This window comes from Populus alba, chromosome 14 (genome assembly GCF_005239225.2).
Source record: "Populus alba chromosome 14, ASM523922v2, whole genome shotgun sequence".
NCBI classification, from domain to species: domain Eukaryota; kingdom Viridiplantae; phylum Streptophyta; class Magnoliopsida; order Malpighiales; family Salicaceae; genus Populus; species Populus alba.
In genome coordinates, this window is record NC_133297.1 from 7,372,373 (window position 1) to 7,444,461 (window position 72,089).

The following is a 72,089-nucleotide window of genomic DNA, read 5'->3' on the forward strand; positions in this document are numbered from 1 at the left end:
CTTTGTGCTTCCTTGTATTTCTTTCTGTAGTACACTGATGGGGAAATTAGCTTAAAATCTTAAATTAATTGTCAAAAAGAAAAATATATAAAAAAAACACAATCAATCACACGAAAACACAAATAAAATCTACATAGTTAAGTACCAATTAAGTACGCTCGAGAAGGGTGGCTTTTCAATCTATGATTGTTTTTAAAAAGCCAAAGGCTTTGCTGATATCCTTTCATCTATTGTCAACCTCTCGGAGACTCGAAGCTCATCTTTTACATTTTGGCTGGTAACCTCTCGGAGACTCGGAGCTCATCTTTAACATTTTGGCTGGTTTGCCAACTGAGTACGATCCCTTTATTACATCGATCAACACCCTTTTGGAACTAATGTAAATTGATGAACTATTTGGCCATCTTCTTACACATGAATTATATATGTGTGAAACAAGTTATTGCCTTTATATATGGAACACTCGTTTTGCCTCCATTCAACACAACCTCAACGTTCGAGAATTGTTGTCGAACTTGAAGCGATGTGTCGAGACTAAGATTAACATCTTTTGGAAATCGCTTTAAAAATTGAGTTCTCAAAAAATTTAAAAAGTTTTTTTTTTTGCTAAAATTTAATGCGGTTTGTACTTTTTGAATCGTTTTGATGTGCTGATGTCAAAAATAATTTTAAAAAATAAAAAAATATCATTGGCATTTTACATTTCGGCACAAAAAATTATTTGAAAGTTAACAACCACTACTACACTGTCAAACACGCTCTAAGTCCACTTCATCCAAAATTAACATCTGAAATTCAAAGATCAGTGCCTCGACCCTTACAGAGCCATGTACCTCTAGCCCAGTGACCATTCGCTCGATGCCACTGCCCCCCGCCATCATTTTCTCCACTGTGTCATATCCAATCTGTATGTATGCGTACTCACCATTATGTAGGGTTCGGCTTGATTTTTTGTCAGCATGTGCTGTATCATATCCCAATCATAGACAGCTAATGATCCAAGTTGTTTGCCAATTGCCACTATAATTAATTAATGCTCATATTAATAAAAAAAATAAAAACAATAATGGAGTTTTTAAACAGTATATATGCATTGTTACTACTGAGTTGACTCGGTTGCAGTGTGCATCTCGCCATGCATAAGTAATTATAATTTGCAATTAAATCCATATAATTATCGAACTTTACATCTCAGTACTTAAACTTTATTTTTATCATATTTTAATTCTTAAGAGTTAAAAAGAAGAGCGAAAACATCAATCAACTTTATTTCGACTTTAAAAACAATAGATATTAATGTCAGTTTTGGTCTCGAAAAAAAGAGTCAAAAGATGAGTTTTGAGGTTGAAATTGGGTTTTAAGCAGCTTTTAGGTGCCTGGGATGAAAATTCTGAGTTTTTTGAGGCAAAATTGGCAATTCTTAATTTTTCAAGAACCTAAAGATCCGTGGAATTGTGACAGTGGAATTTTAGAGGTCAGGTTTTCACAGTCAGGCGCGCACTTATGGGCTAACTTGCTGGCCCAAGTGTTTCGTCACTTGTGCCTCGCGCAGCCTATACCTGTTTTTTTTTTTTTTTTTTAAAAAAAAAAAATTCTTTATCCTCTAAAATAAGTTTGTATTTTTTTTATATGTATTCTGAGTGATGTAAATATTTCGATTTATTTATATTTTTTAATATATATAGCAAAAAATGGTTACCGAAATTTATTTTATAGAGAAGTTTGCAGTCACAATATTGTAACTTCAAAAACAATTTGTGAATTGTTTGGTAGTATGGTTGTGAAAATTTTTTTAAAGTGTTTTTTACTTAAAAATATATTAAATAATATTTTTTATTTAAAAAAATTATTTTTAATACTAGTGTAATCAAAATGTTAAAAAAATATTAATTTAAAAAATAAATAAAAAATAATAAAAAAATATATATTCATGGGACACAAATTCAAAAACGCACATGTAAAAGTTTCAGTTCATAGGTAGTTGAGATGTCTAAAGAAGGGTTTGGAATTGTAGTTGGCAACGTTTTGTTTTTAAGAAAATGATTTTTTATTTTAAATGATTTTTTTTTATATTTTTAAATTATTTTGGATATGTTTATATGTTAAAATAAAAAAAATTATTTAATATATTTTAAAACAAAAAATATTTTAAAAAGTAATATTTATCACTATTCTAAACACCCCATGATAATAACAATACTTTTATGAAGGGATAATTTTAAGAAAATAATTTTTCTAATATATATCCTTATGCCACATGTTAAGTGATATAACTGGAAGCTGGTTTCACTTATATGATGAATCGATTTATTTATATAATTGAGTACCATTTTATTTTTTAGTTTAATATTTCTGGGAATGTAAATTAAAGAATTATATTAATTAATGTGTGCATGAACAACACATGTTATAGAAACTCCTAAGAAAGCATGACCGTGCAAGATCTCAAGAACACACATGAAATGAATTGTTAGATCATAATTCCAAATTAAAATCCGACAATAGATCCAATAAATATATATTTTTTGAGTTTTTTTTATTATTATATTCTTCCTTAATACATGGCTATAGTCGTTCCAATTATATTAGATAAAATTCCTCAAAAGGAAGAAATCTGAGCGATATCCAACAACAGTACTTGCCGAGACAAGAGAATTCACAGAATCAAATCTTCAAAAAGAGCAAGGAAATAAAGCTAATACTCATCATCAAAATTCAATGTTTTTACTTCAGAAATTAGAATCTTGTCCGTAGGTCTGGACCCACTTTAAAATCAGCATTAAAATTATGATTAAACCCATCTTTGTCTGACCCCCAGCAATGATTCCAGAAATAGCAAGAAACCCCCCAGCCTCACCAGGCCCATAACCGTCTTTTCAGAAGTTCAACCCACTGGTTTTCTTCCGTGATATAGCAGAAAAGTCAAGGCGATAATGGGCATAAGGAAAGGAGTAGGAAAAAGTGGACGGCAGTTGAGGAGGGCTGGCATATTAGAGTATAGTAATTGCCTATAAAAGAGGCCCTAAACAGAATCTTCTGCTCGTCAAAACACACACACACCATTTCTCATTTCCATAGCCACTTGGCCATGACTCCAAATCTTTCATTCTCTCATATAGCTTTTTAACACCAGCAACTGAGTGACAGAGAGAGGGAGATAGCATAGAATTCGGTGAAGCAGCAACGACCTCCCCTGTTCCTCCTCTCCTTTCACTTCCACTTGTTTCCTTTTGCTTGATAATAACCAACTCTTTCTCTGTCAAAGGTATTGTCTCTCTTCTGCTGCTGATTCATTTCATTTATCTACTTATGATAATTTGGTTTCCGTGTCCTTTTTATCTGCCTGTCTGTCTGTCTGCCTGCCTGCCTTGAATCTTATACTGTTTTTAACTTTAGCAATCATAAAAAGGACCTTTGGCTTTGGCCGTTGTTATTTATGGATTGTTTTTTGTCCCTTACAAAAATAAATCTTTTTTTTTGTTCTGTTTTCTGTTTCATATTCTTTGCACCGGGAGAGTCCATCGGAGCTTGAACTCATTTGTATATGCATTTCCTTAACATTTGTTTCATGGCATACAATGAATGAAACGTTTTCCTGGAAATTTCCCCGACGTTGACCAAGTAGTTGACTATCGTCAAACAGACGATTAAAAGCCTTACACTTAATCTTGGTGAATCCTATCTCCTTCATAAATCCGCTACTGCCGCCTGCAGATTTCGACTCTCTTTTCTATATCTCTTCTTAGTCCATATCTGAGTTCCTCTGTGATTTCTCTTTATTGAATTTGCAGAGTAAAAACTCAGGTAAAGAGAAGAAACTGGAATTTTGACTTTTCTCTCTTTTTTAGGGTGGGGGGGGGGTGATTGTTCGTGACTTGATAGTAACTGGAAATCACGTTCGTTGGAGGTTTTTGATTTGCTGGGATACAAAATAGTAATATTTGAAGATTCAACGTGCTGAATCCCATTTTTGTCAATGGTTTATTTCTGCTAACTGAAGTTGTAGTAAAACACTGCCAATTTCACATATCCTTTGGTGACTTAGCTTTTGTCTTTCCCCCTGTTTAGCTTGTAAATATTCCCATAGTTTCATTTCAAAGTCCTAATTAACCAACCTTCTTTGTCGTTTTATTCAACAATGATAACTGTACAAGCTTCATCTTTGACCTTTTTTTGTATTATACGATTGCTAAAATATATTTTCTTCTTTGTTTTTGATGTTCTGATTGCAGTTTTCAAAAGGGCAAGTGAGGATGTTAGAGAAAAAGATGGAAGGAATCAACACCGATAAAGTGATAGAGGAATTTGAAGCATTGACTAAAGATGCTGGAATGGTTCAGAGAGAAACCCTGAAGAAAATATTGGAAGAGAATGGATCTGCCGAGTATTTGCTGAATTCGGGTCTTAATGGAAGGACTGACCCTGAGAGTTTCAAGTCTTGTGTTCCACTTGTTACTCACAAAGACTTGGAAGCTTATATTTACAGAATTGCTGATGGCGATCCTTCTCCCATCCTCACTGGGAAACCCATACCAGACATGTCTTTGAGGTCTATATTTCATGATTTCAATTATTTATTTGTGGATTTGTGCAAGCAAAGTTTCTAATTCGAGAAATTTGAATTGTTGCAGTTCTGGTACTACTCAGGGGAGGAGAAAGCTTGTCCCTTTCAATGATGAATTGATGGAAAACACCTTGCAGATATATAGAACTTCTTTTGCCTTCAGAAACAGGTATTAGGAAGGAATTGGTATTTGTTTTTATTAGAAGAGCCTTTTAGTTTGTTTGTTTTTTCATTTAACAGGAATTATTTTCCCATTTGCTAGAAGATTACCTTGTTGGGTAATATGATTCTGTTCTCTATTGTTTAATAACAAGAAAACAAGAAGGATTAGTTTTTAGTTGATTAGTTCTCTGTTGACGCAAAGAGGATTGTATGATGCAGAGAATTTCCGCTGGAGAAGGGGAAATCCTTACAGTTTGTCTACAGCAGCAAGCCATGGAAAACAAAAGGGGGTTTAGGTGCAGGAACTGCCACAACAAATCTCTTCCGCAATTCGAAATACAAAAATGGAATGAAGGCAATTCAGTTTCAATGCTGCAGCCCTGATGAAGTGATATTTGGTCCTGATTTCCACCAATCATTATACTGCCATCTCTTATGCGGGCTACTCTTCCGCGAAGAAATTCAGTTTGTGTTCTCTACATTTGCTCATAGCATTGTGCTTGCATTCCGGACCTTTGAACAAGTCTGGGAGGAGCTCTGCAATGATATACGTGACGGGGAACTAAGCAGCAGAGTCACCGCCCCTTCAGTTAGAATGGCAATGTCAAAACTGCTTAAGCCAAGCCCTGAATTGGCCGATTTGATCTATAAAAAATGCTCTGGATTGAGTAATTGGTATGGATTAATACCAGAGCTTTTCCCCAATGCTAAGTACATCTACGGGATAATGACTGGGTCAATGGAGCCTTATTTGAAGAAACTGAGGCACTATGCAGGGGAGCTGCCATTGATGAGCGCTGATTATGGTTCTTCAGAAGGGTGGGTTGCAGCGAATGTCAATCCAAAATTGCCTCCTGAGTTAGCTACTTTTGCCGTGCTTCCTAATATTGGATACTTCGAATTCATTCCTCTTAAAAACAACGCTGAGTGCCTGTATATGGAGCCCAAGCCTGTGGGTCTGACGGAAGTCAAGATTGGTGAAGATTATGAGATCATTATCACCACTTTTGCAGGTACACGAAGTTTTCCCTTTTAGATTTAATTTTTCTGTGAAATAATTTATTGGGGTCGAGAATTTCTTCCTGCATTTCCACGAAGTTGACATAAGATGAAAACTCCATTCCATTATATGGCCTCTCCAGTACAGGCTAACAGCCCCATCTTTAATAATTTGTCAACAATTTTGAATTCACCAGCGCAGAAGCTTTATTTCATCTGTTGATGCGTTTAGCCTTTCGTGAATACTCTTGTCTTCTTTGTAGAGGCCATGATATAGGAATCTGCAAACCTAACTTTCTATTACTTCTCATTTTTTGAGTGTACTAGCCAGTAGCTTTGACAAGAACAGCTTCTATCCAGACGAAAATCTTTCAGTTCTCCATGCTGCCATGTTCTTCAATTATTAATTTTGTTTCTCTAGAGTCGCCAGTGGGAACAAGAATCGTTTGACTTTACTGATCCAGCTGTCTTTGATTCATGGCTCCATTTATTAATGTTTGATAAACTTACTTTGTTTCAGATGGAACAGTTGTGGACACCTTTTTTTACTAGATACTCGTATCTTTTTTAATGGAGGGGCATTTATTAGACATGTTAGGGAAATCCTCCAGGTTTAGGTTTACACACTGACATCGTTAATGCAAGATTCCCCATGTGTGGCACACCATTAGAAGCAATATATATTTGCTGGAAAACCCGTGTTCTCTTCTACATGTAGGTTTTTTAAAACTAAAACTTCCACAAAATGTGCTTGTTGAATGTTTATTTGCAGAAACATTGGCAGTCTCTGAAAGAAGGATTGTTTTTATGTGATGTTGCAGGAGTGCCCTTATTACGTCATCTAATAATGCTTTTCTTTTCAAAAGAATTTGGCAGTTGAACCATCTTATGACTTTAATTTATGTTTTGTGCCTAACATCCCTCATCTTCATTTCTTGACGGGTGATTGCCAAAATCTCAACTTCGTCTTCTGTTCTTTGGTGACAGTTGAACCTCCTTCTTGAGGGTAGAATGGGGGTAAAAATAATTTATATTTAGATTAGAGAAGTACATGTTTATACAATGGAAGTCTCTCGACAATATAGCAGTACATGTACACAAATAAACATGATAGACTGCAGAAGTAATTTGTTTGATTATTGTATGTCAACGTCCAATATAATAAAAAGGATACTTTCAAGATAATGTCATTGTTATAAAATTATTATTTTAAGCATAAGGAGTGGTTATTGCTTAAGCGATGTTTATTTGTCTTTATTCTTGTAGCGTGCAGGACAAGTTAAAACCGGGCCAAGTAAAACAAAAGTTCCTTAGGTTATGAAAATGATACATAACCAATCAATATAAAAATCTTGTTTTTTAGCTATTGGAAGGGGAAATTTCCCTCCTAGGTCTGCAAGCATTTGTTACTTATAATCTCTTACCCTGAACTTGGACCTGTCTGCTTCTTCTTCTTTTTCTCTCTCTCTCAGATGGAAAATTGAAATATTCAATGTACAAGTGACATATTCTCTTATCTGACTGAAAATAAAGCTTGTATTCACATCATGGCAGTTTTTTCATTTAATTCTGATGTTGACTGTAAACTGCAGGTCTGTACAGGTACAGGCTAGGAGATGTGGTGAGGGTTATGGGTTTCCATAACTCAACCCCAGAACTTAAATTTGTGTGCAGGAGGAACCTTATTCTTTCCATAAACATTGACAAGAACACTGAGAAGGATCTGCAGCTCTCTGTAGAAGAAGCTGGCAAACTGCTAGCGGAGGAAAAGCTTGAGATAGTTGACTTCAGCAGTCTGGTTGATGTATCCACAGACCCTGGACACTACGTTATCTTTTTAGAAATTAGTGGTGAACCCAGCGAGGAGGTGCTCAGAGAGTGTTGCAATTGCTTGGACCGATCCTTTGTTGATGCAGGCTATGTTGGTTCACGAAAGGTCAAGGCCATTGGACCCCTTGAGCTCCGAGTTGTTTGGAGAGGAACCTTCCAGAAGATTTTGGAGCATTACCTAGGATTAGGAACTGTTGTCAGCCAGTTTAAAACCCCTCGTTGTGTTGGGCCCATGAACAGCAAGGTGGAGCAAATCCTGTGTAATAATGTTGCTAAGACCTATTTTAGTACTGCCTTCTGAGTGAATATCTGGAAACTGCGATTTGGTAATTGCTTCGTAATATAGTTTAATCCATGTAACAAGTTTCTTGAAGCAGCAAACTGGACTGTATGTATACGTAGCAACATCTCTCTGGCTCCTCTTTTCTAATACCTTAGGTACTTTCCTTAGCCCGTTTGTTTCAAACCTTTTTTTTTTCTGTATTTGTTTATCATTAAAAAAATTTAATGAATAAAACATAATTTGTAAAAAAAAAAATTTAACTTGGTTTAATGAAGTGTGTTTTTCTTTTATTTTAAGTGAAATATTTTTTAGAAGCTGGCAAAAATTTTATAAAAAAAATATTTTCAAAAAACAATCACATTCTTACTCTGTTTTCTGGGCCGTTGTTTATTCGACTATTCTTCGTGATGGGCACTGACTATTAAACTCTTGGGTTGAGGCTGGTCCATTAGCCAGCTGGCACCTTTTCCGAGTCAAAGCTGACATGATATCTGAGATAAAGGCTGCCCATTAGCCATTGCTTACAGAAACCATTCGTCCGCAACAATTAAAAGCTGCATAAATTATGATTCCATCCTGCATCATCTTCTGCTGTTATTGGTAGTAGGTAAGGTATCGGCTTTTAAAAATAAAATTTTTTTTTTTAATGTTTCTGTATTATTTTAATATTAAAATCAAAAATATTATTTTAATATATTTTCAAATAAAAAAACTTTAAAAAACAATTACCACCCCCATCCTCTTACATCCAATAAAACACATGAAGGGACATGACAGAGGAAGAGCACATGAATGTGGATCTACCTCGACGAACAAGAAAGGAGTGTGCTGGCTATGACTTAAAAATCCATTACGTTACCCATGGTTGTCATTAAAAAAAAAAAAAATTATGTCAGTTTATGTAATAAATCGTCGTCTTCTATGATTGGATGTATAAACCCTACCCTTCGAGTCGATGGAACTTGCCTTTGCCCACTTGAAGTCAATGATGAAGGGACAATAAAAAAACAACATATCACTATCCAAATTCCAAAAAATAGAAAACAGACAGAAATCTTACCCCGGGGGGGGGATTTTTGAAATTTTTTAATTTGATTTTATAATAATTAAAATAGATATTAAAAAAAAACGGATATTGTTTAAAGGAAATTTATTTTTATTCATGTATATTTTTTATTTTTTAAAAAATAACTTCAAGTATTTTGAATAAAAAAATAAATATTCATAAAAACTTCTGATAACTTAAATTAAAAAAAAAATATATGTTTAATCAAAATTTCATTTCTTTATTCAGGTATTTCTTTTTTGTTTGGATGAAAATATTTATTTTTATATAAAAAGTGTTGTTGTTTAAATAAAAAGATCATGATTTAAAAACTAAGTTTCTATAAATAGTTTTCACACGAATTTATAAAAAAAATTAATTTGATAAAATTATATAAAAATAAAAAATAATGAAATAAATATTTATTATTTTGAAGTATTAATCGACATTAAAAGTAAATTCATATATTGGACTGATATATAATTATTTATAAAGTAATTGTTGATATTGTCATCGAGAGCTTTGATCTTACTTGATAACAATATTATAATTGGATAATGTTTAAAGTATTTTTAAAAAAATTGAAGGGATATTTATAAAAGGATAGAAGCATCTAGCATAAAAAAAAAAAAAAAAACCCTAAGTGAACCTTTAATAAGCATGTAACATATTATTTGTGTAATTTTTTAACAAAAATAGAATGGACAACACTTCATCAATAATAACAAATTTTGATCATTTTCGGTGATAAAAAAATTAAGGTTGAGTTTTGGACTTCGAAAGCTTGATTTTTATTGTATTTAAACTTAAAAATATTTTAAAAAATCATAATAACCTTAATAACTCTATTTCTAACTCAAAAAATACCCTGTAACTGGTTTAACATACTAGAATCAAAACGACCAAATTTTTTTTTATGAATTCCAATTTATTTTTTTCAACATGATTAAAGGTTTAAATAACTTGCACTGAACTCTCTTCTCTAAAATTAATTTATTAGGAAAAATACAAGTTATATGCTTAATATTTTAAAATAAAACAAACAATGCATTATCCATCACAATAAATTCCAGTAATCTTTGATGATAAAAAATTCAAGGTTAAGTACTGGGATTTTTGAAGTGTAATTCTCATCATGTTTTCAATAAAAAAGAAAAAAACAATTAAAAAACTTAGTAACTCTATTCGCAGCTTAAAAACATTTTATAATCAATCTAAAAATTCAAAATCAAGTAAAAAATAAAACTTTTCAGCTCCTATCTACAATGAACTTTTTTCTTCAAGACCTCATTAATGTAAAGATCAGTCTTTTTTAACCAAAGTATGAATGATCCAAAGCTTTTTTCCTTTTTCTTTTGATGACTTTCTGACTTCTCTCTCAACTAATAAATACTGAAGCTCAAGGAAAAATAATGTTTAAGATCAAAAGGTAGATATTCAAAACTCCAAGAACCAAATAATGAAAGCTTGAGAAATTAAGGGACAAAAATAAGCTTTGACGACTGAGACTAAGGGAGCAAAATAATTAAAAATTTAACGATCAAAACAAAAAATACAAAAAACTAAGAGACTGAAATGGACTTTCACTAAAACTAAAAGGATCATGTAAATGAATATATGAAAAATAAGGGATCAAAATGGATTATACTTGATACTAAAGATGAAAAGTATAAAAAACATTCTTCATTAAACAAAATCGTCTTTCATTGTTCAGTAAATTAACTGTAAAAGAAGCTGCACACCAGTCATACAAATATAAATAATGAAGTTGCTTTCAGTTTTTCTTTTTAGTATAGAAAAAGTAATAATAATAACAATGAAGTAATAGCTATTCCAGAATTAGAAGGTGATGGAATTTACTCTCGTATATATTTCTATCAAACTCATGTCTGCATTATCTTTACTTTTTGAGTTCTTCCTCTGTTTAAACTCGATCTACACATGCCGATGATTATTGCAAAAACCAAGTGTCTTTGGTAACCATGGATGATTTTCTTGTCTTAGAAACCATCACAGATTTCTTCTACTATCTCATGAATCATGCATGGTCGAGAAAGTTTCTTCAGCTATTTCATGGCTGGTGACGCTTCTCATTTCTGCATGTGCCATGTGTCATACACTTCTTCTTCAAGTAAACAGTCGAGAAATATTCAAAAACAGAATTTCTTATTTTGAGAAAAATATATACATGTCTTTAATTTGATTTATAAATATTCAATTTGATACCCAAAAGGAAGTCAATACACAAACTCATGCATTTCGTTAGTCCTCCCTTGGCCAGCCGGCCGATAAGGTAATAAACTAATAATACCATGCTTGGTTTTATGATTCTAATATTTGATACTATTGTTTTTTTAAAAAATATATATTAAAATAATTTTTTTTTTTATTTTTTATATTAATATATAAAAATAACATGAAAACATATAAAAATTAATTGAAAACGTTAAAAATCTGGATGGATAACTTGTTCCCACGCTTGTGTGTTTCTATTTGAATTTCAAAATTGTTGACAAGTGTCATTAATGGTGGATTTATGTTCATATATGTATATACCCGCAAGCAATTACTTTCTAAAGTCGATACGATATTTAGGGCCAACTAAAATGTCTGCGTGCTTTAAGAAGAATTAAACAAAAATACAAATTCGTAACGATAAAAGAAAAAATTATATATCTCTACAACATTTTAGGATAGAAAAAGATTTATTTTTAATCAGTTTAATATCTCCTCCTCTTCTTTTTCCTCAGTCATGACAAAATTATTTATACTAGAGTACAAGCCGACGTTCATGTATAGCATTTCTTATGTGTTAACACATACCCTACAGTATACAAACAGTTAAATACGTACTTTATACTTAAGACTAAAATCCAAATTAAACGTTGTAATTATGGCTGCATTACTGATCGGATATCACAAATAAATAAATTAATAGGTTTTTCGTAGACAGATTAAATTTTTAAATAAGCGGATCTGTCATTTTGCTCACCGAACTCGAACCCTATTATTTGGACTTTTAAGCGTGCAGCAGATTTGTGTGAAAAATACTACATTATCCCCAGTCTCTAATAATCAAAATTCTAATTTAAGGGGGCATTTTCAGAATCCTGCAACTTCCAATTGCGTTGCAAAACTAGTAATTAGTATATAACGAGGCAAGATGTCCTACTAAAGTAGCCAGGCGCTCAAGTTTAGAATCTAAACAGAGAATCTCTGTAGCTGGTCACATGCTAGGCAAATTTATGTATGTTTCTGTCTGATTTCTTGAATCTTTTTTTCGAGACAACAAACCAATTTCAACTCAGATCCCAATGGAGAAAGTGTTGGGAGCCAAAAAAGATGGCCTGGAACGGAAACAGCAGGAGAAAACATTGGCCATATGGGATTTAGGGAGCCCTTTGTATGACTCGTATGAAGTGGTGTCACTCACTCACCTCATTGAACGGCAGCTAATGACACTGCCATCTCTGGGAGGATCAAAAAGGCTCTCGTCCAATATATTTTCTCCTGCATGTGATGATCATGCTGTCATTCCTGCTGCACTCCTCGACTCAAATATGGGCTCCGAGAGAGAAACCAAAAGAGGACGTTCTTCTATGCTGTACAACTTGACCGAATTTGTGAGGAGACAGCTTCGGAGAAGGAGAAGCTGGATCGGATCCAGCAACAGAAAGGACAAGTCCAAGAAGTTGAAAGCAGGTCATTGTGTCTTTGTATTTGGTTTGGTTTGTGAAGGCAACAGCTAGAAATAATTAAAAAAAAAAAAAGGTCACCAGAACCCGTAATTGACAGTGGTTGTTTTATATAATTGCATGTTTGAGATCGTGCTGTGATTGTTGTTTTTGTTCATTGATTTGTTGAAATATAATCTCTCAAATGCATAGATATCTCCTCTGGATTTCGCTTCTTACACATGGTAGCATTTAAGATTGTACTTGATCTGTCAAATATCGATACTGGATAGATCGCTCAAAATCACGTAATTAAACAAGATCAATTGTATACTCTCACCGACACACATTACCATTACCAGTCAGATTACAATCTTAAGGCAGGGTTAACATTTTTTTAATTTCATTCTTCCCCCACCTCATTCCCTGTTCATATGATCAGGGAAAGAGGGCATCCTTTTTATTTTCCTTTTTCTTTCCTTTTCCTTTTCCTTTTTGTTTTCTTTGATTAAATGCTTTTTACCTTTTTCTTTTTATTTTATACTTCGATATTTTATTAGCTTTGAATTAATCATCATAATTTGTTCATCTCAATACTTTTTTTTTTCACATTGAAAGAACTTCGATTTAATTCATGGAATAGCATGAGTCGGAAAACTAACTCTTAAATGGCATGATGGATCTGTTTCATTATTCATATAAAGTATACAATAGCTTTCGAAGCTACATTTGAATTCCCTCAACAACTTCTCCATCATTGGGCGGCGTCTATGGAGTATAAATCCTTGATTTAGCATCAACAATTTTTTTTTCCCTTGATTTTCACGCATAAGCCTCTCAATTTTCAAATAGCTTTTTAATTTATTTTTCCTTCAAATCTAATTCATGTTCTTTTATTACTATTTTTTTTATTTGAAATAATTTATAAAATTGAGTTTTCTTAAAAATTTCATCCTCCTTTAATTTTTTTATGTCATATTTGTTTTTATTATTTTGATTGTTAATTATGTTGTTTTAAATTCCTTTCTTAATTGGATTTATTTTTCAATTTTATCCCTTCATCATTTGGTTTTCATTATATTTTTATGTCAAATTAGGTTTTATTTTTTTATTACTATTTTTTTTACTCTTACAAATTTTTTAGATTAAAATATTTTTTTCGGTTTCATCCTTCAATATTAAATTTGTTAGGAATTGAGTTTCATAGTTGAACCCTTAACTCTAGAATTTCACGGTTGTGAATTTCAAAAATTAACCCAAATTTAAGAGATTCTCCTGGATTTGCTCCCCCCCTTTATTTATGATCATGATTTTGTTTTTAATTTCATCCTTCTATATTTATTTCTTTCTTAAATTTTATCTATAATTACTTTATAACTCTTTAATTTTGTTCCATATTTAATACGACTTGAGGTCAATTAAGACCCAATTAAGGCAACCGAGAAGAAAAAAAAGGAAGGAAAAAGAACAACTTGGATTGTCCAAGCTTAATTCATTGTGGTCGTGTCCATTTTCTCGGGTCATAAATTTTGCGTGTTAACCCGAGTTAATATAGTGTGTCGTCATCTTTTCATTGCACTCCTAAGATTTTTTACAGCTTAATTTTGTGACAATATGCTATTTAACATTTAACCTAGGGCTAGGTTGATGTTAAAAACAAAGGTGGTGTGAACTCTTTTTTTAACCAAATCACCAATTGAATAAGGCGATCTATTCGCTCTCGGCCTGATAGGCAAACAAGCACACCAACTTTTTCTTGTATTTATTAACGCATTTGGTGATCAATTAATATAATATGATATATTGGTGTAGTTTTTTTATCCTCATTCTAAATAGTTTATCACAAGTAGAAAAGAAATCACTCATATTTTCTTAATGCAATAATTGACTATTCATCTGCCCTGCAGCAAAACATTATAAAACAAAAAATCATCCCTAACATCTTATAGTTTGATCAAAATTATACTTAATTATAAAGTTTTTAAAAAATTATAATTTGCATATTGAACTTTATACATGCGCTAATACTTAACATTCTCATAAAAAAAATCAATAAAAAATATTTATAAATTTATCATTATTTTTAATTTAATGACTAAAATACTCATATATTAAAAATTACAACTTTTCCATAAATAAATAAAAAAAACCCCCTTTCATCCTTTCTTATAAATGGATTTCAATCATCAAAATTCAACAATCGCCTTAAGACTTTGGATTTCCAATCCTATTTGTCAAGGCTCCATAAAACCTTAATGAAGTTGTCAAGGTGGTATGATAAGAAGATTGACTAGAAAGGAAGGGACATTGAAGGCTCACCATGGAACCTTGACAAATAAGGCAAGTTGATAACTCAAATCAAGGGCGGAGGCATGCATGGGATTAGGTGGGCTCTAGCCTAGGTCAAAATTTTATCAATATTTTTTTTATTAGTTTTATGTAAAGAAAATTAGTAATTCTCAATTCAAGTATCAAAAAATTCTAAAAATTTACTTAGAGCCTTCTAATATGATGTTTTAGCTTGGTTTAAAATTTCATAATTTTTAGAGAAATTCAAAATTTTGATAAAAAAAATCATAATTTAACCAGTTTTATGTTATTGGGTGTAATTTTCAATCCGAATATCAGATTGAACTGAAATTTTACGAGGAATCTTAAAATATATTGAATAAAATATGGTTAAAATTTTATGATGAATAAAGTTTGGTAGTGCTAACAAGAAAAAATGTCAAATAAAAGCAAAACGACTTATTAATAGTAAAATGGTTATTTGCCATTAAAAAATAAAACAAATCAGTTTTTCCTTTCTTTTATATGTTGTTGATTGGGCAAAGCATAATAGAAAAGGAAAGAAAATAAAAAGGCGAGAGAGAAGAGAAAAAGTAAGGGGAAAACATAAAAAAAATCCAAGAAAAAAAAAAAGAAAAGTGAGAGAATAACTTTTTAAACTTACAAAGTCCAACTTATGAAATACTAATCTAAAGAAGAATTAAGTGAAGGAAGGAGGAATTGAAAGAGAAAAAAAATTAATTACTTTTTTTTTCAGTTGACATGAGATTGTTATTTTATCCTAGTATAAGGGTTGTTACAATACCAATTCAGATTCGATTATAGATGAATTATATTTCAACAAAACATCAAAAGATATAACTTTAATAGTGAGTTTATTTTTACTTTTACTTTAATTTTATATACTTTTAAATTTATTTTTTAATATTTTGGGTAGTGTATTTGAATAAAAACTTTACCGTTAACTTTAAAAATTCATGTACATGAGCTAATAATTTATCTTAAAAAAGATTTATATATTTATTTAATAGCCGAGGGTAGGAAAAATTCCTAGCTTTGCCCTTATCTCAAGTCATCTTCCCTCCCAATCTTTTCCCTAGCAATCCTCCATTTTCAACCTTCATAACCTCTCTAGGCTCTCTTTTATAAGTTTCAACAAAAACTTCTTTGATAACTAGGTCAATAAACATCCAAAGCCTCTCCCTTCCATCAACCTTCTCTCTTTAATCTCCCTCGATAACAACAGAAAAACCTCGAATTTCTATTCTCTTTCAATCTCAAACCCAGGAGGAAATCAAAAAAATCCAACCCAACAATAACAGGTTACTGCAAACAAATGCTTGACCAGTATTTATAGGACTGTGACAACCTACCCGATTATTGTTACACCTTAAAAGTGGTGAAGATCTTAACGAAGACCTGGTGTTTTAAGAGAAATTGAGGAGAATGACAGATGGGAGGATGAGTTTCGGGTCAACCCGTTTGTCGAGTTCTTGACCTGAGCTTATCAAATTGCTAACAAAATTAATTAGAAGTCCAGTCCGCTAAGCTAATTGTTTGATCTGTCTCAAATTTTATCATTGAAGATGTTTTAATTTTCTAATATGTCATTTTGCTGAGATTTTTAGGTCAAATCATCGAAATTTATCATGTGATTTCTACGTGGCTATTTTTTATTCTTAAGATACACTTGTAAGTCAGACGTCAACCAAAAGTTTTTTTATATGCAAATCACATGATTAATTCCAATAATTCTATTTGAAAATTAATCCTGTCATGATAATATGTTAGAAACTTAAAGTATATTTAACAATAAAGTTGACCCAAATGGAGGTATAATGGTATATTGGAGAATTATCCTATTATATATTATATATAAAAAGAGCTTTAGCCATTACCCGCTAATTTAAATTTATGTCATGTATAATTGAAAAAAAAAAAAAAGAAGCTTTATAATAATATAATATTAAATGAGATTTTTTAATAATTATTATTTTAAAATATTGATGTATATTTAGAGTATGAAATATAATCCAATTCATGAATTACTTAAGTATAGTTAAAAAAATATTTTATACTGTTTAAAATCAAATAAATTAATTTAATTATAATTATCAAAATTTATGTGAAATTATTTAAAAATAAAAGATATTTATTTTAATATAAATTGAAATTTATTTATTTATTTATAAATGACTCTGGATAATATAAAAATAAAAAATATATTATAAATTTGTTAAATAATATATGTCCGAAATACGGCTACGAAACTAGTATTGTGAAAGATACTTGGAACCTCAAATCTTAGTGCTCAATCTAATGGAGCGTGCTATAACCAAAAATCATTCAAGTCAAAGAGTTAAAAGGTTGGCCCAGTTACATGGAAACTGGTCCACCCAATTCTAGCCTTGGACTGGATTACTCAATTCTCGAACTAGCCGACGTCACAGGGCTCCATACCAGTTACAGTTAGCATCAGGAAACGGTGCATCTTATGCCACCTATGTTGTCTGTTGGATGATTTTTTTATATTTTTTTAAGAAATATTTAGATAATGTTAGTGTTTTTAAATAGGAAAAAAAACTGTTGTATGAATTTTTTTACAATTTTTTAGGAAGTAATTATACTATTTGAATCCAAATCTCAATGAATTTAGGGATGCATATTAGTTTTTTTTTAAAAAAAATTTTGAGTCCAAAATAAAGCAAACATCCTTACAAAGTATGCATGAAGCATCTCAAATGAGACCTCCATACGAGGACAGAAACAAGAAAGTCTGAAGAACACAGCCATAAAATCAGCAAAGATCAAACACAGAACTGACAAAATCTTGGTTCCGTTTGTATCAATCACTCTTGGAAAAGAAACCGGGGATCAGTTCGTACTCATTGGAAATATCAAAATCACTGTGACCGAGTGGCTTCAAGCTGTAGTTTAATTTAACTGTGTAGAAAATGCAAGGAGCCAAGGAGTTCCAAGTTAATTTGAAGTTTTTGTTTTCTCATGCGCTGCGAACCTGTGACGTTGCGGTACAATACGCTGTGGAGATTCTCTACACAAGTGGTCAAGAACAAAAATGCAAGCAAAGAGTGCTGTCGTGTAGCTAGAAAGCACGCTGAGTGACGGGTTAGTTGAAATCTAACCTTCCCAAAACATGATTGCAGCATAAAGACAATGCTGAGTGTTCTTGAGCTCCTTGGCTTTTAATGCAGCTGTAACTGGGTAAGGGTTGAGAATTATCAATTTGGCTGTGAATTTGTTTTAAAATGTTTGGTGAATATTTTAAAAACATCTTCAATTCAATCCTTTACTTCAAGTATAATACAATTCATTTAGATACGTTAACTGCTACTTTCCATTAAAATAAGCATTTAGACCTGTAGCTATAAGTGCAGGCCGTGTAATTTGCCTATGCTGCCGTACGAAATGGTCGCTAATTTTTTTTTGTCAGCCAGCTCTGCTTCTTGTTTTTTTTTTTTCTATTAGCTTTCGGCTTTGACTGGTGTGATCTGTTAATCATTTATTTACCTGCATCTAACTTTAACAAAGAATTTAAATTAAATAATAAACACCATAACATCTAGTTATATAATAATAGAGGTAATCATTTTTTAGTTTAAATTTTTATTAAAAAAAATAACTAAATTGAATTTAAAAAAAAACAAAATCACAATTGAAATTGGTTCAAACTAACCAGATTTGATTCTGTTTTTTTAAAACCGGTTCAAACTGATTTGACTCAATTTTTTTTAGTTTAGACTTGATTTTTTTTTAGTCTGGTCTGTTTTTTTTTATTTAGATTCGATTCGATCTTTTCAGTTTTAAATTTATAAAACCGAAACCAAACAGTGAATTTTTTTAAAATTTTAATCAATTTTTTTTTATAATTTAGTTTTTTTAGTTTTTTTTTCAATTTAATTAGTTTTTTATTTTCTTCTCACCTATTACCTATTATAAGATAATAAATTTCTCCACGCAAAATCTCAAATCTAAGCGACGACTTGAAGCAATCATTAATGAGTGGGGGTTCAATCTTGATGTGTAAAAATTGATTTGAAATGTCCTTGTTTTCTTTACTAGAGAATTAGATCATTAGCACATGTACTCTAAAAAAGGATATTTCAAAAAATTACATCATTAACATATTAAAAAGTGAAAATGAATAAAAATATGGATATTTTTAATTATATACAACAACACTTTATAATTTTTTATATATTTTTTTAATATTTAACCGCAGTAAAACACTAGTTAAATAGCTAATAAGCACAATAATGCCCAAATAAATTACTATAGCCCACGCTACCATGCACATAAATACATCACATTACAGATTGTTGTAATACCTTATTTTTTATTATTTTTATTATTATTATTATTTTAAGACCAGGTTGATGGTTAATTTAGATAAATTTGTTAATAAAAGACACTTAAACGCAAGAGAATCAAAGTAAAAGAAACATAGAAAATCGGAGTATAAAATATTTTTCAGAAAACAAATATAAATTATTATTTAAAAAAAAATTCTGTCAGGAAACAAATACTTGGAAACTTGAAGAATATTTTCTTATAGAATATTCCAAGCAGAACAAACCGACAGCAAGTAAAAAAAGAAACCTCGCAGCAAGACTGCTTTATTACTTTTAAAAGCAGAACGCTCAGGTGTTTATTTCCTTCCATAAATTATCAAGACCAAGCAGTAACTGGATTGGTTGGACAGACCCTTCTCTCATAAATCGATTCATCCAATTCCAATTGAATAAACCTCTCTACTGTAAATTGATCCATCTAATTCTACTAAAGCGCCAACTGCTCATAATTTTATTGCCTACCTAAAACTATCGGCCACCAAGAACTGCAGTGCGGAACCAGAGATTTAGGTCGTGGTAAAAATCAAAATTTAATAACTCAAGAGCTCAGAAAGTCAAACGTAGATGTCGTGGCAGCGATGCAGGCGAGGGTCCGTTGGAAGAATGGGCGCTAGAAGGTGTGGTTGTGGGGCAGCGAATGGAGACTGGTCATGACTCGGACCCTGTCAGGCTCTGGTTTTTCTTTTCTTTTACTCTGCTGCCACCCTCTCTCTCTCTCTCCTTTTCACTTCTTTTCACAGCGGCCAAAACCGTGCTTTTCTCTCACCAATCACTATTAACAACAAACCCACAAAAGCAAAAAGTCAGATACTGCGTTTACAGATTGGAACAGATAATATACATATAAAATATAAAAAGAAACCAATAAAGCTAAAGAAGAAAGAGCACCCCAGCAGCGAGTTGCAGCCCACCCCTCTCCTTCTTTCCACTCCAAAGTAGGTCTAAATCCTATAAAATGCAGGATTTTACTTTTTGAACAACATAGTTTACACCCATCAGGCAGGGCATAACAACCTTTATATTCAACATCAACGGCCATGAACTTTGAAAATCCACATGAAATTAATTCTTGAATCCTCAAACTACAACTATTGGAAGCTTGATTGACCAAATCATTTGAAGAAACCACACCAACTGTAATATTAGTGATAATAACTTCCTCGTGGATAAGGGACACTCTCAAAGAAGGATAAAAGCTGGTGTGACTTAAATGCTAAGCCCCCGTCTTTTTATTGGAGTCCTCGCTCGCCAAATTGCATGAATGAAAAAAAAAAAAAAAGATTTTTAATCCATATTTATTTTTGTACCTGGAAAAACGCACACAGTGTGAAGGGCATACTTTCAGGCCCTATCAATAATTTTCTGTATTTATTTTCGAGTTAAGTAATAATTTTTCTTTTTAGGAACTGAAATAATCAAAATCTGGAGAGTTGATAGCCATCTCCAAGCAAAAAGTCGTTGATTTATCACTTTCCTCTCTTTTACTTTAAGCCAGACAAGCATCGATTCCCAAAAGGAATCTGGCGGTCAAGAAATACGACGTCGCTTGAAGCGTTTTTAGGAAAGCCTGAAACATTGGAAAACGATCCCGTGAATTGTGTGGGTCTCTCTCTCTTTTTCTACAAAAAAAAAATGAAACAGACAAAACACGAAGTCACAAACAGCATAAAAACACAAATTTCTCAACAACTACAACAACAACAACAGTAGAATTTCACAAATTCTAAGGTTTCTCCTAGAAGATTCCCGAGAAAAATTTCCCTTCTCGCAATTTTACCTTTCTTGTTTGGCTCCCCAGAGAAAAGAGAACAGACACAACGACAAAAGTCCTTCTCTAGAAGACTAGCGTTTTCACCATGTCTTCTTAAACCTCTGATCTCCTCAACTTCTTGTTATCTCAATAACCCTATATCTTTTTATTTTCAAGTTAAAAATATTCTCTTGTCAAGCTTGGTTGAAAGGTCGTTGTTGCTAAGTGTTTGTTTGTTTGTTGTGTTATTACCTGTCGTTTTGTATCATTGTTTATATAAACAAAAAAGAAAAAAAAAATATTTGTTTGAATGATTCATTCTTTGTATTAATAATAAAAATGGCGGAGTCAACGAAAGTGAGGTTGGTACGGTGCCCAAAATGTGAAAACCTTCTTCCAGAGCTTGCTGATTATTCTGTTTATCAGTGTGGTGGTTGTGGTGCTGTTCTTCGAGGTACTTGATTTTCTCTCTCAATTTTCTGTTTGTTTGATGAGAAAGTTAATTGGGTAAAGCGATAGAAAGATTATGTCTTTAATTTTGGTTTTTCTTACTTTTCATAATTGAAATTCTTGGCTTTTGTACTAAAATTTGGTGTCTAGCTGATTGTTTCCTTTTCAGTTAATTAAGGAGTATTAGCAGTAAGTTGTGATGCATTATGTTTGATTTGAGATTTTTGTTCTCAATGAATGGAAATTTGATTTTCTCTCATCTTATTAGATGAAATGTGTGGTCTCCCCCCCTAGCTCATTGTAATTTCTGTTCTATTGATCATGAAACCAAGGAGAGAGAAGAAATTAATGAATTGAATAATCTCTGTACTTGCTGGAGATTTTTTTTGGGATCAAGTTTTGAGAGTCGTATTTATTGTTTATGTGAAATGCAGCGAAAAATAAGAATCGGGATACAGACACTTTATCACTGGAGAAATCGGATGAAGTTAGGGTAGCTGGAGTTGCTACCATCTCATCGATTTCTGTGGAAAATGTAGTTGAACTGAGTGATACTTCTGATACAGATGTTAAGTCGAATGCTGGTTCTTTGAGGTGTGAAGAAAAGAATCATGAGAAGAACGATATGGACCGCGATGATATATCCAGGAATCCAGCTAAATCTGCTAGTGGAAAATGGGTCGTTGGAAATGGTCTTGAAGATGATAGGAATAGAGATGATTGGGGTGATGCAGCGGGAAGAGAACCTGATGAGGTGAATTCGCAGATCAGATATACTAAAGGGTCTAGGAGATCTGGACAGATGTCGGGCAGGCAATGTGGGGATAGAGGTGAAATGGAGGGGTTTCAAAGAATCTTGAGATCTGAGGGTGAAGGCATGAGATTTTCAACTTCAAACTATCCAGATGAGGGCCCATCGAATTACAATTTTGATTCTTCTTATGGTTACGGTGATCAATTAAGGAATGTTGATGAGCAGAGTGGGGCTAGTAGAGTTCAGTACCTTGAAAAAGATCGAGCAGAGCTTCTCAGGAAGCTGGATGAGCTAAAAGAACAACTTAGCAGGTCCTGTGATGTGGCTGACAAACCCAACGAGAAGGTTCCTCTTAATGGGAGAATGGCTCCTCCAGATTCTTATGGTGGTTCTGATAAATGGTTTGAAGGTAGTTCTTCAATGTCCAATAGGGCTTCAATGCAGTTCTTTGCACCTGATAGGCATGCCACAGGGCCCTCTTACTTCAATCACCATCCTGAGTCTTTTGCTTACACTAATGGGCATGAAATGCATATGAATAGCTTTCATCCCTCGGTGCACAAGTCAAATCTTATTCCTGGATATGGGGATCCTTTTGGGTCTCAAACACTCAGGAGAACTCCACATAAGTTACCTGGTCAATACCAACAACCACCTCATCAATATTTTTCTGGACATTACTTTGATACCAATCCTGATTTATTCGAGCCATATCCATCCAATGCAGCCTTTCACCAGCCTTTTTGTTCTTGTTTCCATTGCTATGAGAAGCATCATGGAGTTTCAGCAACAGTTCCACCCGCTTCTTTTGGCAATATAAGGTTCCCTGATGTGTCAAACAATCCCATAATGTACCAGCACAGAAACTCTGCGGCATTTGGCCCACACATGAATAATTCCAGGATTCCTGTTCCTTCTCAATTCAATTTCCGCAGTTCTCAATCCCACAAAAGATGGCCAAGTGATCTCAACTCTGAAATGGCTGGTTTTGCTCGCCCTCATACTCGAAGAGTGGTCTTAGCCAGTGGTAGCAGATGTTGTCGTCCCATAGCTGGCGGCGCTCCATTTTTAACATGTTTTAATTGCTTTGAACTGCTGCAACTTCCCAAGAAAGTACTACTTATGGCTAACAATCAACAAAAGATGCAGTGCAGCACCTGTTCCAGTGTGATCAATTTTTCTGTTGTAAACAAGAAACTCATGCTTTCTGTTAACACAGAAGCAACACAGATTCCTACAGAGGTTGATGACAGCTCCAGTGAGATGATAAAAACCCACACTTCATATTCCCAACACCACATCAACAGGATAAATGCAAATTTCTCTTCCGATGATTATGATAATTCTGGCTATGACTTCCAAACAGTAGAAACAGATCCAATAGGTCACCATTTGAAGTCAACCAATCCTCAGGAGACACAAAGTTTCCACTCTTCATCTCCAAGTACATCTGAGTATGAAAATATCCCAGACATTTTAATTGCACCCATCAATGGTGTTCAGCAAGCCTCACTGTCTCCACCACCTCCTGGTTCACCTCTTCAGCAGCATTTTGATTTCTCTTCTAATAATCATGCAGTGAATCGATTTGGGAAGGGAAACCGAAGCAATCGTGCAGATCACGAAAGGGTGATAACAAACAAGGCTAACACACGACAAAATTCTATGAAAGAGGCTCCTGTGGCGACTGAGATGGAGGTGTCATTTCCTGATTATTCTAATACTGCAGCATCCCAAGATTCAGGTGATGCGAGCAGAGAAGATAGTCAGTCAAGAAACAACAAGGGGGGTGATTCATTTTTTGCGAACATTATCAAGAAAAGCTTTAAGGATTTTTCCAGATCTCACCAGACAGACGAGCATGGTAGAAATAATGTCTTGGTTAATGGGCATCACATACCAGATCGTTTGGTAAAGAAAGCTGAAAAACTAGCTGGACCGATCCATCCCGGACAGTATTGGTAAGTTTGCATTCAGATTCACCAGTTGTTGCAAATAAGAATGCTATTAATGCTTTTGTCTGAGGATTTAGATTGTAGTGGTATCCATGTGCTTTGTAAACCTTGTAAATGATTTTCATGCATGGAAACGTAAATCATTCATTAATTGGTGTAGCTATTGTACATGTTCTTGTATGTTGCATGTGTTTGAACTTTGAAGTGTGTGCTTAGTGCTGGCTGAATGCTTGTTATTTTTGTGCCTCAATTACATTAGTGGTCGCTTATAATTCTAGAAGGAAATAAAAAGGGTTGTTTTAATGTTTGGTTTTTACTATGTTCCTTGACCAGGTATGATTACCGAGCTGGATTTTGGGGTGTTATAGGCGGGCCGTGTCTTGGCATAATTCCTGTAAGATCAACTGCATTTTATTTTTGTTGTGTGAATAGTAGTTCATTATCAACTAGTGGTAGTTTTATTAGTAATATTTATGCAACTGTTATTTTTCTTGCAGCCATTTATTGAAGAATTAAATTATCCCATGCCAGAAAATTGTGCTGGTGGGAGTACTGGTATTTTTGTAAATGGAAGAGAGCTTCATCAGAAAGATTTTGATTTGCTGGCTAGTAGAGGACTGCCAACTGATAGAGACAGATCTTACATCGTTGAAATCTCTGGAAGAGTCCTGGATGAGGACACTGGAGAAGAGATGGATAGTCTTGGCAAACTTGCTCCAACGTAAGTTTCCATGCTCCACTGTTCATTTACCTCATTTTCTTTTGCTTGTCAAATTATCAAAGAATGAGAATTGCATCGTTTAATCCTGCCATCAACTATTTTACAATGAGTGTCATATCTCTATGCCATCTGATTATAACCACTGCCTATGTCATAAAGAAGAATGAAAGGATCACGGCAATATTATGGCTCCCTCACCGCCCTGAATGTTTTTACTGGTATAGAAAGAATGATATGATTTTTCATGTGAGTGTTGTGTTCATCACTGCATTTTCCCTGCTATTTGCATGTCTGGAACACCGGGCTGACTTTGCATGAAGAGATTACATCTCTTCATAACGGTACTGAATAATTGCTAAATTACTTCTAGATATCTGGTCGATCAACTCAAGTTTTTCCTATCCTTTTGTACCGTTAGCCACCTGAAAAAGAAAGTTTACTAATTTTAACTTGTCATCTTTGAGAGGAATGTATTTAATCAATGTCTCCCATAATAATGGGAGCCCATTACATGGGTTGAACCTACACATCCATTCTTTCATGAAGGTTGCTGTTGTGCCATCTAATATTTTACAGAAAACAAATATGTTATGAAAGTGGAAGGATATAATCTCATTGATTTTCCAAACAGAGTTGAGAAGGTAAAGCGTGGATTTGGCATGAAAGTTCCCAAAGCTGCTGTGCAATGAAACTGTAGAGGTCAAAAACTTGTGATGTGGCTTCTGTAATGCGGGCTTGTGATGTGGCTTCTGTAATGCGGGAACTCTGGAGTCGTTCTGTGTTGGAATTTGTACAGCCCATTCATTCAAAGGATTCAAAGGATCTGGACAAAGTGTTGCTGACATTGTGGTTCATGAGTGGTTATATTTTGGATGGTAGGTATAGCTCTGATGTCTGGAAACTATATCTTAAATATAAGGCTGGATCTTTGATATTTTGTTAGTGTATGTTGATTGTCGTGCATGTAAAAAGTGATAGTGTGCTGTGACTTGCAGAAATGGAGTAATTGTGCAATTGTTTTCCAATTTTTGTTGATGCTTGTTCTTGTTCGGTCATCAATTTAAAATTCAGGTCACCTCATTTCTGTTTTAGATCCAGCATTAAAGTAAATTCTGTAGGCAGAGCACTACATGGTAATAATCTAAATGCGGCACCGAATCCCTGCTGATCTTCGTTTTTGAAAATAACTTGGAAATTAAACAGTGGTATCCAAGCAAACTAATCGGTTCGATTTCCTTCCTTTTTCTTTCTTGCTCCTGTAAAATCAGGGAAGGTATCGAAGGTATCTTGTTGAGTATATTATTTACAACGCAATATGCTCTCCATTGGAACCATTTTGTGGTGTTTCCTCGAACCTTTGACAATCCTGTGTCGTGTTCATGGGCCTCACCCCCACCATATATCACCTGTCAAGACTTTAACAAGGAGCTAGGACTTGATGTATAAACAATCCATGTTCTGAAGTTATTTTCTCTGCTATTACAGGAACATGTCGTGACGTTTTTTAATGTTTTGAGTTCAAATCTTTTGAAGCGAGAAACTTTATTAAATTTTTCTAAATGTATGAAATCTGATTTTATCATCAAATTGAAAGGCATTTTAAATTTAAAATATCTATCGTCGTAGCTTGTTTGTTTAACCGATGATTCGAACATCCGGTCATCGGTAACAGATCTGTTTATGTAATAATAAAAAAAATCGAGAAGAGTTTGAAGCATTTCGCTATCTCATTTGGGAGGAGAAGACATTTCAAGTCTGGTACCTTTGAATCTCTTGAAAGACACTTGAGAAAGGGTTTTCTCTTCTCCCAACGGAACTGTACGACCTGAAAGAACATATGACTATGAGTTGGTTTTTAACGAGATTGGCCTAGCCAATCATTGGTCTATCAGTACAGAAGAAGCAGAGAGACGTGGCACTTTGTTTATTCGAAGGATCCTTTCCTTCCAAACAATGATTGCCCCACAAACACACATGATCAGACTGTGTGGCAGTGCTATGCGGGCCTCCCTCCTGGGCTCGTGCCTTTCTGAGCCTGGTTCCCGAGGATGGGCACGAGGCCCACGTCCCAAAGTAGATTACCTTTCCTTTGCTGGTTTGTTTGCGGCACCGGAGTGCAGCTTGATCTGTGCCAGCAAATGATATTTTCTATGGCCCATCCAAATGCATGGTGGCAAGTGGCACGTGGCAAATTGTAAATGCCACGGTGTAGTAGGTGACAAGGCAAATGTCACTGACCTGTCAGGGAAGTATCCTCCCACGCAACTGGGATATTAAAGGCATTCAGGAATTTGGCAAAACTCTGATTGTGCTGGAAGGCTCTATATTCAAAGCTTTTGCTTTATTTGCTAAAATACAAGGGGGCAGTGTCCCTTTCCAGTCCCCACATGAGGCCCTCCAGAATCTTATCAAACACCAACAGCATTGGTTCTGAACTCAGAACGGTAGGTTCACTGAGTTGTACTTTGGTTTTTTATGGCAGTCTTCTCCCTCTCAATCACTAGTTTTATCCTCGATGCATGTAAGATCAGATCCCATAACTCCTTTTCATCTTTGGTGTGAATAAAACTTGATCCAAAAACCACCTTTTTAAAAAAAAACCAAGATCCAGAAATACTCGGTAACGAGTAAACAACTTAGTGACATATATCAAAGTGCTGGTTCGTTTTAATTCTCCTTGGCGGGGAAAGTTTTATATCTTGAGTTTGAACCATACAAAGGGGTTGTTATTCTCCTCTTTCTTCATCTGCAATCAATACTTTGAATATAGGCCTGTACATTGACTATTTTTCTTGTCGTGAAAGGTGTTCATGAAATGCTTTCTGAACAATTGATTATCATCAATCTCTAGCAGTCAAGATCAGCAGTGCCTGAAAGAAACGACATCTCTCTCTCTCTCTCTCTCTCAATGGGCATAAAGTAATGTGGTGTGTGTAGGTGGGTGGGTTTATAAATATGAAAATTAGGATAACGCTAATCTTGATTAATTCATTAAAAAATCACCATTAGCATATTTTAATACTAATAATGTGTTTTTGTCAGGTCCCGGTAACTAGTTTATTTAGTACAAACAGGTACACCGACATGCGCCTTCTTGGGCATCTCAAAAAGCAGTATAATGTTATAGTAACTCGCTGATGTTTAGTCCTTTTTAGAGCTCGTCACATAACGTCAGTTTGAAAATATAATTTTGCTAATGTCCAGAAAAGAAAGGGACGGTATTAGACTACGCATCGTTCAATATTTTTTCCCACCATGCTTGGGCTGTATTCCACTTGATTCCAAATATATATATATATATAATTTACTCATTATTAAAAATATGTTTTAGCGCACACGTGTATTTTTCCATATCTTAATTTTTAAAAAATTAATTTTATTAGAAGTTTTATGTTTTCATTTCATCAAATTAATTGAAAAAATAAATGGTTCAAATAAAAATAAAAAACTATTTTATATAAGTTTATAATTCAAAACAAATAACAAAATGAATGAACAACCGTGACTATTTTTTTGGATTGAAAAAAATTAATTAACCTAATAATCGTTCATATTAAAAGTATAATATCTCCAGGTTTTTAACACTGTGAAAGGAAATGATATCATTATTGAAGAATTAATCTAACAATTAGAACATACATAATAAAGAAAAATGAAAATTAGTCATGATCTCAAAGAAATAAAAACAACGAAGACGCTGTGGATGTGATCTTTAAATTCTCACAGAACCCTCAATCCCCTAGAGAAGTTTTTGGAGATTGAATAATAATAAAAATCATGCATCCATGATAAAATTCATATCTCATATTCTCAATTACATTAGGTTTTAACTTATGTATATTTCATGATAATAAAAATTAGGTGTTAACTTATGTTGGTGAAAATATTTTATTTGACATATGATTGATTTAATTATTTATTTTATCATTAAGTATATTTCAAGAAATGATTAAATGACCTAAGTAAAATATAATTCTACCGTTATTATAAGTTTTTTTAACATGATTTTGATAAGGGGAGAAGTTACCATTTTAAGCTAATTAAAAAAATAATATGCTCATTCCTTCATCTCAGCTTGTGAGGGAAAGACGGCGATAGCGAAAATGAAAAATAATGATATTTATTTATTATTTTAATTATATTATTTTGATGATAATAAATATTAAGAATTAAATAAATATGTATACACTTTACTCCATCATATTCCCCATCAACCAAACAAAGATAATTATTCTATCTTGTTCAACACTATCAAATACAACTTTCTCTTTATTTTATATTTCATCTTATCTCATTTATTCCAATTATTTTTATGTCTTCAAATAAGAATCAAAAAGCACTCGAAGAGGAAAAATAACAGGATTTTCTTTAACAAACTCACACTCACTGCTCTATAAGTAATTAACTACCAAATAAATCCAATCAAAATAAAAACATTAATTTTTTCATGCTAAAACACCATTTGGGTTGTTGAGGAAAACCAGTTACGGTTTCAGTTTACACTTCTCCTTTTTTTTCCCTCCCACAATCAAAGAGAATTTGCCGGTCTCTCTGAAACCAAATGGTGAAGGAAATGAGGTCTGTTGTGAACCCATTTTCACCCCTTAAACACAATAATGTCATTATAAAGTTCGCGGTCTCATTTCTCTTGGTTGGCCTTGCTTTCCATTTATTAGTCTCTGATTCATTCAGATTCTCTTCAGTTGTTGAGACACCAGTACCAGCTAATGAAGAGACTGAACCAGAGTCTTTAGTGGCTTCTTTGCCTGCTGAAGAGCCACTATCTAATGATTTCGCAGCTAATGAAAGCCAGACTTCACAGCCAGGTATCCAAATTTTGTTTCCTTTTCTTTTTCTATACATGCCTGAATATGAAAGTGATAATCCGGATGAGGAATCGGTTTAATTACAAGAAAGATTTGTAGAAATGAGGATATGGGTTTTCTTGGCCGTGAAAACTGGATTCAAGATTGTCTTAATTCTTCCACTCTCTTTCTTTCATTTGCATTTTCTGAATATTTGAAGATTGGGCCAAACACTTTTGTGGTAATTGTTTTTTTGTGCATTTGTTTATTCTGTTTACAGTCCCGGGTTCTTTTATCTCGTCTTGTCCAATTCTTGAGAGTTGGTCAATGCAGACAGACCACTCACCATTTAATTCAACTACAACTTGGCAGTTTTTTTTTTTTTGGGTGCTAGGTAGCTTGTCTGGTTTTACTTTTGGAATCTAATCTAAATCTGAATAATGCAAACTAGTGTCTTGAATTCTGCACTCTGCACTACACCGATTGAACTTTTTTTTTTTTTTTTCATTTAAAAGGCATGTGCTACCGTTTCGTAGAATTATGTTTTCTGTCTAGTCTCTGTATTAGCATTCACATTCAGTTAATACTCCTACTAGTGTAGTGATGATTTTCCACGCATGTAATTGCAGGAAAGTGCGATTTGTTTGTTGGAGATTGGATACCTGACCCTTCGGGTCCGTTTTACACAAATCAGAGTTGCCTTCAAATTGAAGGTCATCAAAACTGCATGAAAAATGGAAGATCTGATTCAGGGTACCTCCACTGGAGGTGGAATCCACGGGGCTGCAGTCTCCCCAGGTTTAATCCTAAGAAATTTCTTCGCCTGATGAGGAATAAATCATGGGCCTTTATTGGTGATTCCATTTCTCGTAACCATGTCCAGTCATTGCTTTGCACTCTCTCTCAGGTAAAAACCAAGAGCTTAAAGAAAATCTCTCTGTCCTTAGCCTTTGGATTTCTCGATTTACTGTCAATAATCTAACACTTGCTTGACCAGGTTCTTCAACCATTGGTACGTTTTTGGAAATAATTTCTTGGTTAGGTGCATTGATCATTTAATTGTGCTAAATTGATATCTGAAGCACTTTAGATCATCAATACGTGCCTCGTGCTGCCTCTCTCATTGAAAACTGATCTAGTCAAGAGAGTTGGAGTAGAAGCTAAGTTTAATTAATCTAGAATGATTGGTATACATTAGCCACCTTCACATGTGAAGATAGAATTGCTAACTAGGCATTGAGCTGAGGTGGTGGGGATTTGAGGTTCTTATGATTAAAGACACTATGCCTCCTTTTCAAAAGCACACAGAGGCCTCTAATTCTCCACATCACTGCTGTAAATATTTCTGCAGTGATCATGGGACAGGGTTCTGATTTCCCATGAATTACTGTCGAAAATTGGGGTTTTATATTTAAGGGCTTTTGTTGTCTGCTTTGCCAGCTTGAATTTGGCTGTTTCTTTTCTTTTCTTTATCCTCATGATGCTAGATCATATAGATGTTGATGTTCGAACATCAATCTTAATCTATTGTGGAGTACAGCTGCTGCTTTAATGGTTAGAGCACAGCTTTTAAGAGGTTATCCAGTCCTTTTCTGAGATGGTTTACCAACCATACATGTGAAGGATTTCGATTGTCATCTTGAATCTTCATGTCCACTCAGGACACTGAACTATTGTCAAGCACACACTCACAACAATTCTTGTTGGCTGGTCTATGTGATTATTTGGCATCAATAATTGGCAACTGTTAGTAGTTTTATTGGCCAACATAATAAAACCAAATTTGAACCCATTGATCCAAACAAAATCTTGCACGGAATAAAATATACATGATCGTAAATGATATTTGTTTGGCCTCATCTTTCTTGTTTTGGAATGATATGTTTGATTGTCTAGAAAAGGAATAAAAATAGAAGGGACTAGGAGATCCAACAGAAAACTGATCTGCCATGCAAAGAGTAGGGATGTGTTCATGGGGTTTTTTGTTTTTTTTTTTTATGATTTTGTGCAGCAGCATTATATTCTGTTGGGAGTTTTTGAAATTTGGTTCCATAGGCAATAATTGATCGATTTCTTGTTATTTATGTCCAATAGGTGGAGCAAGCTGTTGAGGTCTACCACGATGAGGAATACAGGTCGAAAATATGGCGCTTTCCATCTCACAACTTCACACTTTCAGTAATTTGGACCCCGTTCCTTATCAAAGCAGATATTTTTGAAGACATGAATGGAGTTTCCTCTTCAGAAATCCAGCTTCATCTAGATAAACTTGATAAAAAATGGACCGATCAATATAGGAATCTTGATTATGCAATAATTGCTGGAGGGAAATGGTTCCTGAAAACTGCCATATACCATGAGAACAATGTGGTTACAGGCTGCCATTACTGCCCTGGAAAGAATTTGACCGAGCTAGGGTTTGATTATGCGTATCGCAAAGCAATGCAGCTGATTTTTAACTTCATTACAAACTCTGGTCATAAAGCTCTTGCTTTCTTTCGAACGACTACGCCAGACCACTTCGAGAATGGAGAATGGTTTAGTGGGGGCACTTGCAATAGAAAGGTACCCTTCAAAGAAGATGAGGTTAGTATGACCGATGTAGACACAATAATGCATAATATTGAACTGGAAGAATTTGAGAAGGCTACAGCATTAGGGCCTGAAAAGGGGGTGGCTTTGAAACTTCTGGATACGACTCGATTATCATTGTTGAGACCAGATGGGCACCCAGGACCATACAGGCAGTTCCAGCCATTTGCAGAAGATAAGAATGCTCAAGTTCAGAATGATTGCTTACACTGGTGCTTGCCAGGGCCAATAGACTCTTGGAATGATTTGGTGATGGAGATGATAGTCAATGGTGGAATATAGCAATGACAGATGTTTGCTAGGCTCAGCTATTCCATGATTTTTCTTGACAAGCTTCGCTGAATAAGATTTTGATGATTGAATGAAGCGGGAATCGGTGTTAGATAAAAATAAACAGCTCATTTTCCTTGGGTTGTGCCAGCCTTAATGGGGATGCCATTACCCTGCCTTTGTACACCTGTTGGGTTGGCTTTTGTAACCTATTCTGCCATACACTTTGAATTTACAGTCGTTCTTTCGTAGGAAACCTACACTGTTCTTTGTTTTGGGTCCAACAGGACCAGCATAGCTTTTCAGTTGTAATCATACGCACCCTCAAAATATAATAATAATATTAACATATTGTACATTTGCCATCTGATTTGGTGCTTTCACACAAAAAAATGTTTTTCATACTATGATGCATTTCTCATGTTATTCGATGCATAAATGCTAACGATTAGAGAACAGAATAACTAATAGTAAATCACCAGCCACAAGCTGCTGCATCAGGTAGCAAAACAAAGCTAGTAAACGCATCATCAGTCAGTAAAAGTGTTAGCATCTACTTGAAACCACTATTGCATTGATAAAATACCCTGCGGCTCAACCAGCCATCCGAGGAGGTCAATTCAAAACCACATTTTTTTTTAGGAGAACAACAAAAAACACAAACTTGCCAGATGAATTTAGTTGCCCTTGCCACTAGCCCATTGGCAGGTCGCATTCGACTTACCCAAGCATTTCCAAGGTTCAACTATGTCTACATTATAAAGGCTCTCCCTGGGACTTGAGGGAGGCAACGTGATTATTGAGCGAAAAGGAAATGAAACAGCTTGTCCAATTGAAATCAGCTCAGACAAAGTATACAACGTATTACACAGTACAAAATTGTAAGACCATGTTTTTATCAACAAACAGCGATAGCTTTTTGACTCCTAAATTCTAACCCTTCAATAGTAAATAAAATAACAAGTAAAGTTGCAAGTTAATATACTTGAGGGAAAATCCAGACATTGCCGCTTCTCTTGAATGGCAAGGGCCAAATCTTCATCATAGGATATGCCTACGACTCTTTCCCCAATCATTGTGCCAATGGAATTCTATGGCTACCAGCACAGAGCATTAAAATAAGATACCACTGAATTGCCTAATTATGTTAGTTTTTCACTTAAAAAATCAATATGACTTTGTTTCTTTGACCAAACTCTTTGGCTACTGGTTACATGTATAGACAAACAATGCAATTTCTCAGGAAAAAATGTAGAAACTAAATATGAGCTGGTATTTTACAGAAAGAAAAACAGAACATGAAAGAATGAAAAGCATTATTTTTACCAAAAATTCATAAGCACAGTCACATTTCATGTGAAATTCACTGCAAGTGAGTTGTGGCGGCTGCAGCCTTTCACTTACTTCTTGTGACAGGAATTAACAAAACAATTATTAAAAAAACTTCACAGCAACCATCATAAACCAAAGCAAGCAGTTGAATTGTGCTTTCTTTTGGAAGACTCTGTATGAGATTTAAAGCCAAAAGAACTTAGTGTTTGAACTATTAAGAAACAACTAAAACAGTTACTCAAATGTTGATTTAAAATCTCCACTTTATTATTCAGCTAAGAACTCAGGTCTCTCATAGCAGCTTTGGAAGATCCATTGTAATAAAAAGAACACAAACTCCCAACAAAGATTACAATGCATTCGTAACACATTTCACCTCCATTCTATTTGGTCAATGGTGTTGAATCCTGCTTCTTCTGCTCTGGTTTAAGATATGGATTCTGAAAATTTCAAACATATAACAAGGTATTAGACGATTCATGATCACTCACAACTAAAACACAAAACAATTTCCAGCTAAAGGTACATGTCCAAAAAAGATATTCAAGAGTGGGCTATAAAAATAGACTTCCAAGCATGTTCAATCACATCACTTATGCAAATCCTAAATTATGAGACGACAGAATCTTCATGGAAAAAAAATGGAGCTGGAACACACTGCCTTCCCAGCTTCATATTGCTAAGTGTTTCCGATGAAAATGACACCACTCTTATCTAATATCTGTTTTCATAAGATCTACAGTTGAGATGTTTGGGGTAGTGTAAGTGATCATGGGGTGGTAACTCATATCATGGGAGGAAATCATGCGCAGATGGAATCACCTGAAGATGATTTTCGGCTGACATTAAATGGATTGTTAAGATTTATACAGTTTGGTAATAATAATGTTTAAATTTCAGAGTATTAGCAAAAACAGCTACACGAAATATATAATCAGAACTAATAATGATAAAGATCAGGAACAAAAAATTGGATTAATTAGTAACCAGTTAATTTTTTTCTTTACTTTCTTGGTCATCAATTTGTCACCATAGAAAATTAAAAAGAAGAAAAATAACACTTAAAAGATAAATTTCTTCTTTCTGATTTGAGCGTAACAACATATATAGGAAGATAAATTACTCGATCAGATTTAAAAAAGATAAAAAAATAATTGAAATATAGTAAACTTTCATAGCGGCTAAAACTGAAATGGAAAAACTAGGGTTAGGACTTTACTTCGAAGAAAAGGACGCGAACTGCTACAGCAGTGCCCATGATCCCGCCCAAGATTACAACTGGCCCTGTTAGCAGACTCCATTTACGGTATATCATCTTTTCCTCTCCGATTTCAGTTTATTCTCTTCCTTCAATCCACGGAGACCACACCCACTTCAAAATCTACAATTATTTGCCTCTCTTCGATTGGGGGTGCCTCCTGGATTTTTAGCTGGGCCTGTTAATAGACTGGGCTCCAGTAGGCTTTTGTTATGTCGGTTCATTTTGCACACAAGTTTCTCAGTTCTTCTAGCTGTCAGATTGGGCTTCTCAATTCTTATTCCTATGGGTAAATTTTATACTCCCTTCCTCCTAAAAACAAATATCCAAAACTATTTTCCTACAATACTTCTAATTAAAACCCTTTTATGATACAAAAAGTACAATTAAAAGAAAATTAAGGACTAAAATTAATGATATGATACAATTAAGGATATTCTTAATTTTTATAGAAAGACGAATATGATAAAGAATATGATAAAGACTATTCTAAAAATAATGATTTGTTTTGTTAGACTTATGTGATTAACAAGAATAATTTTTCTGTTTGACAATTACAAATGACATGATTGGTTTACATATATCCAGAACAGGTTCACTGTTAAAAAATTAGAAAATGTAAAATAAATACTTCGTCCATAAAATACTATCATCAAAAACTTGATTATCAAGATTTTTATTTTGTCGGACTGTAAAAAGTAGTTTACAATCCGAGGTACATCATGAATCTAATCAAAATTTTATTGAATATAAAAAATATGTTGGAGTTACAACTATTTATATTATTATTAAATTTAGCTCAATGAGTCAATTTTAAAATTTTTTAATTTGATTTTTTTAACCTAGTCTTGATTTAAAATTAAATTCTGTTAAAATTATCTTAGCATGATTTAATTAATTTGACGGGTTTAAAAAATATATGAATGACAAGTAAAATAGCATGATTCGACTTGAAAAAATTTCAAGGATGGTATTTTGTTTAATATTTAAAGAGTGACATGCAAAGTCAATCCAAGCTTTGTGACTTAATTAGATTTGATAACTTTGTTTTTTTGTTAAAAAAGAAAATTACTTTTTACTTAATTATATAATAACAAATACATATACTCGTAAGATAAAGTATAAATCAAATGTCAAGATACTTGTTTGAGACTCTGATAATTTTATAGAAAGTAAACTAAAATAAATTATGAAGACCAATTCAAAACCAATCAAATATTTAAAGAAAATTTTTTAAAAAAAAAAACAATAAAAAACCTAACATTGGAGGATGAAGTTAGAAAAAAATATCAAATAAAAAAATGATGACAATGAAAGAATGGTGAAATTAGAAAATAAATCAAGAAAAAAATCAAATAAAAAACGATGCAAATAAAAAAAATAAAAAAAATGTACAAAGAACAAAATAATGGTTGAGACAAACAAGTTGGCATTGGTGGTCCAATATGTATAAGTCTTAAAAAAAGCCTAGGCGCATGGGCTAGCCAGCCTAAGCTCATGCGCTTAAGCCTTTGTTTTTTAAAAAATGAATAATATTTCATCTACCTCTTATTTTTTTTTAGATTTTTAGAAAAAAATAAGTGAAAAATTAAAGGGCATATATTTCTTACCTAGAAATTCATTTTTCAGCCTACTTTCACCTTAAAATATCCACTAAACACCCTTAAAACCACTCAAAACCAATTTATCAAGCCAAAGAACCCCAAAGCAATTTAAAAATACAAAATCAAACCGAAAAAAAACTCTCTCAATATTTATTTTTTTTTCATGCAAGATAAAGTCTAAAAACAATCATCATCGAACTTTTCTTATCGAATGAAATTCTTTACACCAAACTTGGCAATTTTGGTTGTCATAATTGTGACAACTAACAATTTTTTCTCTATTATTGTTTTTTTGAAAATTTCTTTAAAACTCAGAGACTTAAAATAATTAAATTAAAAATTGTCACAAATATAAAGGGATTCAATATATTTCCTTTGCATTTTACTTTTCAGTCTTCTATTTTTTAGTTTGATTTTTTTTTTAATTTTACTAATTAGACTATAAAATGATTAAATTGAAGAAATAAAAATTTGAAAAGAAAGTAGCTTCATTTTTTTATATAAATAATGAAGCATCATAACCTCATATTTTGTTAGTATACTAGGCAATGGACCACCATTTTTATTTTGTTATCTCTACACAATATATAAATAGCTTCATTGTTGGGATCATTAGTTGCCAAACTAAACTAGAAGAGCTTGCGAGTCTTTTTCACCCTCAACAATAGAAGAAGGAAGAGTTGTTGTAGCTCTTATGAAAGAGAAGACCAACTAATAGAAGAAGATTACTTCAATGATTTCTTAGGGAGACATCAAAAGGAAAATAATTCAAAGTTACGTGGTAAACCATCATTTCATCTAGAGAATATTAATCCACCATATATATATATATATACCAAATAAATATTGTGTATCTGTGGTGTGATAAAAATTTGAAAATGGTATGATGAATATGTTGAAAGTTGGGATAAATAAACAATGACTAAATGTGAAGAAGATGTATTGCACAAGTAAATAATGTAAAGAAAAGCAAGTAGAATACACACACGTATTTTGCGCAGACATAAACTTATAAATCAATGAGCAAATGGAGAAATATATAAACGCAATTAACTGAAATTTATATGTGTATATAAAACATGCAGAACATTACATTATGAAATATTTCAAAAAAAAAATGTGTAAAGAGTATATTTATTTGTTGATGAACTTCGAACAAATAAAAAAAATAAAATGCTTTATTGTCAAGAATTATATTATTTGTTTTTAAAATTGTATTATTTATCACTTGGTGTAAACGATTTCAACACAAACAATCCACAAAATTCAAGCAAGACACTTACTTGCCATTAAATGAAATTAAAAAATCTTAATAATACTAGAGAAAGATGCAAAACACCTACTTGTGCTTTTAACCTTACACACTCTTCCAACCATGAAAGATGTCACTCTTGATATCTCTTCTAAATCCGAAGAATATACCATTATCAATATCTTTTACATCTCATAATATATCATTATTCATTTTTAAATTTCATTACCACACAATCCATCTATATAAATTGTATCCTTCATTTTCACAAAAGCATATTATTTCAATTGATCAATTTATGCTTTTTGCACTATATGAACTCTCAATTAAATCAAAGTTGATAGCACCTTTTTGCACTATATAGACCTTCCTAATCCATATACTTTCAACCATAAGCTCCTTCTCTCTTTTTATTTCTTTACCAATTTTTTTTTTTAATTCTTTAATAGATTAAGTTCCAAATCCCTCATCACATATCGTATAAACAAAGCAAGTGTAACTTTCAAATCCTCAATAACAATTAATTATAGAACTATAACTCACAAGATTTAATATGGTGACCACATTTGATAACATGATCCAGTTCCTTGCACATAAATCTCTAACCTAACATTTTATACTAATTTCATACAATTTTTACACACGTACATCAACATCGTAATATTCCTTTTTCACTACATTTGGTCGGCCATTTTCCCCAATTTTTTATCTCCAAGTTTTCTTCTATATAACATTAATTCTTACATCCATTACAGCTCTTTTTAATTAACATTCCTAGCAACTAATTTAACATAACCCTAAATTTCTCAAGCAAGAACCCTAGTGTACCATATTCTAAATTTGTTCAAGATTGCTTTAAATTTCCATCAAACTTGATAAATCAAGTGTAGATATCCTTATCATGTAATAATACAAATCCAAATGCAAACCAAATGAACAGCAGTTCCTCGGACTTCATGAATGGTTTGTGAATAAGTCTTTCTACAAACCAAATTGGATGAACAGTTTATGAATAAGTCTTTCTATAACTGTCTCTTTTTATTCAAGTGTCTAGATGCTTAAAACTCATAAAATCTTATAAGTCTTCTTTTAAATCCTTGATTTCCCCTTAATTTTTCTAAAATCAAGCCGTATGAAGAAATTTCTTTCTTTCTTTTTTCCTCTGTAAGCCGCCGGCCACACACACACACACACACATATTAATTCCTACTATGTCTTTTATTTGATACCTTTTATATTTCCGGGTAATATGATTCAGATCACAATGCTTGCTTAACTAAATTTAACCAAGACGATATTAAAATTCAATAAACTTTATCCCAAAATATTTCTTTTCAGATATATTACTTTCATTTCTGTATTTTTTTATATTTTCTTGGCCATTTTTCATAGTTTTATTTTTAACTTAACACATAAACTTTTTATTTCAAATTTTCACAATATATTTTCATCCTTTTAATATGAATATTAAATTTACTTGCTTATCATACTATTTACTTTGCAATCCTTATAGATTTACAAAAATATATGTATAGCTATAAAAAGTTTCGAAATCATTGTTTTACCTTTCTAGTTTGAACTTTTGATGTTGACTTAAAATTTTCAAAATTTATCCGTACAAGTTCTATATATCTTCATTCCCTAAACATTTTCTTTAACGAAAAAGTATGTAAATTTCATATATTTTGCACCCTTTCCATACTTGTTATTTTAATATAAAAAAAATAGCAACAAGATTATCACAATAAATTTTCAATAGCTAAGATTAGCATAATTGTTTATTATTCCAAGTTTTGAAATAAAGTTCTGTAACAATTTACTTGAATTTTAACCTTAGCGGTCAGCTTGTATGAGATTGCTTTTCCCATTGTTTTAAGAACTGATCCAGGACAAGATTCGAGTTCTGGGTTTTGACCTGATTGGTCAGGTCAATTTTTTTTAAAAAAATTCAAAACAACATTATTTTAGTAAAAAAACAAAAATAAAATAAAAATTAACGAGTTTACAGCTAAGTCTTGCTGAGTCAATCAGGTTGCTGGGTCACAACAGGTTTTTTTTTTCTTCAACCCGGCCCAGTTATAGCCCTAGGTTAACCCGCCGGACTGGACCGGGTTTAAAACCATGGCTTTTCCAACTAAAAAAACAAATATCACAATATGAATTTTCTTGTATCCACACATTAATAAAAATTGAATATGAAAACCTATCCATTTCAAAATGATTATATTTTATCATTTATTTCTTGTAAATATCTTATTACTTTCAAGAGAAGAACTGCCGTGCACCGAAAAAACCGGGGGGGAGGGGGGGCGGCTGTCCCCGGCCCTGTCCGGCCCTGGCTAAGCTAGCTTTCTTTGAATTGGTGACTGGTGGTTGAAAAAGAATCGGACATGGAAGGTGGAGGTGGGGTTTAAGATTAGGAGGGTACTGCACGTGGGCTTCATAAAAGCTGCTCAATCAACGTGGTGTCCAGGGGCGGAACAAGAACAAAATATTAGGGGGGGCCAAATTAAAAACCTTCAGTTACTTTTATTAAAATCATAAATATTTATAAGAGAAAGGCTGAAAAAAACATTTCTTTGCAGGGGCCAGGCCCCTGCCAGCCTCCCCCTACCTCCGCCACTGGTGGTGTCCTCTCTCTCTCTCTCTCTCACGGAGTGAGGGGTGGCTCCTCCTTATGTGGCCGACAACAGGATATTAAGCTTGGAAAATTCATCTCTGTCTGGACACCTGACGTTACTGACCCGCTAGCCAGTACTATATTTTTTTTTTAAATAGCAGTAGAATATTTATTTCTTAATTTTTAAATTGTGTTATTGAGAATTAAAAAATAATACTCGAAAACAACATCAAAATATTCTCACAAAGTCAAGTACCCTGGAAATAACTGCTATCATCTTGTAATAATAATAAAAATATATCCATCTTATTGTCATGCCATATTAGAGCCTCTTGTAAAATGAGTTTTTATGGAATTTAAAAAATATATATTATTTTTTCAATAATTTTAGATTATTTTAACATTCTGAAGTTAAAAATAAATTTTAAAAAATAAAAATAAAAACATTTTAATATATATTTAAAAATAAAAAATACTTTAAAAAATATTATTACCGAACACCTCTCCTTTGGAACAACAATTCTCATAGGCACCTGCACTCACACTACCATGCTATGCCTTCAAACAACAAATCTATTAGATATTTTATTTTTTTTATTTTTGTAGCTTTAAATTACTTTTTTATCTTTTTAAGGATTGATATAAAAAATAAATTTTAAAACATTATTATTTTAATACACTTTCAAATAAAAAATATTTTAAAAATAATATTTATCACAGCAACACATTCCCTAAAATTACCATGAAATTGTCGGCGAAATTGAAAGACTAGCTGTCAATGATGACAAATTTCCCACATACATCAATTTCAATAGCACAATAATTATGTCTGTTTGTTTATGCGACTGTGATTACTTTAAAAATAAACCATGATTTTTAAATGTTTGGTAACAAAGAACCATAATATACTATTTATGCGGAGCCAGCTAAAATTGGTTAAAATCAAAGGTTTGTGAAAAGCAACTTTTTCGCAGGGGAGGGTGTCTCCATTATTTATATAAACAGTGGAGTTATTAACTCTAGTTAAATATATTGAATCGGGTCTGACTCAATTAAAAAAAAATTATTTTTATTTTTTTAATTATATTTTATTTAAAAATTAGAAGCAAGTCATTTAATGACGTAACATTTACCGAATTTGATTATAATTCCAATTTTGGTCTTGCCGGGTCCGACCTAGTTAAAAAAAATTCAGTTTTTATTTTTATTTTTAATTTTTATTTTATTCAAAAAATTAGAAGAAAATCGTTTGATAATGTAGCATTTGCAGAATTTGATTCAATTCCAATTTTGTTCTTGATGATATTTTTACCTGATATTGTTGTGCGCTTAAAAAACCATGGAAGATATAATCCTTGTTAGATAGATTTCGTACGTGATAAAATTACACGTAGTTTAATGAAATAATAAAAATATTTGATATGAATATTATTTATTTCATTATGTAATAACAGTAGTTAAATCTATAATATTTAAATTAAAAACCATCAATATTAATTATTTTTTGTTTAACCTCGGTTTGAAAAACATTCTTTAATCTATATATATATTAATTATTTTATAACCTCAGTTTGAAAAACATTCTTTTAACCAAATACTTTAAACTATTTTTTTGTTTAACCTTAATTTTAACCACAATTTTAACCAATCATATATTTTTTTCAAACCGACCTCAACTAAAAATATTTTTTATAAAATAACTTTCTTCAAACTACAATTATAACCGTTATCACAATATCAAATACACTAATGCAGCCAATTGTTTTGTTTCATGGTTGCAATTCATAAAAGGCTCACGGTCTGCCTTTTTTAAATATATATCTTAATCATATGTGTATTTAATTTGAAAAAAAAAAACTCTTCCTTTCTGATTTTTCTTTAACCCATCATCAACCATGAGAATATAAATAATAATATTTTCTTGATTCATTTTTATATTAAAATCTAGGGTACATTAAAAATTATTAGAAATCATAATCTTTAAGTGAAAAAATATAAATTCTTAAACCCAAATCTCAGCTACCACAATAATATAAATAATTCTTTAATTATAAATACGAGTAATCAAATATAAAATATAATGGTTATATTCATAGAACTTCATGATTTTTGCTTTCATGTAATTATTTTAAAAAATATATATCTTAATTTATAAGGACCTCTCCTCTGACAATGACTTGAACTACGGCCTCAAAATAGATGTCCTTTGATAAAATGAAATCATCAATATAATGAAATCAAGATATTTGTATTTCCTCTTTCAATCCTCAATTATTTGACATAGATTTTTTTATGAAATAAACTGTATAGTTATGGAGGTAGAGCGGGTATCAATTTTTGAATAAATTTATTATTTTACACATCCATAAAATATATAATTATTAAATAAAAAATTACTTCTCTAAGTTAATCAATAAAATTTTAGTATTGATATTTGTTAAACAGTTTATTAACTCATTAATCCATGCGGACCACATCTTCCATTTATCACCCGGTATTTAGTGCTCGTTTGGTAACCAAAATAAAATTGTTTTCAATGGGTAAGACCCACGTGGCCTTGCAGGTTTCTGAGAAGCAGTATTTTACTGTTTGTCGTCTAGAAGAAACATCATCAATAAAGCATGACTCCACTGTAGAACTGTTCACTTCACTAAAGTGAACAGTTTTTTAAAAAAGACAAAACCAGTGCGAGTGAATTAATTCACTCGCACTGTTAACATGAAAAGTTTAGATTTAAAAAAAAAAAAATCAATGCAATTAATTGATTTTACTCGCACTATTCATGTAAATATGAACAATATATTTTTTTTTTTGTTAAAAAAGTTGTTTAAGGTGAATTAAATTTACTCGTATTGTAATCTTAATTTTATTCCTGATAATATTTTACCTAATTTTATTACACGCTTAAAAAATCATGAAAACTATAGTTCTTGTTGAATGAATTTTGTATGTAATAAAATTGTAATTTTTTTTTAAATTGAGTTTTACTCGAAAAACTAGTATTTAGTATTATTTAATAACACTACATAAATTAAAAAGATATCGCATGATGACATAGTATTTGTGGAATTTGATCGCAATTCAAATTATATTCTTACTGGGTATGACTCGATTAAAAAAAAATTCAATTTTTATTTTTATTTTAATTGTGTTTTATTCAAAAAATTAGAAGGATATCGCTTGATGACATAACAAAAAAATCAGTTTTTGTTGCTGCGTGTTTAAGAAATCATGAAAAATATAGTCATTGTTGGATAGATTTCGTATGTGATGACATTGCATATAGTTTAATGGAATAATAAAAAATATTTGATATTAATATTATTTATTTCATGATGTAATAATAGTTGTTAAATCTACAATATTTAAATTAATTTTTTTTTTAATTATTTTATAATCTCAATTTGAAAAGCATTTTTTTAACCAAACACATTAAACTACTTTTTGTTCAACCTTAATTTCATCTACGGTTTTAACCAAACATATATTTTTCAAAACAAACCTCAACTAAAAATACTTTTTATAAAATAAATTTTTTAAAAACACAACCATAACAGCAACCGCAATACCGAACACACTGTGTCATACAATAGAAAGATGAAGGGCTTTTATAAAAATTAAAAAAATATTGAAAATTAATTTTTTTTATTTTTTAAAGTTATTTTAATATACTAGTATAAAAAATAATTTTTAAAAAATAAAAATTATAAATTATTTTAATATATTTTTTAATAAAAATGATTTTTAAAAAAACATATGCATAAAAAAACCCGCGAGTCACAAATAGCCGTCACCAGACGTCAGCATAGAAAAATTCCCTCCAATGAGAACAACAAAGCGCACACACCCACAACAGCATGTATAAGAAAAGCTGAGGAGAGTAGAAGCAGAACCTACATCCCTCCTGTTTTTCACGATTGCTTGCTCTGTCCAGTTCAAAGCTTAGTTCCAACCATGACACAGAAACCCCATGTAGCTATTTTTCCCAGTCCAGGCATGGGTCACCTTATCCCCCTTACTGAGTTGGCTAAGAAATTTGCTCTCAACTACGACTTATCGAGTACCTTTATTGTTCCCTCAATAGGGCCACCACCGGAGGCCCAGAAGAAAGTTCTCGGCTCCCTTCCGGAAGGCATAAATTATATCTCTCTGCCTCCAGTTAGTTTTGATGACTTGCCAGGAATTAGGGCTGAAACCCAGATCTCCCTCACCATAACTCGCTCGCTTTCATCAGTCCGTGATGTGCTCAAGTCATTAGCTGCCAGCACTAGACTGGTGGCTTTGGTTCTCGATCTTTTTGGCACGGATGTCATTGATATTGCCTCGGAACTCAGTGTGCCATCGTATATCGCTTCCCTGTCTACGGGTATGACTCTATCCTTGCATTTTTATTTGCCAAAGTTGGATCAAATGGTTTCCTGCGAGTACAGGGATTTGCCTGAACCTGTACTGCTACCAGGCTGTGGGATTTCAGTACACGGGAGGGATTTACCTGACCCGATTCAAGACAGGAAGGATGATGCATACAAATGGTTCCTTCACCATTCAAAACGACATAGTTTAGCTGAGGGAATCTTGCTGAATAGTTTCGTGGACTTGGAGCCAGAAACTATAAAGGCTTTGCAAGATCAAGAACTTGGAAATTTACCACCTATCTACCCGGTTGGTCCCATCATTTACTCCGGTTCAAGTATTGGGGCGAGTGGTCACGAGTGTCTCCAATGGATGGATGATCAACCAAACGGTTCGGTTCTGTATATTTCGTTTGGGAGTGGTGGAACTCTGTCTTTTGAGCAGCTAAATGAATTAGCCATGGGGTTGGAAATCAGTGAGCAGAAATTTTTATGGGTCGTAAGAAGCCCGGATAAATCTGCTAGTGCCTCCTACTTCAGTGCCACAAGCAATACAGACCCTTATAGTTTCTTGCCAAAAGGTTTCCTGGACCGCACCAAAGGACAGGGTCTGGTGGTGCCATCCTGGGCACCGCAAATTCAAGTGCTTAGTCATGGCTCGACAGGTGGATTCCTAACCCATTGTGGTTGGAATTCGACTCTAGAGAGCATAGTGCATGGGGTGCCTTTGATTGCTTGGCCTCTCTACGCAGAGCAAAAGACAAATGCAGTCTTGTTAAGCGCGGGCCTTAAGGTGGCATTGCGGCCGGAAGTGGACGGAAACGGTCTAGTGGGACGAGAGGAGATTGCGAAAGTTGTGAAGGGTTTAATGCAAGGGGAAGAAGGGGCGGCAATTCGCCGTCGAATGAAGGGCCTGAAGGAAGCTGCGGCCAAGGCAGTGAGCGAGGAGGGCTCCTCCACCAAATCACTTCATGAATTAGTGTCCAAGTGGAAAAATTAGTTCATCGCATAGAAATTCAAGTTGTTTTAATGTTTTCTTTGATGTTTCCATTGCTCTCTTCTTTCTCCTGAGAATTGGGGATCAAATCCATGTTGTTTAAATAAAAGTTGCGCCTCGCAGCTGTTAAATTATAGCTCTCGTAATAACTTTTCCACCCACTACAACTCCATTAATTATCAGAAGACCTGTTGTTTGTATTAGACTGCAAAATAAGAGTAAAATCAAATAAAAGACGGCAACCCGTTTGTTTGCTAGAAAAATATTTTTTTTTGAATAATAAATTTTAAAAAAAGTAAAATTTAGAAAAATAAATTATTTTTTGATGTTTGATAGTGTAATAAAAAAATAAGTTGGAAAACATTTTCCAGTGTTTGGTTATGTCATGGAAAATAAGCTAAAAAATTATTTATTAATGTTTTATTTTTCTCAAGTTTATTGAAATAATAAAAAACAAATCTTACAAATTAAAAGTTGAATGAGAATGAAATTGAAAAAAAAATATAATTTTATAAATTATCTCAAATAAAATAAATATTAATCAAAATAATAGAGATCAAATCTAAAAAATAAAAAAGATGAAGAAATTAAAATAATAATAATTAACATTTCATAAATTATTTCAAATAAAATAAGTAACAATCAAAAGAATAAGTATCAAATATGATAAATAAAAAATTTTAATAAAAAAATAATAAGGAAAAAACAAATAACAATTATAAAAATAAGGACCAAAGTTAATATAAAAATTAAATTTTAAGAGATGAAATTGAAAAATAAATATTCAAAACAAAATATATATATATAGCAATTAAAAGTTTGAGAACCAAATTTGATATAATCAGCAAATAATATGACATTTCTAAATTTTTTACAACTTTCAAAAATTATTTTTCATCTAAATTTTTCAGGAAAATACTTTCCTGAAAACCAAATCAAATTTTTCTTTAATTGGAAAGTAGTTTTTATTGACCAACTTTTCTAATGATAAACAAAACGCATGAAAGTTTGTAAAGTAATTTTTCAAAAATTATTTTATGGAAACAAACTTAGTCTTAGTTAGAATTATTTAGCAAGATTGATTCGGGTGTTTGGTATAGTTTGAGTGGTGGTTTTTTTTAAAAAAAATTAATATATTAAAATAATTTATTTATTTTTTTTATTATTATTTTTTTTTTGAATTTATTTTTTAATATTAGCATATTTGGTTCAAACACCCCAACCCCCTCGTTCTTGTGACCTTTCCTAGTTTCAAATCAACTAATCCATTGACAAGAACAGATCAATACTAATCTTTACTGTTGCCTTTTCCATTTTCAAACCAGCTTTTTACGACTCTTAGCTTTTCAAATTTCTAGGCAATGACATGCCGCCAATTAATCTTTGACATCAGGATATGATTGAAGTGGGGGTTTTACACGGGAAGATTAAAATATGCTGATATAATATTAAAAATTAGTAGGACAGATGGGAGGGCCGGTAACTTGGAGTGTTTTCGTACTGTAGCATAGAAGAAAAAAAAATTCAATAAAAAAATATTTAAAGAAATAATACTATTTAGAGAGTTACGTATTATAATTTATATCTATGATCTGCGAATTACAAAAATCATTTACGACTATTTCAACTTGCAAATTTGATCAACATAAAATTAAATAAAAGAGAGTAGAGAGGACAGAGAGAAAAAAGTAAAAATAAAAAAAAAGAACCTCAAAGTCATACAGCTATATTAAAGCTTCATGAATAGCACAACAGATAACATTTAAAAAAAATATTAACAAAATAAAGATAACACGAAGAATAAAATCACAAACAGTAAACAGAGTGGGTTTTATAAGCGGCTCAAAACAGTGAGCCCCAAGATCTTTGGACAACACATGCGACTCACTTCGTTTACCATTTGTGATCTTATTTGGTATTATTAGATTTATATTGTCTAGATTTTTTAATGGTACATGTGATATCATCGTCAAAGTTTTGGTGTGACTCCATGTTATTTTCTTTTCTTCTTTGTTATTTTCTTTCTTCTCCTTGTATTTTGTGAAGATAGGAGAGAGAGAAAAAATTTAAAAATAAAAAAAACACTAAAATTACAGTGAAACTTTGATAACAATATCATCAGTATTGTTAAAAAGATTACTACGAAAAAAATCTAATGACATCAAAAAAGGTTACAAATGATGAACAAAGTGGGCTACAAGAATCAGCTAAAAGTGTCAGAGCTCACTTGTATTTGGCTGCTTTTGCGGACTACTCTAATCATTGTTGGTAACTTTTTTTGGTATCGTTATATTCGCTTCATCGAAGTCTTCCCAACAATACCAATGATGTTATCATTAAAGTTTTGATATGATTTTGAGATTTTTTTTTTTTTTGCCTCCTCTCTTCTTATTAAATGTTGTGTTTATAAGATTTTCAATTTAAAAATTATGCCTCGTGAATCACAAATATTATTTGTAACTTGTAACTCTCTTAACTGTATTCTTTCCTTGTAAATTTTGCATTACGTATTTTTTACGATGCTATAAAACAAAAAAAAACTCGGTAACTTGAGGGAAAGAAACAGAGTACTAATTGGATAAATATTGTACACGCAATATCCTATTAGATATACCAAACTTCTTATAAATGCTTGTCAATATAAAATTGACATCTTTGATTTTCTGAGTTTTAGTGGAGCAAGTCCACCGCAAATCATTCCACCTCCAAAAAGTGGCAGAGTTGTAATTAATGAAGACGTGCGTTTGAACTTTGAACTGACATCACGCCCACGCGTAATAACAGAAACAATTACTAGAATATATTCTAGTTACTTAACTTGCTTCGTTCTAGATTAGATATTTTTATTTTTATAAAAAATATATGTATGTAAATATTTTCAGTGTATTTTTATAGTTTTTTTTAAATATAAAAAATTAAAAAGTATGAGCGCTAAATAATAAATAAATAAATATTAATGACATCTAAAAAATAAAATTTTAAAAAATCAAAAGACAGATATAAATTAAGATATTTAATTTTAAAAAATAAGACAATAAATTAATTGAATAAAGTAAGAAGAAAAAGAAATAGCATGTAAGGCTACATATATTAAACATATCATCTGAAAATAAATATTTGTTATTTTCAAAAATATAGTTTATCTATACAAACTATAAAACCAAAACATAGATGAATAAAAAAAAACCTCTCCAAAAAGTAAACGCATAACCAAAAAATCAATATTAGATATCATCTAAACAAAATAAAAAGAGAGAAGGGGTATTGATGGAAACACAATCAAGTTTTTTTTTTTTTAAAAAAAAGAAAGTAAATAAAAAATTTAGGGGAAAAACAATCGAGCACTACTAGGCCTTGAAAGCTACACCGACCCGCCTAGCTCATCTAACCAAGGCCCATGCAAAGGGCCCCTCGGGGCATGCCTGTGCAATCAACCCCCCTTTTTTAAACTACGTTTGAGGCAGATTACATGTCCTTCACTCTTTTTTTTATATATAAAAAATAGTCAGCACATCGCCTATTTTGCCTAGATTTTAGCCACTATAGTGGCTAGAAAATCGGAGCATATGTTTTTTTTACCCAAAAACTTGTTTTTCTACCCGTTTTTTGAACCAAAATACCTTAGAAATTAACCGCCCAAAAAACTGAAACAAAAAATTAACCCAAGCATAAATATATTTTTTTCACAAATTTTAAGATATAAAAATACCTAATATGAACTCTCGTCATAAAAAAGAATAATTTGACACAAAAAAACTCTCATTTTAGTGGCCTAAATCGACACCAACAACAATTTTCCTTCTCTATCACTAGAATCCAACAATCTCTCTCTCTCTCTCTCTCTCTCTCTCTCTCTCTCTCTCTCTCTCTCTCTCTCTCTCTCTCTCTCTCTCTCTCCTCTCCGAATCAAGAACCAAAACATTACACAAATAAACATTTACACTAAAATGAAATTGGAACAATTTCGAGATACTGAAATTGTATAATTTCTATGATTGTTTAAATTAAAGGATCAAAGTGCTTTTTTTCAAAACCTATAGTACGCCACCTATGTTTATCGTGTTTTTCATTTTGGTCTCCCTTTTTCAATCCCATCATTGCATGAGAATTTGAAATCACTTTTTTTTTTTAAAATAAGACCGAATTGTCCCGAAATAAAGTTGGAGAACTAAATTGAAAATAAAATAAAATTTTTGCACAGTGACAAAAGCATAGTTGAAAATCCCCATGTATTTTAGAGTATAGTATACTAAAAAGTTGACTTTTTTATAGTTGATTTTTTTTTATTTTTTTTACTGTTTATGCCGTCACAATTCAATGTGTATTGTAATAATAAAATTTTTTTAAAAAAATCAATTAAATCTTTTTTTAAAAAAAATTTAATAATTGAGCTCTTTTAAACTCAAATTAGAGTTAAATTGCATGCTTTTTTTCGAGGTGAAGGTTGAATTGAAAGAAGAGAGAGTTTAAGTGAAAAACATGGGTAACACAGGTGGCGGCTTTGCAATTTATTTGAAAAGTTCATTTTAGTCCTTCATTTTTTTAAAGTATTAGGTAACTAGTTTCTATAATTTTTAAACATTACTTATTGGGACCGTACTTCATTTTTCTCTTTATAGTTCTTTTTCAATGGAAAAGAAAAATGGGGTCGTTGAATTTTGGCTTGGACGATTGAGAATGGTTAATTTTTATGTCAATGACTTCGTATGATGAGAGGAGTTAAAATTAAGTGTTTTCTTACCTTGAAAAAACCTAAAAAAAACATACTACATATCTAAGCTATAAAAGACCTTTTGTTTCGGGTTGATTATGAGATCAATGTTAATTGCGCTATCAATATTAATTTCAAGAAAGATTACTATAAACCCTTCAATTTACTTTTACAATTTGTTATTAAATTTTATATCCTCAACAAATCTCAAGCAATTAAATTCACATGGTTACGACAATGTTGTCATATTATTGGAGAGGCTCTAGGAAATATTTGAAAGCAGGATAAAAATTAATTTTTAAAGTGTTTTTTATTTAAAAATATATTAAAATAATAATTTTACTATTATTTTTTTTAAACATCAGTACATTAAAATAATTTTAAACTTTAAAAAAAAATCTTCAAAAACACAATTAAACCATAATGATAATAAAGTGAGCCTTAGTCACTAATTACATGTTGCTGCCCAGGCTCCTGTTTTTGATACTGCAAGACTTGGTCAAGGGTCCAATTGAAGGGGGGGAGCAAACGAGTATATTGATTCCAAGAGGAATAAACCGCCTAAAGTAAAAATCGCGAAGTGGACCGTTGGCCCATCAAGTCCATCTCGCACGAAATACTTTTGTAGGCCCATAAAATGTACCCAACAATGGAGAGCAATCTAATGTGAAATTGGGCCTCATAAGCCTACCTTAGTACCACCCAACAAGGATTGTAGAATGCAGAGCACCCGGACCCAAGCCAGGCCGATCTATACACAGCGTATGTGCTCCTTGTTTATGAATGGTCACTCCAGCAGGCAAAATAAAAGTCGATTTTCTATAAAATAAAACCACACTCACGTTGATTTCATTTTTACATATTACATGAGATTTACAAGAATATATACATACACACACACACACACACACACACACACACTCTATTAAATCCTTTTCGTAAAAATAATTTAGAAAATATCGTTATCGATTAAATTATCATAGAGATTGATCGGCCAATTTGAAGCCAGCTAGGGCCCATTGCAACATGATAGTATTGAGGTATGACATGATTTTATTTTATTTTATTTTATTATATAGACAAAGGAGCTAAGACTACAGAAATATAAAAACTACGACCGACAAAGATCCAAAGCCATCCCACTAATATCTTGATGAACAAAAAAAGATGGCGGCAAAGCCACCCCACAAAGATGGGGGCAAAGCCATACACGCTGAATTCAAGCCTTCCAGTCATATTTCAATAGCTGAGAAAACTCCTTAAGAAACGGATCCGGGGCCAGAAGATCCGAAGACCCTAGAACTTTCGAATCCACCTTTAGCAAAACAACGTCCGCTAGAGCCACCGACAAGAACTCCATTTTTTTTTTTTTTTTACTAGCCTCTAGGCATGGCATGGTTTAATAGAGGATTTGGTGGAATCCTTTATAATTTAACTGTTTTAGAAATGACTCCAGTGTGTAAAGTAGATAAATGACAAAAGGGCTTAAAAATTAAATCGTAGTTTGCATGCAAGGCGGCTGGCTTTAGGCCTGCCCAATTTCTCTATAAATCGCTGCAGCAGCATAGCAAACTCACCGTGAGCTATGACGTAACAGACGACGGCGATGATTCTAAGGAAAAAATGAATTAGTCTCAATCACCTACAAATTTACTTAGAAAGTGTTAAGTATTGCTATAACTATTGTGGTTATAGTTTTAAAAAAAATTATTTATAAAAAGTACTTTTAGTTGAAGTTAGTTTGAAAATATAGGTGTTTGATTAAAACTGTAATTGAAATTGAGATTGAAGAAAAAATAATTTAATGTGTTTGGTTAAGAATGCTTTTAAAATTGAGGTTATAAAATAATTTTAAAAAATATATATTAATATTTGATGATTTTTAATTTAAATATTGTAGATTTAACTATTGCTATTACATCATGAAATAAATCAAACTTTATATAAAATATTTTTTATTATTTCATGAAACCATCTACAATTCCATTAAGTACAAAATACATCCGACAAGAACTACAATTTCCATAAATTTTTTAACGTGTAATAAAATTAGATAAAATATTATCAGGTATAAAATTCATTCTAAACAAGTTTTTTTAAAAAAAAAAATGTTAAAAAAATTGTCACACTAAAAAAAAAACAGTTCACGCAGTGCAAGTGTATCACTGTACATGTTCATGTTAATTGCACTGCTCATTGAATAGTGCAATTAACATGAACAGTGGAAGAAAAGCAAGGAATCCTTGCTCTTTCTTTTTTTAACTGTGTTTCCACCGTAAAAAACAAGTGGGACCCATAAAAGCATATTACTTTTTTCCTTAATCAAACGGCTGCAAACTGCATTTTAATTAAAACGTAGCCACAACCGCGTAAATAAACGGGTTGAACATGGATTGAAGGTGCAAAAGCCACGGTTGGAAGGTTCATCGACGTTGTTCTCCTTCTACAGTTTCATTTCATACATGAATCTTGTTATGAACAACAGTCATCCCTTTCTTATTTTAAAAGGTTCATCTCTTTTTCTTTTTCTTTTTTAATTAACATGATATCTAGATTAATTTATGCATACCTCGACTAATCTCATGGGTCATAAAGTTAACGGCCATGTAAGTATTTAGTGGCCCTGAGGTTTGTAAGAATTGATCAAACTGATAATCTCTAAGAAACAAATTTATAATATAATTAGTTAATTTATATCCCTATTCTCTTTAATTCCCATAATACTAGATTTGTGAGTTCACGATATATCATATGTGATGTAATACTTACCAATTATATAAAAAAAATGTTCAGGCTAAAAAGAGTGTTTTAAAACAGCTAAAAAAACACGACTTAGGACATGATATACACCTTTTGAGCACAAAAAGCAAGTATAATCTCATTAGATAATAATAAAAAAAATAGTTAATGGTAGTAATTAATTTACCAATTCAAATAAAAAATAACCATAGAAACCTACAAAAAAGAATGGCACCAAAATAATAATAGTAAAACAAGCGACGAAGCTAAGATTCTACCCAATTAAATAAAAAAAGAAATAAAATGAATTGATTCAATCTAAATGAACATGTTAAATTTGCAAGTTAGGTTATGAGAACAAGATCAACTAATAGAAATAAAAAATAAAAATAAACAATTGAAGTCTAATTCTAAACAAATCAAATGTTAAAGGAAAAATTGAAAAAAATCAATAAAAAAAAAAAACCAACAAATTGGGCAAGTCAACTAAACTTTGGGACTCGGATCATGAGAATGAGATAATCTAATAGAATACAAACCGGAAAAGATTACGAAGCTGAATTCTAAAACAACTAAATGTTGAAGAAGAAGACGTAACAGATATCAAATTTAAAATGAACGATTCTAAGAAAACCCCAAGCTAACTTACCAAACTTATACGGCTTGATTGATGGAAGTGAAAGGAAATTGAAGAAAATCTAGTATTATACTAATTAAAGAGATGAACGAATATAAAGAAATTTGAAGAAAATAACGAAGCCCAACATAAAAAAAAACCGCCAACCTTAAAGGATAGAATTTAAAAATAAAATTAATTCATAACCAATCTAATATTAAAAGGTGAAATCGATAAAAAATTCAATTCAAAATATTTACGAAAAGAAATTCAACAAAGAATAAAAATAATCAGGATAACCCGAGTCATTTTTTAAAATTTATAAAACAAATTATATAGAAAGCATACGAATAAAAATACTAGAGCTCAATCTTCAATTAAATAATTATTGAATAATAAAATTAAAAAAAACCTGAGCTTCGAAAAAGAAAACCAAGAAACCCGGTTGAACTTTCTAAACCTAGGTTAATATTTAAAGATCGCAACCCATGAGATTCTAGACCTAGGCTTAATCAAGAAGCTCAATTCTCAATCAATTTAATGTTTAAAGATGATATAAAAAAATCAATTTAAAAAAATTGTCAAAGTGAAAATAAATAGCAATAAAAAATTAAGATAAAATTTAATAGGAAACAAAACTTAAGGAAGTAAAAAAAAAATTCTATTTAAAAAAATTATCTTAAGGCAAAAAAAAATAACAATAAAAAAATAAAGATCAAATATAAAAGATAAAAAAAACTAAAGGGGGATAAAATTGAAAAAAACAATTATTTTTTATAAATTATTCAAAGTAAAATAAACAATAACAAAAAGCATGGACTAGATTTTAAAAAATAACAAACTCAATGGCTGCTTTAAATTTTTGAAGGGGAAAAAATATAGATCAAAAAAAGAAGAAAAAAAAAAGGGTCACAATCAACAAACCACCTAGAGTTGTTAGCCACATATAAAACCTTATTATAAAAGAGACTGTCGCACCCGACGTCGCGACGTCCTTAAAATTTTTTAAATCTTTGGAAAGAATGAATTTCTGGCATCCTACTCTTTAATGGGGATATTTTTTGTTTAAGGAGTCGCCACCTAATATTATGGTCACTAGGAACCCTAACTGGTCAACAGAGATTCTGTGATTCGGGACTGGTTACGTAAAAGGAAAAATATTATCACTCCTTAAACGTCCTACCTGAGACAGGCTGCATAGCTGGTTTCGTTTTAAATTGCTAAATATTTATTAATTTATGTTATAAAAATTTGCTTATAATATTCATGACTCTGGCGCCAGTGAATATTTAACTACAAATATTTCCAACTCTGGCGTTGGTAAATATTACGTAGCTATAAAAATAAATTTAAATCAGTATTATTTTTTTTTATTCCCGACTCTGGCGCCAGTGAATAAATAAATAATAATACATTTATTTTTTTGAATGTACATATTTCTTATTTTTTTTATAGCTAAATAAAATTGAATAAAAGAATAAAAATAATATAAATTTAAACCGGTATTTTTATTCCTGGCTCTGGCGTCAGTGAATAAACCAATAAATTTACATTATTTTTATTCTCGCATACACATTATTTATTTTTTTTTACTTTTATTTTTCTGTATTTTTTATTTTTTTTTTATTTTTTTTAATTTTTTTGGGTTGGGCTGGGCTAAATCCAGCCCAGCATGTATATTGGTGGCTGGGCTCAGCGCAGCCCCACAAGGGCTGGGCTGAACCCAGCCAGCCCGGCCCGGGTCACTGGCCCAAGCCAGTGACCCGGCTAAAAACAAGATGCACGCGTGAAACAAATCACGCGTGCATCAACAGTGTGAAGGTAATTAAATTACCTTCGCACTGTTCAAACAATTATTTGAACACGAAGAGCATAGAAAAATGAAAAGGCGCACCTGTTTCTAGCGATTGAAGAAGACTGCAACACTGGTGTGGCTGATTTGAGTCGGTTGCTTTCTGTTTCTGGCGATGCTGAGGCAGGTTGGAACGACGGTGTGGCTCGACTACTCTATGTCAATAACCCACGGTTTGGTGATCAATTGGGTTTCTGCAGGGGCGAAAACAGTTCGGACGAAAACCGATTTTTAGCAGGGATGAAATCTGGATTGATGTTGCTGTTCTTCTCTGTATCTTTTCTTCTTCTTTTTGTGTGTTTTGTTTGCTCTATTTCTGTTCTGCGAGTTCTTTGTTTTTTGGGTTGGTTTTTTCGTTCTTGACTCTGTTTTTCTGGGTTCCTCCCCCCTCTGGTGTGTTAATTGTCGGGTATTTATAGAGACCAATCCTTCTCTCCCTCAACCTTACGTCTCTCCTCCTGATAAGCATGGCTGACGGAGACGGTTTCTATTAGGATTCGGACACGAAGTGTCATCCTTATCTTGCCGGGTTGTAATTATCATGAAGATAAATACTGCTTTTCTGTGTTTTGAAAGGACTAGGATGCTAGTGTTTCACACTTCCGTTTCCTACTTTGCAGGCGGGCGTTCGGTGATTTGGAGACGAAGATGACGGACAACACCTGCTTGAAACGGTGTTGTTTTGGGGCTGAGAATGATTATTTCCAATCTGGTCCTTGAAGTTTCTAAATCCTTGCATTCAAACCCCTAGTCTTTTAATTTTCAAGATTTACCCTCCTTAAAATTAATTTAAAAATAGGTGGGTCAAAATTGAGTTACAACAGAGACGTCAAGATGATTTAAATGTTGTTGTAAAAGCTAGTGTTTGTTTAGTGGATGACCTCACACGTGCCGCCCGATAAATAACCATTGAGTCAACTTGATATTAACTCAAAGTCTATTATGAAATGATGAAAAAATCCATAATTTAGTAGATCTCGCCTCTAAGAATAATTAATTCATTTTACTTTGCTAAAAAAATAAAAAGACTAAAAAGCCATTGAAAGAAGTATTTTTTAGAGGTATCCAAGACATTTTATTGTGAAAAATGTAAAAATACTAATACACTCCGGTATAATTCAAAAATAACAATTGAATCATGTTGAAAAAAACCTACCTTGTTGCTTTCAATACATGATTAAAAGGTTTGATGATTGAGAGGCAAACATGTGATGTATATGATAATAATTCACGGGGAGTTTAGAGGTTTTTGTTAGTTAATATAGCAATACTGGACGGTGGTAATATCGACAAGCTCGACATCGTAATGTCCTCGGCCTTATCAGTGGCCCAAGGCGATAGAAGAAAATCACTCTCCTTGGAAGCATTCGATCTGTGCAATCTAAATTGGGGTCACCCACTTTTGTCCATGTTTTCACCTCTTCAATCATGTTTTCCAATTTGCGATGATAAATGCAAATAAAATGGAATTATTGAGGCGCCAATATCCAGCCACCTACCTCATTTGATCCACCTCCTAGTGCCGATGACTTCACCGTGATGTCACAACATTACTCCGTTCACTCGGTCCACATATTTGACTTGTAATTCATAGTGGGTTCTTGATTAATTACATAATCGAGGGTGAACCCATCTCACCTAATCCAACATGGTACATGAGCAAATTAATGAGAGAAATGACACTCCCACGAAAGCAATCGTCTAATATTCAAACCAAGGGAGGAAGAAAAGAAGAAGAAACGAGGAACTGCGTGAATATTATACAATCACGTGGCAGAGAGCACATTATTAACCACAGAGGACTCGTAGAAAGTGAACCTAAAATCAAAGACAAGAGATAAAGCGAAGGGACGGAATCAAAAGCTACAAGTAGTTCGAATTAATTACAATCCTGAGTGCATTTGTGGTTCTTCCACTTGCGAGCAACCTCAGATAGTGCCTTCGTGGAAGGTCCATCTTCGCCGAGCACACCGGCGGCTGCGTCTCTCAGGTCCTTCATTCTGTTGCGGACCCTCTTCCCTTCCTCACCTTCCATTAGACCCCTTACAATATTTGCAATCTCCTCTCTTTCAAATAGACCATTTTCACTGGCCTTTGGCCTCAAGGCTACCTTAATGTCCTTGGTCAGCATCCATGCATTCATCTTCTGCTCAGCATAGAGTGGCCATACGATTAAAGGCACACCATTGACAACACTTTCAAGGGTGGAATTCCAACCACAGTGGGTTAGGAACCCACCTGTTGACCCGTGACTCAGCACTTGTGCTTGTGGTGCCCATGATGGCACCACTAGACCTCTCCCCTTGGTCCTATCCAAAAAACCTTTTGGTAAGAAATCAAAAGGGTCGTTGTGATTATCCACGGAAAAAAATGTGGCGTTAGCTACTTTATCATTTGGAACCCTCGCAACCCACAAAAATCTTTGCTCGCTCATTTCCAAACCCAGAGCCAATTCAGTTATCTGATCCAACGAGAGGGTCCCGCCACTCCCGAACGAAACAAATAGCACTGAGCCAAGTGGCTGATCATCTAGCCACTTCAAACACTCGGACCCTTCAACCCCGCTAGTATTGGAGCCCATATTGACGAGTGGACCGACCGGGTAAACGGGTGGCTTACCGGGTTCTTCCTCTTGCAAAGCCTTTAGAGCCCCTCTTTCCAAGTCAATGAAGCTATTTACCATCACCCCCTCAGCCAATCTATACCTCTTTGTATGGTAAAGAAGCCATTTATATGCATCGTTCTTTCGATCTCGAGTTGGGTCGAGCAACTCCCCCCCGTGAATCGGTAAGCACCCGGGAATCTCAACTGGTTCTTGCATCTCGCTGTACTCACAAGAAACCATCTCATCAAGCTTTGGCAAATAAAAGAATAAAGACAGAGCCATGGCTGGAGCAGGAAAGAAAATGTAAGGAGAGGCTTTGAATTCTCTAGCAACATCAAATGCATCAGTCCCAAAAAGATCAACAACCAAGGCCACAACTCTAGTACCACTGGCGACTAGAGAACTAAGAGCATCACGTAGAGAAGGAAGGGAGCGGGCCACGGTAAGGCTAATTAAGGTTTCAATCTTGGCATCTTCAGGGAGGTCACTTAAAATTACAGGGGGGAGAAATACTGAGTGAATAGTGCTAGGGAGGGCTCCAAGAACTGATCTTTGAGCTTTAGAGGGAGAACCGTCTGTCGGAATAATGAAGGTGACTGAAAAGTTGTGTTGGTGAACAAGTCTCTTGGCTAACTCAATGAGTGGGATGAGATGACCCATCCCTGGACTAGGTAAAATTACTACATGGGGTGGTGAATCTGTTTCTGCCATGGCAGGAAAGAAAAAGCTTCTGTTTATGGTTTGGACTTCGGAGGTGCGTTATAGGTATGAAGCAGGGAAGAGAAAGGATGGTGTCATTATATAGAGGACTTGGTATTTATTTTTTATATTTATTTATCTGCGTGTATAATTGTGCACGTATGAGGGATTAATTAGGAGGCAATATTGTATTGTATGGTAATGGTGGTAAGTTGCGGAATTAATGATTGGAGTATAATTTTCTTTTCCGGGCTTTTCCTTCTCTCTCACCTTCATTGTTCAAGGGTTCAAAGAACGTGCGGAAAGGGACTGGAATCTCCCTCTCTAATATCCATTCTTCTTCTTTTTCTCTCCCTCCAGATGGGATGATTTTTCTGGCTGGATATTCTACGTTTCACACACTTCCAATACGTACGTGTGGCGGTGATGTCAGTTCCGACGTAAGGCTTATGTTATCAACTAACCAGTGTATTAGTTATGGAAAATACCCCACCATTTCACGTCTTGCTTGGATGCTATTCATCTTTTTACTTTTTCTCCTTTTCTCGGGGTTAATATTAAGATTTCGCTTGATATAATTCATAAGAAATCATTTTATTTTTAAATAATATTTTATAAATAATTTATAGTAAAAACGAGTTAATTAAGATATACTCTCAATTAAAAATAATTCAAAATAATGTTTCTGTAAACGAAAAATAATATAGGTTATATTATATAAAACTGATATATTTATGTAATTTTTACATGTATTATTCAATTATATATTTAATATTTTTAGTAATTTTTATAAGTTGGTTTAATAGTTAATAATTACAACTAAAAAATATAAAGCCCTAAGCCAATATTTTTATGTTGATGTCAATTTGTTCCTTCAAATGCAAATCATTCTTAATTAGGAAGTATGAGGATGCCATTAAAAGTTCAAGAAACAAAAATAAGTTCTTGGGAGGTTTGAGATGCAATTGTTGGATGAATCACGAAGACTATGTTAACGTTGGTGGAGATGATAGGTCATACTTCATTTCCAAATTGTAAATTCTTTCTCTTGATATGCTGGTCCGATATTCTTAAGACCCAACATTATTGTGCTCCGTTTACGGACTAAACACAGGTAAATGTAAATCCAAACTCCTAAATCATGTTTAAAAATATTTGCTCGCTTGTTTTTTTTTAACATCATAATAAATTACTCATGAAAACTTGATTCAAATTGTTTTTTTTATGTTAAAATAAATTTTGAATATAATTTTATTATATTTATAATTTTTTTTTAGGTTTGAGTCACATATAAAATATGAATTTACTATTTTGAATTTTTTTTCTTAACTTGCACAGAAACAACGAAGTCAAGTAAAAAACTTTTGTTCTAAAAAGAGTTTGGACTTGAGAAATTCATGTTTAATTTGTGCTTACTTAAAATGATCTATATTTTTAACAAAAAAATTATTGTTCTATAATTTGATAGAGAAAATTTGAAAAGTTACACTTGATATAAGATTATGTATATTAATATGTATTTTCATTTCAATTTTCTGACTCAATACACATATAAAGCAAGCTTTCAAACTACTTTATTTAAGGAAATAAGTTTTGAAATCACCTTTGATTAGGGAAGAAAAAAAGAAATCTTCAACTAACCATCTGATATACGTACTTTGCAAGAGTAGACTGACCCATTTATTATTCCATTCCAAACAAAAGGAACCGTATCCTTTTTCTCTTTGTTATCTTTTATATCTATTCCATTCCAAATAATTGCGGACATGAGAAAGAGAATATGCCATCGTTAATCGAAGAGGATAAAGAATGCAAACACCCATGGAAGTTCGCGTTCCTGTGGTGTCCCCAAATATATTCACATGAAGAGCAATATTCGGCACATTAAACAATAAACGTAAACCCAGAATTCACCTCGATTCTGCGTCCATCATACGAGCATTATATACTTGGCGTAATTGATCAGGACCGTATGATCCAGAGAGAGCAATGAAGGACATTGACATGGCCTGTATACCACCATTTTCTGGAACTTGATGTACAGGGATGGCGATACGAAAGAGAGCAGTTACTTAGCGGTATTGACCTGTGTCTACGAAATGAAAAACGATGGATTAAGAGAAAAATACAACAGAGCACAATTTCTTTTTCAATTTTATTATTCGTCTAATTATTTTATACTTTCCTTCTATGTATCTCTTACCTGAAAAATGAAAATAAAACCAAAACAATATGATTTTTCGAGTATTCCTTGTATTTATTACTTGCCCCTCCCGTGCTTGTAAATTAATGTTTAACATATATAGAGAATATCCAGAGATGGAAAATTACCTGTTCCATCGTCTAATCTGTTAGGAATATTCAAGTTTGATATAACTTTTTTAAAATATGGCATATTTATGATTAGATAATTAATTTTAGAAGTATATTAAATTTCGTTCCTAGTATAGATATGTTGGTGTCTCTTTAAAATATGGCAATATTTTCTATTAATTTGCAGCCTGTATGTATATCAATTTTAATTTTTTTTATTTTTGAAAAAAGCTCTCCCGTGCCTGTTATTGTTTTTAACAGAAAAGAATATATTGAGTTTCGTGGAAGGTAAACGAGGCAAAGCAGGCGTCCCTATTTCATATCTCGAGAATCTTTAAGATGACACTTGAATTAGTGTGTGAGTTTTGTATCTTTATGTTGTAAGGAACGAAACTTAACGAGCACATGTTCTCTTGTCTATAAAGATTTAAAACTTTCAATGAGAACAAGTTCGTCTGCAGATGATTGACATTATTTATTTTCCCTATTTTTTCTTAGAATTATTGCCGTCGTCTGTTTACTTTACAGCTCATGGCTAGTTAGCTAGTCTCTGCAAAGCTTGTAAATATTCTAGCTATGGCGCCGCGCTGTGTCACGTGCTGGAAACCTTTTATATATATATATAAAATTAAATATTAGATCGACTCGTACCAACTTTGATTAATCTAAAAACCTGTAAATTGAATCATGAAAACATGATAATTCTATATAAATCAAATCAAAATAAATTAGAAAACTCATTTTCAAACAACAAAAAAGTTGAAAGACAAAACTAAAAAAAAAAAAAAAATTTAAACAGAATTCAACAAAACAACTTAAGTAAATCTTGGTAAATATTAAACCAGAGATCCGAATTATGAGAACAATATTATTCTATATATATATATATATAATAATTTAATAATTAAACTTGAGCATTAAAAAAAATAAATTATTATTAACTTACAAAACTAGAGGGATTGAAAATGTTTCCATTGCACGGCTAAAATAGTTTTTTCACGCAAATTTTTAAAAAGCAATTTGTGTACTCAATATATTTTTTAATCTCATAATTCTATAACAAACTAGAAACAAGTGATTATTAATTTTGTTTTTCAAAAATGAAATTAAAGGAAAAAAAGTTTGATAAAAAATTCGTAAAATCACTACACCTCTTTTTTTTTTTTTTAATGTTAATTAATTGGGCAGTCCTGTAGTCAGGTCGATGGTTGATTAACTTTGAAATCTTTCTATTTTTTAAATATTTTTAATGTTGTCTTTCTTGATTTGGACCTTCTACGTGAGCTCTATTACGCAATCGCACCCCTTCATCATCGCACTTTTTTAGCAGAAGTAACTATGTTTTATATATTTTTTACAGTAAAGCAGCCGAAACAAAAATGAAATAAAAAAATGCAAACAAGCAAAAAAAAACACGAGCAAGAGTAGAATAATCAAAATCAAAATGGGGGAAATTATTTTATATAAACCATGGTTAATACTAATTACCGAGAGGTAGGATAAAGTTAAGTTCCTTGTCACATCAGCACTTAATGACGTAATTTATTTGAATGAAATGGAGTATTTACGCAACGGAGTGCAAATAGGAGGTCCAGATCAATAAAATCAATTAATTTCTTTAACAAATACATGTAAGTGAATGTAACATTTGTAATATACAACTAGATCTTGAAGCATCGAATCCATCTTGTCTATAATTACAAATTAATGGAGATTTTCAACATCGACACGCACTCCATTATTTACAAATTAATGCGCGGCAGAACATGAGAAACATATTGAATCCCAGAATTTATATTATGCAAAATTAATAATCTTAATACACGTATTTAATTTTTCCCAACGGTCAAGTGCAATATCATCAATAAAAAGAACTTGTATTAATCCAAATTAAATCCTGTTTCTGGATTACTTTAAAAAAAAAAAAAAAAACCTCCATACTACTTACTATATTATAGTCTGCATTTTTAGATCGTATTGTCGACTTGACTTGCTAGATAAAGATTCAATTGATAACTAATAGTTTTGGGTTACTTTTGATTTGTTCTTATGTAAGAACAAAAATAGATCTCGAAACTTCTAGAAATTCAAATGCTAGCACATACATCAAGGGACGTCATCGTGTTTGTATGGTCGATAATATTTTCACGGATGGAGATTACAGAACTGGCATCAACTTCTACCGGCTCTGTTTGGAACTTCTTCTTTTTTTTTTCCCGGGGAAAAGGCAATAAATGTCAGGATGACATCCGATGCGTTGCAACTAGACTTTGTCCGTCACTTTCAATTCGACGGGAAATCAAAAATAAGAAAAAGTCAGTTCATACGTCATAGCTACGTGGTCCGTGGTACTCTCTCGAAAATAATACGATGAAGAAAAAGACCTCTTCAGACCACGTAATTTAGTTTTTAAAAGAGCAACAAATGACATCATCATCAAAGACTATAATTTTTCTGGACGGTGGAAGAATATTATGATATACAAGGAAGTATCGTGCGACCTTTACAACTATACAAAGGAGATCAACTTCGTTTTCTTGAAATTTTTTTTTTTTTTGTGGATATATCGCTCTCTCTTTTGTGTTCTTGTTGCACAATTAGTTGGATTTTAAGATAAAATGCAACTTATGGTGGAAAATGAAAGGATAAGCGGAAGTCACCATCCACTAATTACTTTGAAAATTAAAAAAAGGAGTCAACAAGGGAGGGCTTAGGGTCCCAAATCCCAATGCTAAAAGTTTGACGTCGACCAAACCACTCATATCATGCCACGAGCCCATTTTAACCCCAGGAAGCCTAGTTGCTTACTTAAGCCTATCATCATAGGTTCGTCATTAAGTTGGGCCAGTCTATTTTTATTTATATACGGAAAGCCACCTTTAAATTTGTCCCTTTATCAAGATTATAAAGTATTTCTTGAAAAGCAGTGGTTGTTTTTTCCCGTGCAATGCTTCTATATTTATTCTTTCCCATATTATTATGGACAAGGTGTAAAATTTTTAAATCTTTTTCAATTTGGTTTTTATATTTTTTCCAAGCAATTTAGTTATAATTAAAATTAATTAATTTTAATTTCTTATAAAAAGATGAGATTAAAAAAAAAAACCAAGATAAAAAAAAAAACGCTATATATGGGTGACACACCATAAGTTTTGTAAAAACTACACTTTGATCCTTGAACTTTAACAAATCACCAAATCATACAATTTCAACACCATAATATTTTCCAACCTAATTTTGGTACAGCAATTTATTTTTATAATTTTTTAGTCCTCAATTGAGAGAAGAAAAGAAATGTCATCGGATTTCAATAGTAAAAAGAGAAAAGTATCGTTGATACCAATTTAAACCACTAAAACATACTATATTTTTATCAAATGATTCTATTTAAAGAGAGGAGTTCATATTAAGTGTTTCTATATCTTTAAAGTTCGTGAAAAAACAAATATGTGCTTGGGTTGATTTTTGATTTCATATTGATTTTGGTTTTTTAGATGGTTTTTTGAGGTCATAGATAGTTTTATCATGGTTACTATAATGTTTTGAGTCAAAACGGGTTGAAAAATAGGTTTTAGGTAAAATAAAACTTAAGCCATGATTTTTCAGCTACAATGAATTCTAAAATTTAGGCAAATCAAATGGCTTTGTCTAATTTTATTTTTCAAAAAAAAAAATGAAAAGGCCAGGGCGGTTGGCTAGCTTTCCAGGCCTGGTAACGCTTGGCCTTTGCTCTTTTTTTTTCTATATTTTTTAATTAATTATGCTTTTTTATGGTTTTTTTCTTTATCCTTTTTAAATTTGTATTTAAATTACCACCCATTCTCTTTTTCATTTTGTTTGAAGAGCTTTTTTTAAATGATGAATATATTTTTAGTTATTCTTTTAAATTTGAAGAGTTTTTCTAATCAATCTATATTTTTTTAATCTTTTATATAGATGAAATTTATTTTTGAAAATAAAAAAAATTATATTTTCAGATAATATGTTTAACATGGGCAGTCTTGCATAATTTTTTTTTTCTTTTTGATTTATTCGATCCATTTAATTTGTGTTTATATTTCTATTATCGTTTGTTTGAATAAAAAATTTATTTTAATAAATAAATTTATTAAACACAACCTGTTAAATTTCTTGTTTTTCAAGATTAAATATCTTGATCTACACATATTTCTTGATTTTTCAAGTTTGATTTCTAGATATCTTAATGCCTTTATATTTAATTATTCGTATGCATAGTTCTTGATTTGATTGATTACATATATACATTTTTTTTTTAACTTAGATTTTTTAAATTACAAAAAAACATTGAAAAAAACTTGTTTATATAATTTTTTTATAAAAATTAAAAATATATGACATATGGCAGAGCGCTTGTCACTTTACTAGTTCATGTTACCCTTTGCCTAAGAATAGGGGGTATTTATGGTTTTAAGAATATTTCTTAAAAAACAAGGTTAAAATAACACAATTAAAAAATTGATAAAAGAGCACAATATATATATATGTGTGTGTGTCATGATTGAAAAATATAATTTTTATATCTTGTTGTTATTTAGAATAACAACTTCCATTATAAAATATTAAATGAGCGAAAGAAATGAAAAAAAAACAATTTATTAAAGACACACCGAAATTTTGATTATAATATTATTAGCACCATTATAAATATTTTAATAAAACAAATTCAACGACACTAAAAAAAGTAACCAACAATGACCGAAGTGGGTACACTTGCCGCTAAAGACTAGCGGGTCATCTTCATTTATGGGTGGTAAGTGTTACCCACTCAGGTCACCTTTAGTGACTTTTTTAGATTTTATTGGGTTTATATTGTCAATATTTTTCTAATGATACTTACGATATTATAATTGGAGTTTTGATGTATTCATTTATTTTTTTTTCTTATTCTAAATAGTACCAAGCCATAAAATTCACGTTTTCGACTAGTACATCTATAAATTATGCTATCTTGTTAAAATGAATTTAAATTTTGTAAAAAATCAAGAATAAGTTATAAAATTCAAATTTAACTTCAGAAGTTGTTGCAATCAAGTTTAGCTGTCCACTGCGTGCGTCCAGGGCTGGTAGAAGTTGATGTGCACTGAGATATTATCACGATTTTTTTGATTGAGAATATGCCAATTATGAATAGTATCTATATAAATATATTAAAAGAGTTGCATTTGTAAGCTCATCATTCATCATGCGAACATCAACCTCTCATTATTGTAAAGCCACAGCACCATTTTATTAAAAAAAGGGGCTCAAGAAAGAGACGACCCTTGGCGCAATGAAATATAATTTATACTTTTTTATAAGCTCATCATTCATCATGTGAGCATCAACCTCTAAATTTATGAATAAAAATAATTCATAAATTTAGAGAGTTGCGTATCTTCAACAGAATGAAGAAAAAGTTCTGAATTATACTTTTTTAAGAGAGACCCGACCCTTGGCACTGTAAAAAATGGGTTGTGTGCCTTTCATTTATTTGTTAGAGTTTTGTATTATGATCAAGTGGTGTTTTTTTCTGCATTCAAAATTATTTTTAAAAATATTTGTTGTTTAATTAAAATAATTTTTTTTATTTTTATTTTTAATATCAACATGTAACATTATTTGAAAATTCTAGAAAATTTAATTTAAAATAAAAGTTAATTTTTTTATTTTAAAAAAAAACATGCTACAATAAAACATGGAGTATATAACTGTGGAGGATGATTTAGAGAAAAAGAAAAATAGCCTAGATGTGAGCAGAGATGGACAATCAGGGTAACGATATAAAAGAGAAGCATGATTGCAGTGATTTTGTACTTTCTTCTAAAGATCTGCGTACAGTATCCTTTTCTTAAAGTGTGTGTGTGTCTATATATATATAATTAATTTAAGTAATTAATTAACTTTTATAAGACTCCATCCAATTGAATTGAATTGTTTCCTTGACTTGACTTCTATTTAATAATCATTAAATTTAGCTTTCTCAATTCTCATTAACAAGTATAAATCATCAACAATATATAGTATACATTTCATAAAGTTCAACATATAATTAGTTGTGAACATAAAAATTAAGTAAACTCTATACTATAAGAGTTTTCTCAACTAAATCTTCTATTCAAGTAAAGCTTTAACATATTAATTCCATTGATTATCACAAAACTAAATATTAAATTCACACTCGTTATTGTAGATTTAACATAAAAACATAACATGCTTGACACCTCGGTTTGTAATATCCTGTAAGTAATTTTTACTTTAATTTCAAACATATTTTAGTCAAATCAATCACAAAACACTCTTAATAATTCGTAGCTTTATTCATTATAAATGATACTATTGTTGATATTGATAATAATATTATTATGAAAGTATAATATTTCTAAATTATCAAACATTTCTGTCAAACAAACGCAACAAAATACAATTCTAATTTATTAATATCCCGAAATTAATCAAATGCATCAATTATCAACTAAAAATTTAACATTGATTATTTAACAAAATAACTTAACTATCAACTAAAAATACATCAAATTAACCTAATTCATAACTTAATCTAAATCAACACTAACATTTCAAACACATAATTTTATTAACTCACAATTAACAACATAAAATAATTGATTATTTAATAAAATAACGTAATTATATACAGTTAGCAACTTAAATTACATCTAATTAATGTAAATTCGTAATTCAAAACTCCAACATTTAATAAAATTAAATTAACACTAGTTAAATATAAATTATATTAAATTAATTGAGGGGGAAGTGTTTAGTATATTTTTAGAAGTGAATTGTGGGTGATGAGGGTTACCAATAATGGTTGTTTTGGCCAGAATATGGTGCCTACTCTGAGATAGAAAGTGAAAGAGAGAAGTAGCCGCAAGTAGAGCCAGAGAGAGAGAGATGGATGTTTTAGAGTTGCGTTTTTAACAGTAAGAGGAGAGAGATCCACGCCGGGGGTATCCTAGGACTTAAAATTTAAAACGAGTTTGTGAAAGAGTTCTAATTTTCTAATTATTTATTTAATTGCATTACTTTATCAATTTTTTTTACTGTGTTAAAATAAAAAAACTCACTGGTTTTGAAACAAAGAAGGATGCAGGATGACCTGCAATGCCAGGAGTCATCATAGTGCAGGTCGCATTCAGTTTGAAGTACCTGGGAATGGTGGAACGTTGTTTTACACCTCGAGAACCTTATAGTGAATAAATAAAAACAATATCTCAGACCAAAAGCTCAAAAGACATTAAGAACAAAAAAGAAAAAAAAAGAAACCACTGTTTTAGCGAGGAATGTAAATGTGAGAAATCTCTAATACTTTTAGCTGTTTTTGTTTTTTTAATTAATCTTGATAAACCCAGAAATCCAGGCCCTACAATTCTACTTTTAAAGGTGTTTCCCTGTGTTTGAGGCAGACAAACATCGACCTTCACCTTTCATTTCTTTTATTAAGGCATTGCAAACGGGAAAGCTGGCGTGTTTTTTTTTTTACTAGTCTGGTTCCATTTACCTTTTCTTTTCTTTTATTATTAGTATTATTTTTCTTTTATTTTTTTCTATTCTAATACTCATTCGAGGCTTGTAAAACAGCAAATAACAAGCTGAGTCAATGCATTGCTAAATTTTTTAGTCTGCGTTGCGGATTGTATTAAGATTTTTTTTAATGTAAAAAATTATTAGGTTATAAGAAAATTTTTTTAGCGATATTATTAAATTTAATTTAGTAAGTTAAATTTGAAATTTCTCAATTTCATTCTTTATTTAACTTGAATTGAAAATTAACCTGAATATAAGTTACTTTGATATCATTCAATCAACTTAACAAGTTTAAAAACAGTATTGATACTAATAAAAAATATTGTTTGATTTTTTTTTTTCAAGATGTTGTTTTTTTAAAAAATATTTAAACTACAATATATTAAATTTATATATAACCTTGAAAAAAAAATCTATAAAAAAATGAAAAACATAATTAAAAAAAAAAAAGTAAAGGAAAGGAAAAAAAGGACAACCTGAACTATTTTAATTATACAGCTAATAATAACCTGGTATAGTGAATGAAACTAATATAAATTATTTTTTTTAATTCAAATCCATTTTTAAGAGGTGTTTTTGAACTTTTAGTTGTATAGGTCATAAGATTATACTGAATTTATTTTATATTTTCATCTTTTTTTTTTTTTTTTACAAAATTAATTCCCATTTCTGTGCTTTTTAAACTGTATTTGAATGTATTTTAAAAATACATATAACTTAAAAAAAATATTTTTTAATAACTTTAATGTATTGATATTAAAAATAAAAAATAAAATAAAATTTATTTGAATATATTTTTAATAAAAAAACACATTTAAAAGCAAGATATATCTCAATACCACTCTCAGCCTCTTTCAGCAGTTCGTGTGTATATATATATATATATGAACTGTTATTTTACAAAGGTTGTCCTGGCAAAGCAAGACTGTCGTTGGTTGAGATCGTTGGTTGCCAGGTTAAACTTGAAGAGTTTGCTGGTCTTATCACTCTCGGCGACGGAAGAATGAAAAGTTCCAGCACCTTTTGTAAAAGCGAAGGCCAACTAATAGAAAAAGACTGCTTCAATGATTCCTAACATGGCCGTCAAAGCGAAAATAATTGAGGAAGAGTTACAAAGCAAAACATCATTTTCATCTGGATGATATTTATCCACTACCTTTTCATTTCTCTTCCTTTTCCTTCAAATAAATATTGTGGGTGTGCTGTCAGGTGTCTCCAAAATTCCAAAACGGTATCATGACTACCTACTAATCTGCAAAAATAAAAATAAAAAACAGAGAGTAATAGCTATATATATAACAAAAACCTAAAAAAGAAGATGAAAACACTATTTACTTGGACACTTTGCACTGTGAAGAGAAACAATGTCTTCTTCACCTTCTAGCTATTTGAGAAAAAAAAAAAAAAAGGATAGGCGAATGATAGACGTAGAATTGTCTTTGCAATATGATCATTTTTGTATTTTAAAATTGATTGGGGGACATAACAAATATTTTATGTTCTGATAGCACAATAAATTTATTTTACTACCCTTAAAGGAAATAAATTATTAAGCTGCCCTTCGAGGGTTGCTTTTGTATTTTCATATTAAATATGAAGAATATAATAACCTATATATCCATTAAACAAAAATGGGGGCCTTTTTGTATTTTCCTTTTTTATATGAATACTAAAAAGACCTGTCAACCCTTAAAGTTTAAATTTGTAATTTCCAGGCTCGCTGTTGGTAGAACTTCGAAGATGAAGCAAATTCTGGTTCCAGGCTTCTACAGAGCTTGTGCTTTCAAAAGGTGGATCATCTAATGGTTGGGCTTTTATTATGTATCGAAGCCCATTGGGCTTTTGGTAGATGAGAGTCCTCTCGATGAGAACACTGTAATCAGATTTTAAGCTTGGGCCTTCAGATCTTGTCCAATCCCTATCCCATAACATTGACAAATGAGAGCATTTGTACAGCCCATTGGTGGATTCTTAAATGGAGTGGTTCCAGGTTAGTGTAAATTTGAGAGAGATCATTTGGAAAGATGGTTTCTTTTTCTTTTTACTGTAGCTTTATTATTATTCATCTTCTCACATTCTATTGGAGTTTTTTTTGTTTTGTTTTTTTTTTATTATTATTATTTTCAATTTAGTTTTTGAACTTTTATTTTGCATAATTAAGTTTTTTTGAACTAGCACCCAATCACACATATTTTTTTTTTGAGAGGGTTGAATTGCAAAATAAAAAACTGAAGTGAAAATCATAGGTAACATAGGAAACAACTTTGTAAGTTGTTTGGAAAATACATTATCATCCCTTTTTTTGTTAGATAATAGGTCCTTATATTTTTTGCAAGTTATATTTTAACACCAAACTTTATTTTTCTCATTTTCAATACTTTTTTTCATGGAATGAGTGAGAATAATCACCAGATTCCAGTAGAGAGAGAAAAAACTCTTTATTGGTGACAGTTTCAACCGTTAAAGAGGTAAAATTAGTTTCAACATGTTCCACTTACTAAAAAGAGCTTATATTGGTTGTTTTAAGTCTCAATGTAGCCTAAAAAATAAGATCTAATTCAAGGATGAAGTTTTTTTTTCCTGGTTTGATTTTGTGGTTTGGACTATTTATTGGGTTTATTGGGTTGATATATTGATTTCTTGGTGTTCTAAGGATGTTTTGTGGTTAAAATGAGTTTAAAAAACATGTTTTTTTGATAAAAAAGTTACACGCATGGTTTTCTAGTCACCATAGTTATGTCCCGTGCATTTTTTTTAAAAAAGAAATGAGTGAGCTGTTGTTCACTCTTTTAAAGTAGAAAACAAAACTAGGTCTATGCACGTGGGCTTGGGCTTTGCCCAAGCCCAAATATGTGGACTTTTTTTATTTTGATTTTTATAATTGGTACCTTTTTATGTCATTTTCTTTTAACTATTTTTTTAAGTTTGTTTTTTTAATTAATACCCCTCCCATGTTATTTTCTAAGTTTATTTAGCATTTTTTAAATAGTGATTATTTCTTAATTATTCCGGGTGTCTTTGATTTTTCATGAGATTAACATAATTCATTAATATTTTTTATATATTTAATATAAATTAAATTTA

At 31.9% G+C, this 72,089-nt stretch overlaps 6 protein-coding genes across 8 annotated transcripts; 4 read left to right on the forward strand and 2 right to left on the reverse strand.

Annotated features, from left to right (window-relative positions):
* Positions 1–2,962: 2,962 nt before the first annotated feature.
* LOC118041545 (jasmonoyl--L-amino acid synthetase JAR4) lies at positions 2,963–8,005 on the forward strand. 2 transcript variants are annotated; one of them, XM_035048939.2, is made up of 5 exons: positions 2,963–3,265; positions 4,233–4,549; positions 4,632–4,733; positions 4,946–5,739; positions 7,318–8,005. In XM_035048939.2, the coding sequence occupies exons 2-5, from the start codon at positions 4,254–4,256 to the stop codon at positions 7,854–7,856; spliced, it is 1,731 nt and encodes a 576-aa protein (XP_034904830.1). In that variant the 5' UTR covers positions 2,963–3,265; positions 4,233–4,253; the 3' UTR covers positions 7,857–8,005. The 2 variants fall into 2 exon arrangements, with proteins under 2 accessions (XP_034904830.1, XP_034904832.1); XM_035048941.2 differs by lacking the exon at positions 2,963–3,265 and adding an exon at positions 3,485–3,671.
* Positions 8,006–20,752: 12,747 nt separating this feature from the next.
* On the forward strand, positions 20,753–25,871 carry LOC118041543 (uncharacterized). Its single transcript, XM_035048938.2, has 5 exons — positions 20,753–21,420; positions 21,851–24,131; positions 24,459–24,519; positions 24,623–24,846; positions 25,478–25,871. The coding sequence occupies exons 1-5, from the start codon at positions 21,306–21,308 to the stop codon at positions 25,533–25,535; spliced, it is 2,739 nt and encodes a 912-aa protein (XP_034904829.1). The 5' UTR covers positions 20,753–21,305; the 3' UTR covers positions 25,536–25,871.
* A 3,283-nt stretch (positions 25,872–29,154) lies between these two features.
* On the forward strand, positions 29,155–32,880 carry LOC118041541 (protein trichome birefringence-like 25). Its single transcript, XM_035048936.2, has 3 exons — positions 29,155–29,672; positions 30,281–30,558; positions 31,746–32,880. Exons 1-3 carry the CDS (start codon positions 29,408–29,410, stop codon positions 32,523–32,525), a joined length of 1,323 nt encoding a protein of 440 aa, XP_034904827.1. The 5' UTR covers positions 29,155–29,407; the 3' UTR covers positions 32,526–32,880.
* A 1,210-nt stretch (positions 32,881–34,090) lies between these two features.
* Positions 34,091–35,288, reverse strand: LOC118041542 (succinate dehydrogenase subunit 8, mitochondrial). Its single transcript, XM_035048937.2, has 2 exons — positions 35,065–35,288; positions 34,091–34,285 (listed from the first exon to the last, which is right to left on the reverse strand). The coding sequence occupies exons 1-2, from the start codon at positions 35,158–35,160 to the stop codon at positions 34,229–34,231; spliced, it is 153 nt and encodes a 50-aa protein (XP_034904828.1). The 5' UTR covers positions 35,161–35,288; the 3' UTR covers positions 34,091–34,228.
* Positions 35,289–44,450: 9,162 nt separating this feature from the next.
* Positions 44,451–46,062, forward strand: LOC118041540 (hydroquinone glucosyltransferase). 2 transcript variants are annotated; one of them, XM_035048935.2, is made up of 2 exons: positions 44,451–44,945; positions 45,039–46,062. In XM_035048935.2, exons 1-2 carry the CDS (start codon positions 44,534–44,536, stop codon positions 45,929–45,931), a joined length of 1,305 nt encoding a protein of 434 aa, XP_034904826.1. In that variant the 5' UTR covers positions 44,451–44,533; the 3' UTR covers positions 45,932–46,062. The 2 variants fall into 2 exon arrangements, with proteins under 2 accessions (XP_034904826.1, XP_034904825.1); XM_035048934.2 differs by having other exon boundaries at positions 44,451–46,062.
* Positions 46,063–57,576: 11,514 nt separating this feature from the next.
* LOC118041539 (hydroquinone glucosyltransferase) lies at positions 57,577–59,271 on the reverse strand. Its single transcript, XM_035048933.2, has one exon. The coding sequence runs from the start codon at positions 59,160–59,162 to the stop codon at positions 57,726–57,728; it is 1,437 nt and encodes a 478-aa protein (XP_034904824.1). The 5' UTR covers positions 59,163–59,271; the 3' UTR covers positions 57,577–57,725.
* Positions 59,272–72,089: the final 12,818 nt, after the last annotated feature.

Excerpts from the sequence above, each read along its gene's own strand:
- LOC118041540 (XM_035048934.2), top strand. The coding sequence starts at position 44,534 with ATGACACAGAAACCCCATGTAGCTATTTTTCCCAGTCCAGGCATGGGT.
- LOC118041543 (XM_035048938.2), top strand. The coding sequence starts at position 21,306 with ATGGCGGAGTCAACGAAAGTGAGGTTGGTACGGTGCCCAAAATGTGAA. Across the intron at positions 24,132-24,458 it reads ATCCATCCCGGACAGTATTG|GTATGATTACCGAGCTGGAT; the intron begins GTAAGTTTGCAT and ends TTCCTTGACCAG. Across the intron at positions 24,847-25,477 it reads CTTGGCAAACTTGCTCCAAC|AGTTGAGAAGGTAAAGCGTG; the intron begins GTAAGTTTCCAT and ends TTTTCCAAACAG.
- LOC118041545 (XM_035048939.2), top strand. The coding sequence starts at position 4,254 with ATGTTAGAGAAAAAGATGGAAGGAATCAACACCGATAAAGTGATAGAG. Across the intron at positions 4,550-4,631 it reads ATACCAGACATGTCTTTGAG|TTCTGGTACTACTCAGGGGA; the intron begins GTCTATATTTCA and ends GAATTGTTGCAG. Across the intron at positions 5,740-7,317 it reads CATTATCACCACTTTTGCAG|GTCTGTACAGGTACAGGCTA; the intron begins GTACACGAAGTT and ends TGTAAACTGCAG.
- LOC118041542 (XM_035048937.2), bottom strand. The coding sequence starts at position 35,160 with ATGATATACCGTAAATGGAGTCTGCTAACAGGGCCAGTTGTAATCTTG. Across the intron at positions 34,286-35,064 it reads TTCGCGTCCTTTTCTTCGAA|AATCCATATCTTAAACCAGA; the intron begins GTAAAGTCCTAA and ends TGAAATTTTCAG.
- LOC118041541 (XM_035048936.2), top strand. The coding sequence starts at position 29,408 with ATGGTGAAGGAAATGAGGTCTGTTGTGAACCCATTTTCACCCCTTAAA. Across the intron at positions 29,673-30,280 it reads AAGCCAGACTTCACAGCCAG|GAAAGTGCGATTTGTTTGTT; the intron begins GTATCCAAATTT and ends ATGTAATTGCAG. Across the intron at positions 30,559-31,745 it reads TGCTTTGCACTCTCTCTCAG|GTGGAGCAAGCTGTTGAGGT; the intron begins GTAAAAACCAAG and ends TATGTCCAATAG.
- LOC118041539 (XM_035048933.2), bottom strand. The coding sequence starts at position 59,162 with ATGGCAGAAACAGATTCACCACCCCATGTAGTAATTTTACCTAGTCCA.